At 47.0% G+C, this 56,887-nt stretch overlaps 1 protein-coding gene and 1 pseudogene across 8 annotated transcripts; one reads left to right on the top strand and one right to left on the bottom strand.

Moving 5' to 3' along the window:
* Window positions 1-6,559: 6,559 nt before the first annotated feature.
* On the top strand, window positions 6,560-39,864 carry BDH1 (3-hydroxybutyrate dehydrogenase 1). 7 transcript variants are annotated; one of them, XM_081030331.1, is made up of 8 exons: window positions 6,583-7,103; window positions 14,031-14,113; window positions 19,397-19,523; window positions 22,649-22,721; window positions 23,422-23,532; window positions 29,226-29,367; window positions 35,902-36,054; window positions 37,419-39,521. In XM_081030331.1, the coding sequence occupies exons 3-8, from the start codon at window positions 19,441-19,443 to the stop codon at window positions 37,886-37,888; spliced, it is 1,032 nt and encodes a 343-aa protein (XP_080886457.1). In that variant the 5' UTR covers window positions 6,583-7,103; window positions 14,031-14,113; window positions 19,397-19,440; the 3' UTR covers window positions 37,889-39,521. The 7 variants fall into 7 exon arrangements, with proteins under 7 accessions (XP_080886456.1, XP_080886457.1, XP_080886458.1 ...); XM_081030335.1 differs by having other exon boundaries at window positions 7,096-7,443; XM_081030333.1 differs by lacking the exon at window positions 6,583-7,103 and adding an exon at window positions 8,075-8,471.
* An 8,938-nt stretch (window positions 39,865-48,802) lies between these two features.
* On the bottom strand, window positions 48,803-49,507 carry LOC308510099 (ferritin light chain-like; annotated as a pseudogene). The gene has a single exon. The product of its transcript is annotated as a ferritin light chain-like (transcript).
* Between the last annotated feature and the right edge of the window lie 7,380 nt (window positions 49,508-56,887).

Raw genomic sequence — 56,887 nt, 5'->3', positions numbered from 1 at the left:
ACCTAAGGGACATAATTTTTGCTGTTGCCTGTGTGTGGTGTTCCCTTCCTCATCTCTGCCTGGCCGAATTCTACTTAAATATCACCTAGGTAGTATTCCTACCAAAAATGTTTAACCTGGATCCAATCATGAGGAAATAATCAGACAAACCCAGATTTTTGGATATTTTACAAAACAACTAGCCTGGACTCACGTCAATGTCAATGTCATGAAAGAAACCAACACCCCCCCAAAAGGGCACAGTACTGTTCTACATTAAGGGAAACTACAGACACCTGATAACTAAATAGAAATCATGATTCTTGGTTGACATCTTGATTTAGGGAAAGAAACTATAAAACTATAAAAGACATAATTTGGACAATTGAAGGAATTTGAGTGTAGATTACTAAGATCATATTATTGTTATCAATGTTAAATTTCTTGAAGGTGACAATTGTATAATGGTTCTGTAGGAACATTGCCCTGTTCTTTTGAGGTACTTGCTGAAATATTTGGGAGTAATGTGTCATGATATCTGCAACAAAGTTTCAAATGACTCAGCAAAGTGTGTATGCGTATGCGTATATATATATATAGAGAGAGAGAGAGAGAGAGAGAGAAAAAGCAAATGTGACAGTTAACAATTCATGAATCTAGATTATGGCTTTATGGGGGTTCTTTATACTCTTCCTTCATCTTTTCTGTAAGTTTAAACTGCTTCAAAATAAAAATTTGGAGGAAAAATATCTATTATTGAATCTGAGATTGAAGGCAGTCACCTCCTCCATGAAGCCTGTTTTTTGACCTCAACCTGAAGGAATATCTCCCTCTCCCATCCTCCCAGACCCTATGGTTTTGCCTGTTACATCATCTGGACCCAGCTGCCCTGGAGTGGAATAAACTGCAGTTGTGTCTGTTCCTCTCCCTGGGCTGTGAACACCTGGGAGGCAGTGGCTGCAGAGACATCAGGGGATGGAGAGGGTGAAAAGCAAGCCCTGCTGTGTCCCAGCTTGGCCTGAGACCAACCCTCCTCCCTCTGACCTGTGCTCCAGGCCCCTGATTAAGGGCCCTTCGTACTCCTGTTGGGTCGTGCCCTCCCAGGCAGAAAGAGAGACCAATTCGAAGCAGAAGAATCTATTTCAGTGTAGCTTCAGGGTCCAATCAGGGTAGCAGACTACTCTGGTGGGTGTATTTGTTTGGGTTCTCCTGAGGAACAGAACCAACAGGATGTGCATGGATGGAGAGAGAGAGAGAGAGAGAGAGAGAGAGAGAGAGAGAGAGAGAGAGAGAGAGAGAGAGAGAATCTATTTTAAAGAATGGCTTACAGGATTGTAGCAGCTTTGCAAATCCAAAATCTGCAGTCTAGGTGGTCAAGGTAGAGACTCAGGGAAGAGCTGCAGTTCAAGTCCAAAGGTGGTCTGCTGGTAGAATTCCCTCCCCTTCTGGGGAGGTCAGTCTTTTTCTACTAAGGCCTTCAATTGGTTGGATGAGGCCCACCCGCATCGTGGAGCTATTCTGCTTTACTCCAAGTCCACTGATTTAAATGTTAATCACATTTAAAACACTCTCACAGACACATTCAGAATAATGTTTGACTAAATATCTGTGCACTGTGGCCTAACCAAGTTGACTTATAAAATTAACCATCGTAGTCCGTTCCCTGTCAACCTGGCACCCATACACATCACTTAACCACACTTAATCTCCAAATAAAGACAATAATAAGGTTATGGTTCCACCTAACATGATCCACTATCCTGTGTACAACTGAAAATGCTCTAACCGTTTCCCCAGAAGAGGAGGCAAAGTCCCTGTGAGGTTTGCTCCTCTTGGTATCCCATAACTTCAATAATGTGATGTAAAGTTAACAATACTACTATATATATGATATAAAGTCAAAACATCTTATGTTACATGATAAGGGGATACAAAAGGAAAGACAATGAAGACAACACACATACACACACACACACACCCCAAAATAAGGAAGACATACTCATGACAATTACAATCCTTGTTTCTGTAACTGATTACCTGGTTGTGTCTGGTATTTATAATTGCCTTTCCCCACTGCCCATTCCATATTCCCTTTGCTCTCAGCTGGTCATGGTTCTTTACCTGGTGGGGTGACCCTAACCTTCATTCAATGAAGGGTCTAGGCCATTAGTAGTTCTACCTAACTTTGGTGATTGTAATTTTCCATTTCTTGAATCACAGAACACGGTAATACTAAGACAACCTAAGGGAGCTCCTGCATTCCAGATCTACTCCTCCTAACCTCCATTGTGACCTTCAAGGAGTATGTTTTGGCACCATCTTCTTGCAGCTGAGCCTGTCCAAAGCCACTTGGCCATTTAAAATTTTTCTCAGGTCCTCATTCTGCGTCATACTTAGGGTCCTCTCTGCGTATTTCTCATTCTGTTTAGGTCAGTTACTGTGCTCATTTATGCCCACACATACCTGGCATGGAGACTCAAGATGAAGTTGGTTGAAGCTAACCTTTGGCATCATTTTTTCTCACGTGTCCCCAAGCAGCGGCACCTACCTTTGATCCTCTGCTTGTCAGAGGACCAAACTCACAGACATTTTAAGCTTAAAACAAACAGTTACAAAGCTGAACTTTGCCTCGATGACAAACACACAAGCATCCAGAACTCCAAATATTGTATTCTATCATTAGTTAGCTTTGCTTATCATATGAGTGTGAGAATATCCCTTCCCAGCTAAAGGCAAGCATTGAAATAAAAGCCAGGAAGAGGTCTCCAGGGGTGTCTCTTATACCCTTATCAACTGAGAATCAAGAGAATTCCAGGTGTACCTGGCTTGTAACTTGCTTGGAGAGGATCCTGTGTGCTCATAGTACCACAGACCGCAGACAGGAGACCCGCTAAGGTGAGAGAATGCCGACTGTGAGAACTACTGTCAGCAGGAGGAAATCCTTCTAGTCTTAGGAAGTGAAGGGGAGGGGGGGGTTGGGGAGAAGCAAATAGGTCCTTGGAACCCGCAGCCGCTTTGCAGTTCAATTTCCCCTTTGAAATAGTAGGCTCTGTTCCTGGGAGCAGTAAGCAGAAAACATAAATAATACACATTCATTGGAAAAAAACCTGATGAAATATTCATCTAAATAAGCATATGATTTCGTATCCTGGTTTTTAAAACTGTTTATTGTAATATATTAAATATTTGTGGAAGTAGTGGAATTTGAAGTTCAGAAAATTCAATCAGATCGAAGGGTTGATCATCTTGTCTCATATTTTTGTCTTTTAAAGTTTATATGAATTAGAACCTAGAATTACTTTTCCTAATTGAAGGCATCGGATCTGGGCATCTGTAGTTGTCCTCAGTGAAATAAGTTTCCATGTCACAAAGTAATTCCAGCTTCTGTTAGGTTACTCACAAAAACAATGATCGACCGGTTATAAAAATATTTTGTACTCCAAATATCCTTATCAGTAGGGACTTTTATCCTTTTTGTCTCAAGGCAAGAACCTTAGGACAGTTGGTTTAAAAAGCCTTTGTAATAGGACAGACTTGGGTGGGATCTGTCTCTGTCATTTCCTACCTGTGTTGCTGTGGGCAAGTTATTTGTCCTCTCTAAGCCTCAACTTCCTCAGCTGCAAAATGGGGATAATCTTGGGCTACCTTTAGCACCTTTGCAGAGACTAACTGAAATAATGCACATAAGGCACTTGACCTAGTCTGGAACATAGCGATCAGTCACTCACCAACTTCCAAGTTGTATTTCTGAAGACAGGGACCTGCATTCCAAGAACAAAGCACAGTGCCTGTGATGTAATAAGGGCTCAATCCCTGTAAACTGAAGGAGGGAAGTTTTATGGGTTGCTGTAGCTGGGGGTGGGATGGACAGAGGTGGGGGCATAGTTGTTTTTCTCATCTCCTCATACGCTTTTCAAAGATCCCAATTACCTCAAAAGAACTTCGCTTAAATTTCCAGTGTATAATTTCCAACTCTGTGGCTTTGTCATTTTAATTAAATCTGTTAGAGTCAAGAGACAGAAAGGGGTGTGGGGGTGTGGGTGCTGATACTTCCCCTCTTTTTCCCTTAAGGTCCCAGCACTTGTTTTCGTTGCTCATTCACTGCAGGGAAAATGTTGGGCCTCCAGTTCTCATTTGCAGAATTCAGTATTAGTCATGTTACGAACAAGGGCTCTTTTTAACACGCTAGATCCTGAGCACCACAGCTTTGTTTTAGAGTACATTGGGCTTTTCTTTCCTTCATTGTCCATTATAGAAAAAGCCATTTAATGCTTCTAAAATTCTGCAGGTTAAGGGTAAGTTTTCCAGACAATAAATTTTTTTTTAAGAAAATTCAATTACATCAAGACAAACAGAAGAACCTGTGGCTTTGGATAGTAGATGGTGTTATTATTCTCTAATCCCCAGTAGAACTGAGCACAGAGCGCTGCACACGTGGGGGGGCTCCTGGAGGGCTTTGAGGTGGCTGGCTCAGCACAGGATTTCACCTGCACCATCTGGCATTCAGCGCTTAACACAGGGCAGAGAAGACCAGGGGCATTCAGAGATGGGGCAGGGAAGATGAGGTAATTACTAGCTTGAGCTGGCACTCAAGACAGGTGTAAGCTGGAAGGCAATTAGGAGCTGACACAGGGACAGGAGCAAATACTGTGGCTCTCTGGGCAGGGGGATCTTCTGAGGGTGTTTCATCCCAACTGAGTCATTCAGGAGGTGACCTCTTACAAATCCTGTCCTGAACCGCCACCAGAACTCCCACTACTCTGACATGTCCCCTTTTCAGAAGACTTACAGGACTTCTGATGGTTCATTTAGTTTCTGCACATATCTCATTTCCCTCCTTGAAGGAAGGAAATAAGGGCTCATTCCCTCCAGCACCTATGAAGTTTGGTAATTAATGAGATGAAATGTGCTAAGTACCGCAGAGGAATTGCTTTTATGGGGGGTGAGGAGGAGAGGAGGAAGGAGACAGAATCTTGGTACAGGCTATGTTGGGAGCGACTTGGGTGCCACACGGTTTCTGCTTCCATGTTCAGCCCCAGAGCTGAAGCTTCCCAGTGTCAAAGTCAGCAGCCAGGACCTTGGAAAGAGGGCAGAGGTTTAAAGTGGGGCTGAGAATGGCTTTGTTGGACTCTCTCCTAGTCCAGCCCTTCAGCTGGCCCTGTCTCTTGGGAGTCTCTGGTGCATCGTGCCTGTCTCTGAGAGCTTATTAGTGAGCCCCTGGAGGGCAGGGCAACTGGGAAATAAAAGGAGCAAAATCTCAAATTGAACAAATCAATTCCTCAGCAGTCTTGGGAAAGGTCTGGTGAGAACAAGGCCTGGAAGGTGAGCCACGATGCCTCTTTTGGGGTAACTATTGGCTTAATCTTGTCGCTCCCCTCATGCCGTTCCCCCCCAAAAAAACACAATGAAAAATGGAGTGTGAGCAAGGACTTGTGTACAGGTAGTTTATTTTGTGAATGGATCCCAAGGAACAGGAGTGGAGGACTGGGGAGAGTCAAACAAGCAAGGAGGAAAGAGAGGCAATTCAAGGGTGCGATACTGAGTGGACCAAGTTGGCACTACTATGGGCACCCAGGGCTCTATTATCTTAGGAGCTGTACAGAATGTACCTTGGAATTGCCCACTGGAAGAATGGAGAGCGGAGCATTTCTCCACCAGCTCCTGTCTGCCCATGGATGGATGTCCCAGGTTTATGCACATGTCAGAATGGCAGGGGGTTTCGGCAGGGGTCCCAGACTGCAGTGGCAGATAAGCCCTGAGGCAGCAAGATACCAGGTGCAGCTGAGGCAAGATGCTCTTGGGTTATACCATATGCAGCTGGTTGCCACAGCATAGCTGGTATAGAAAGAAGGGCTGGGAAGAGAAGATGTGAGGTCAGCCACAGGAGGAGTCTGATACAACCTCAGACAGGTCAGACGGTGTTTTCCTGTCTGCCATAAACAGAACTATGTTTCCATTGAGTTCTCAGTCCAAAGTTAAGATCTATGGTTTTCCTAGGTGAAAATATTCTTTTAATTAACTGCTTTTCTGGGAATGCACAACCCTCAAAGTGTGACGTGGTGACCCAATGTAGCGATTCATTGTTATGGTTGTGGCATGATGTATGTAGAGACCCCCCTGAAACACAGCACTGAAGCAAGTACTCTGGCTGGAGTCTGTCTGTGAAATGGGTACAGGAAACCAAGTGCATCATCCCTTCAGGATTCTTTCACTCTTCAAGGCTCTATGTGCCAGGAGCTGGGGATAAGGAAGACACAGTCTCAGCCTCAGTAAGTTCACGGAATGGAGCTGGCAGGTTTCTTTAAAGCCCCGCCAGGCTAGTACCTCTTTTCCATTTTCATTTGCTCGGTCCCGTTCCAACCAGTCTTTTTCTGTATTCGACCTAAACATAGTTCAGCCACTAATTTGAGGGGACAGTTTCCTTCTCTTCTTAGTCTGTTTATTATTCTAGAAACGGCGGGGGCAGCCTGATCTGTGCCACTGTCCTCTGATGTTCTATTGTTGAAACTCTGGGAAACTGTGCTATTTTTAAAGACGCCTAGGAGCACATTTTAAAATATATTTCATCTGCTCAGAAGACACGTAAAAACTAACTGATCAGTCCTGGTGAGCTCCAAAGACAGCAACTATGCATAGGAGCTGGAAGGAACCTCGTCCTCACCAGGGTTTCCTCACTTCCTGAAGCAGCACCTTCTTTCCCCGCGGGCTCCTGGAGGGAGATGGCGGTGAGATCTGCGCCGGTTTAGGGCCGAGATGGGCAGGCAGCAGGGGGAGCCTAGCGCGAACAGGCAGCTCGGTGCCTAACGATTGAGGGGCACGCTCTGCCGGAGCAGGGCCAGGCCAGATGCCCCAGCGCCAAGGAGGTGGCGCGGGAGCACTCCCCGCCCCGGCGACGCCAGCCGTCGGGCCCCGCCCGTCCGGTCCAGCCCTAACACTGGCACGCAAGGTGTCTAGGCGCGTCCGGTAGCCGAGGCCGCGGGAGTGCGAACCGGTAGAGAAAAGGGCGGCAGCGCCCCCACTCGGTCGGCCAGTCCAGGAGCGCGGGCACCTGGAAAGCGCCCGATTAAGGCGAGCGCGCCAGCTGAGCCGTCTGCAACCGCCGCCCCCTGACCATTTGGTTCGGGGTAAGAGGAGGGGTGCCCATCTCTACCGCTGGGGTGGGATGCGTCGGCGCCCTCTGCTCAGTTTGGGCTGGCCTTGCGTGGCCCTTTAGCTGGGTCGCCCGGATGCGGGTGGGAAAAGGGGCACAGAGTCTGGCAGGGCGGGCCCTGCGGCCGCCGTGGAGTGAAGGTAGGAAGATGGATCGATCCCGCCCAGACCTATCTCAGCGGTAGGTGGGCCTCACCCGCCGCCCTCCCTGGCCTGGTATCCGCGCCGAGGGAGCCCTGCCTGGCGTTTATTATTCGGAATAAGGTGCTCTGCAGGAGGAGGCCCAGGTTGAACACGCGGCCCCGAGATTCCCAGGTACAAACTTCCGGACATTTTACAGAAGGAGACCCTGTCCCCAAGAGGATCGGAACAGGCCCAAAGTCACAAGAGGATAGGAACAGGCCAAAGTCAGGGGCCCAGCCTGGACCGACGCCAGTAGTCCTGCCTTCCAGCCCCGGGCTCTTGGGCATTGCTCCCTTCTCCACCGTCTGTCCTCTGTTCTGCCCGGCATCCGTCCTCATCCTCCCATGTCCTCCAGGAGGCTCTATTCTCGCGGATTTGGGGACTTCTCGCTCCCCTCCTGCTGCGGCTTCAGGAAAGATGCTGGACAGCGGTCAGGCCGCCGGTCCAACTGCCTTGAGCACTGGCCGAACCGGCCTCAGGACCGGGGGAGAAGGAGGACCAAGCAAGGGGAAGGCGCCGCGGGGGTAGGCTGGCTATGCTGGGGTGCTGGTGGGCCCGGGTCGGCCAGGGCCGGGAGCCACCGGGGCGCACCAGCGCTAGGACTGCGGGGCTTTGTCTGGGCGGTGCCGCCTCAGCCAATGGGAACGCGGCTCGGGCCGAGCCCCCGCGGCTCCCAGCCTCCTGCTGGCGGGAAGGGAAAACGGCCTTGAGATTGGCCGCGCCCACGACGTGCCGCGGCGGCGCCTGCGCGTCCTGGGCGTTCGGCTCTTTCTTGAGCGTTGGATGAAGAGGGCCTGAGGCTGTGTCGTCCCGTCTGTCTGCGCGCCCTGGTTGCGCTTCCCCCGGGCGGTGGCCTCCGGCGCGGGCCGCGCCTTGGTGGGGGAGGGTTGGTCCCTGCGCGCGTCGTTGAGCTCGGCGCGTTTTTTTCCATCCTGTTAGCCAACATCTGAAAATAGCTGATGCCGAGTCACAGTCTCTCCGTGCAAGCGGTTGCAGAGCACATATTTCCTTGTGGAGGGCCGTCTGCAAGCCTGCTGCTGCCGGGATCCTTTATGACGCAGCAAACGTCCTAGGCAAACGTCCTACTTTCTAGGACGTTTGGAGCCAGGCCCTGCACAGGGCATGTACCCCTGGCAGGCGAGGAAGCGGACCTTTTGAAAGTGTGTGGTTTTCATATGCTCCCTCAATACACGTTTATAGAGCGCCTTCTTCCTGTCAGGCACCAGAGTAGATATTTTGGAGCACTTATAAGTCAATGGTTCAACACGTGGGTCCTATCTTTGGGGGCTTCACAGTCCAGGTGGGGATTGGAGGTTAGGTGAGGGCTGTGAATGGCTGTAAACAGAAATACCTCTAATGCTCCCCTCCCTAGGTAAGAGCTATTATAGAGGCACAGAAGGAAAGCATGAAATGGGAATGCAGGGAGACATTGATTTTTTTAAATTAATTTAATTTATTTTTGTCAATTACAGTTGACATTCAATATTATTTTATATTAGTTTCAGGTGTACAGCAGAGTGGTTAGACTTTCAGTTTACAAAGTGATCCCTGGGATTTCTCTAGCACCCACCTAGCACTACACATAGTTATTACGTTTACATTATTATTGACTATATTACCTATGCTGTACTTTATATCCCTGTGACTATTTTGTAACTACCGATCTGTACTTCCTAATCCCTTCCCCTTTCTCACCCAGTCCTCTAACCAGCCAGTTTGTTCTCTGTTTCTATGAATCTGTTTCTGTTTTGTTTGTTCACTCACTCAGTTCTTTAGAGTCCACATATAAGTGAGATCATATGTAATTTGTCTTTGACTTATTTCACTTAGCATAATACTCTCTAGGTCAATCCCTGTTGTCGCGAACGGTAAGATTTCATTTTTTTTTAATGACTGAGGAATAGTCCATTGTATATATGTACCACTTCTTTATCCAATTGTCTGTTGATGGGCACTTAAGTTGCTTCCATTTCTTGACTATTGTAAATAAAGCAGAAGTGAACGTAGGGGTGCATATATCTTTTCAAATTAATGTTTTGGATTTCTTTGGATAAATACCCAGGAGTGGAATTGTTGGGTTGTTGGGTCATAAAGTAGTTCTAATTTTAATTTTTTGAGGAACCTCCATACTCTTTTCCACAGTGGCCGCACCAATTTGCTATCGCAACAACAGTGCAGATCCTCACCACTTGTTTGTTGATTTATTGATGATAGCCATTCTGACAGGAGTGAGGTGATATCTATCTCATTGTGGTTTTAATTTGCATTTCTCTGATTAGTGATGTTGAGTATCTTTTCATTGGTCTATTGTATGATCTCTCTGGAGAAATATTCAGGTTCTCTGCCCATTTTTTAGTTGGATTGTTTGTTTTTTTTTTGGTGTTGAGTTTGAGTTCTTTATAAATGTTGGATATTAACCCCTTATCAGATGTATCATTGGCGAATATCCTCTCCCATTCAGTAGGGTGTCTTTTCGTTTTGTTGATTGTTTCCTTTGTTGTGCAAAAACTTTTTAGTTTGATGTAGTCCCATTTGTTTATTTTTTCTTTTGTTTTCCTTGCCCTAGAAGATAGATCAGAAAAAATATTACTAAGAACAATGTCAGAGAGTTTACGGACTGTGTTTTCTTCTAGGAGTTTTATGGTTTTGGGTTTTACATTTAAGTCTTTAATCCATTTTGAATTTATTCTTGTATATGGTGTAAAAGGTGGTCCAGTTTCATTTTTTTGCCTGTATCTGTCCAGTTTTGTCAGCACCATTTATTAAAGATTGTCTTTACCCCATTGTATGTTCTTGCCTCCTTTGTCATAAGTTAAATGACCGCATAGATGTGGGTTTATTTCTGGGCTCTCTATTCTGTTCCATCGATCCATGTGCCTGTCTTTATGTTAGTACCATGAGATTTTGATTATTATAGCCTCTCGTATAGTTTGATATCAGATAGTGTGATGTCTCCAGTTTTGTTCTTCTTTCTCAAGATTGTCATGGCTATTCTGTGTCTTTTGTGGTTCCATATAAATTTTAGGATTATTTGTTCTAATTCTAAAAATGCCATTGATATTTTGATAGGGATTGTATTGAATCTATAGATTACTTTGAGTAGTATGGACATTTTAATGGTGTTAATTCTTCCTATCCATGAGCATGGTATATACTTCTATTTATTTGTATCATCTTTAATTTCTTTCTTCAATGTCTTATAATTTTCTGAGTGCAGGTCTTTTACCTTCTTGGTGCTATTTATTCCTAGGTATTTTATTTTTTTGATGCAATTGTAAATGGAATTGTTTTCTTAATTTCTCTTTCTGATAGTTGTTATTGGTGTATAAAAATGCAACTGATTTCTGAATATTAATTTTGTATCCTGCTACTTTACTGAATTCATTTATCAGTTCTAATAGTTTTTTGGTGGAATTTTTAGGATTCTTTGTATACAGTGTCATGTCATCTGCAAATAATGACAGTTTTACTTCTTCCTTTCCAGTTTAGATGCCTTTTATTTCTTTTTCTTGTCTGTTTCCTGTGGCTAGGACTTCCAGCACTATGTTGAATAAAAGTGGACATCCTTGTCTTGTTCCTGATCTTAAGGAGAATGCTTTTAGTTTTTTTGAATATGATGTTAGCTGTGGGTTTGTCATATATGGCCTGTATTATGTTGAGTTATGTTCCCTCTATTCCCACTTTGCTGAGAGATTTTATCATAAATGATTTGGATGCTGGATTTTTGTCAAATGCTTTTTCTCCATCTATTGATATGATCATATGATTTTTATTTTTCATTTTGTTTATGTGATCTATCACATTACTGATTTGTGGACATTGAACCAACCTTGCATCCCAGGAATATATCCCACTTGATCATCGTGTATGATATTTTTAATATATTGCAGAATTCAGTTTGCTAATATTTTGCTGAGGATTTTTGCATCTATGTTCATCAGACATCTCAGCCTATAATTACCTTCTTTTTTAATATCTGTCTGGTTTTGGAATCAGGGTAATGCTTGCCTCATAGAATGAGCTTGGGAGACTTCCCTACTCTTGAAGTTTTTGGAATAGTTTGAAAAGGATAGGTATTAATTCTTCTTTGAATGTTTGGTAAAATTCACCTGTGAAGCCTTCTGGTCGAGGACTTTTGTTTGTTGGGAGTGTTTTTGTTACTGATTCTATTTCATTAGTTGTAATTGATCTGTTCAGATTTTCTGTTTCTTTTTGATTCTGTCTGGGAAGGTTGTATGTTTCTAGGAATTTATCCATTTCTTCCAGATTATCCAATTTGTTGGCATGTAATTGTTCATAGTATTTTTGTGTAATCCTTTGTATTTCTGTGGTGTCAGCTGTCACTTCTCCTTTTTCACTTCTGATTATATTTATTTGAGTCCTCTTTTTTCCTTTTTGAGTCTGGTTAAAAGTTTATCAACTTTGTTTATCTTTTCAAAGAACCAGCTCTTGGTTTCATGTATTTATTTTTTTAGACTCTATTTCATTTATTTCCATTCTGATATTTATTTCCTTCCTTCTACTCACTCTGGGCTTTGTTTTATGTTCTTTTTCTAGTTCCTTTAGGTATAAGGTTAGATTGTTTATTTGAGATATTTTTTGAGGTAGGCCTGTGTTGCTGAATTTCCCTCTTAGGACTGCTTTCGCTGTGTCACATAGCTTTGAGGTCTTTGTGTTGTTATTTTCATTTGTCTCAAGGTATCTTTTGATTTTTTTCCTAGACTCATTGTTAACTCATTCATCATTTAGTAGCATGTTATTTAGCCTCCATGTGTTTGTGTGTTTTTCAGTTTTTTTTCTTGTTGTTGAATTCTAATTTCATACTATTGTGGTCAGAGAAGACACTTGATATGATTTGAATCTTCTTAAATTTATTGAGACTTATTTTGTGGCCTAACATGTGTTCTATATTGGAAAATGTTTCATGTGCACTTGAAAAGAACATATATTGTGCTGCTTTGGGGTGAAATCCTTTCAAAATATCAACTAAATCCATCTGATCTACTGTGTCATTTAAGGCTGCTGTTTCCTTGTTGATTTTCTGTCTGGAAGTTCTATTTATTGATGTCAATGGGGTGTTAAAGTCCCCTACTACTGTGATTGCAGTACTATCGATCTTTCCCTTTATGTGGGTCAATATTTGCTTTATATATTGATGTGCTCCTATGTTGGGTGCATAAATATTTAGAAGGGTTATATGCTCTTGAAAATATTCTTCTCTGTCTTTTATTATAGGCTTTGTTTAAATGTCTATTTTTTCTGATATAAGTATTGCTACCTAGCTTTTTGTTTTTGTTTCCATTTGCATGAAATCTCTTTTTTCATCCTTTTATTTTCAGTCTGTGTGTGTCTTTTGATCTGAAGTGAGTCTCTTGTAGGCATCATATGTATGGGTCTTGTTTTCTTAACCATTCTGCTACCCTGTTCTTTTGATTGGATCATTTAATCTATTTACATTTAAAATGATTATTGATAGGTACGTAGTTATTGCCATTTTATTATTCATATTTATTGCCTCCCTCCCCTACTTCTTCTTCTTAAAGAAGTCCCTTCAACATTTCTTATAATACTGGTTTGGTGTTGATGAACTTCTTTCTCTTTTTCTTCTCTGGGACAGAGATTGATTTTTGATTTAGGGGATCAGGAAATGTATTTTGGAAGAGGTGTTATTTGAATCAGTTAGGACTTGGTCAGATGATGATGTAAGATTTGGTAAGGTGCAGATTTGGTAAGTACAGAGCTTGTTGAGCGTTAGTGTAACAAATGTTATAATGAGTAGATATGAAAAGCATCATTGGAGATAGGATTTGGAAGGACCAGGTGGGGACGCCCAGCTTGTAGGCTTTGATTTGAAACTTGGTAAGCCTTATGAATAGAATGGCTCCTTAATCGGTCAGTTGGACTAATGTCATTTTTTTATGTCTGCACCAAAATCTTAAAAATATCTTTGATTCTTCCTTCTTTCATTCACATCCTACATTTAGTTTGTCCATAAATAATTGTGGGCTCTCCCTTCAAAACATAGCCGTATACTGTACCCCTGGATTACTGCCGTAACTTCTAACTGGTCTTTCTGCTTCTGCCCTTGTCCATCCTCGGTCTATTCTTAACCCACTGAGAGTTATTGTATTAAAATATATGTCTGACTATGGTATTCTTCAGATGAAAGCATTTTTGATTCATTCAAATATTAAGGGCCTACTGTGCACAGGGCACTGTTATGTGTTGGGGATACCACAGTGAACAAAACAAAAACCTCCGCTCTCAGAGATTACATTCTAATGGGACTGAAAGACAGCAAATAAGATCAATACATACAATATGCATAATATTATGATGTAAGTTTCCAAGGAGGGGGAAAGATGGAAGTAGGGAAGGGGGATAGAAAATATCAGGGGTGGTCACAGAATGTCTTACTGAGTAGACATGTGAGTAAAAGACTGAAGTGAGAGGATGAGCCCTGTGGACAGTAAGGGGAAGAACGTTGCAGGTAGAGGGGAAAGTAAGGGCAAAGCCCCGAAGCAGGAACTTGACGGTCATCTTCCAAGGACAGCAGGAAGGCTCCTGTCACCAAGGTGCCATGGATAAGGCGGGGATGAGGTCAGAGAGGCCATGGGGCTCAGATCATGGAGGGCCTTGTAGGAAATCTACAATGATTTTGGCTTTTACCCTGAGCAAGAATTTGGTGCAGGGGAGACGTAATCCAATTTATATTTCAGAGGATCACACAGGCACTGCTGAGCAGTGTCTGAAGGGGGGCTTGGAAGAGGGAGCCTCATTGGAGGCTATTGCAATAATCCAGGTGAGAAATGATGAAGGCTCAGACACAGACAATTGCAGAGCATCCTAGATACATTGTGAAGGTGGAGTCAGAATTTGCCGACAACTTGGCTGTTGAGTTTTCAAGAAAGACAAGAGTCAAGAATGGGGAGTATTTAGAGGAGCAGATACTCAGGGCCATAGCACAAACTCAGTTTTGGACAGGTTACATTTGAGTTACCTATTCAGCATTCCAGGGGAGATGTTGGATGGGCAGTTGGATACATAAGTTTGGAGTTCAGAAGAGAAGACTGGTTGGAGATAAATATTTGGGAGTTGGCAGAACATTAATCATATTTAAAGCTATGACAGCTCATCATGGTGGTGAGAAGAGACCAAGAACGGAGCCCTGAGACTCCATTGTTTAGTGGTTTGACCTGAATTTAGTAGGCAAGCCCTGTTCACCCAGGGATGGAATGCCTGCTTAACCTGACACTTGTAATTATGGCTATTTTGGCAGCTCTGGTGACACTTTCTTTTGGGGAGGGAGAGATGAGAAGCAGAGAGGGGGAGGCCCATTTTTCTGTTGTCATTACAAGATGTACAACGTGATATTCTCAGAATAAGGGGGAAGCTTAAGAATTAATACTGATCTGCAGAAAGAACCTGCTTTCAGGGTGTTTTAGCCAGTATTGTTTTGGCTGCAAGTAATAGAAACTTTAAGCTTGCTTAAATTGCATGGAGAATAAATACAATGAATGCTGTATAGAGCTGGAGAACAGGAGGGCAGATGGGCCTCAATAGCAGAGCTGCCTGAGGAGGCTCTGCGGTTGTTTTTTTCTCTCTCCACCTCCACTTCTGCTCCTTTCTGCAGGCGTGCCTGACTCTTTTCTCTGCAGACTGGCTTTCTCCATCTCTCTGGCTTCAGGCCCAACGTAGCATAGCTGCCTGCTCCCCACTCCAGCAGCCAGATCACATGTCCCTGCCCCACAGAAGCTGAGGTGCATTCTTTCTCAATGCCAGGGGACAGAGTGATGGGTTCATTTTGGGTCATGTGTCTCTCCCTGACCCAGTCCTCTATGGTGGTGGTGGTAGGAGGTCTCACTGTCCAACTTCAGCTGCAGGTGCCAAATTGTGTGGGTGAGAGGCAGGTCCAATAGGACAGGAATCAGGTGAGCAGGACAGACACCCAAAAGATGACCACTGCTGAGAGTGTGACATGTTCCCTGAGGAGAAGGGGCCACCAACTAAGTCTAATTGGATGACTGGATTGTTTCTCAGCCTAATCCAAGTGTCTGCGTTAGGTTTGCCTTTGCTGAGCTGGGCTACAAAGTTATATCCTTGGCTTTTATTGAAGGTGTCTGTTAAATACAGATATATGAGTGTCACCTCTACTCTTAGGACCCAATGGTGGTGAGAACATTGTCTATTATATCATTTGATGTTTCTATATAATGCATTTAGACTTTTGTTCCAGAATAGTTATTTCTCTAAAGAATGACAAGCATCTTTTTTTCTTTTCTTTTTTTTTCAATTTATTGGGGTGACAATTGTTAGTAAAGTTACATAGGTTTCAGGTGTACAATTCTGTATTACATCGTCTATATCTCACATTGTGTGTTCACCATCCAGAGTCAGTTCTCTTTCCATCACCATATATTTGATCCCCCTACCCTCATCTCCTAACCCCCTACAAGCATCTTTTTTTTTAAAAAGATTTTATTGGGGAAGGGGAACAGGACTTTATTGAGGAACAGTGTGTACTTCCAAGTCAAGTTGTTGTCCTTTCAATCTTAGTTGTGGAGGCTGCCGTTCAGCTTCAAGTTGTTGTCCTTTCAGTCTTAGTTGTGGAGGGCGCAGCTCAGCTCCAGGTCCAGTCGCTGTTTTTCTAGTTGCAGAGGGTGGAAACCACCATCCCATGCAGGACTCGAGGAATTGAACTGGCAACCTTGTGGTTGAGAGCCCACTGGCCCATGTGGGAATCGAACCGGCAGCCTTCGGAGTTAGGAGCACGGAGCTCTAACCGCCTGAGCCACCGGGCCGGCCCTACAAGCATCTTTTTTGAACGAGGGCTTTAAAACTTGTTAGGTTGCCCTTTTTGCATGGCCTCAAGGAAAATCCCCATTAACTGTGCAGGTAGCATGTATAGCTGAGCTGAGCTGGAACTTTTAGGCAAGGTTATACTAAGCAATCAGAAGGGAAATAGCCAAAGGATATATACATCTATCTGGTGAGGAATCTCAAACTCAAATGCCTGTAATGTCCAGGCAGTTAAGTAAGGTGATCTGAGTGGGCTTAAGAACGTAAGTGCAAACTGTTTGTATTGAGTTCAAGCATTTAGCTGCCTCATTACATTGCCTTTTAAAACACTAGGCTGGCCAAACAAAATAGCCAAGTAGAATACAGCCTGCCAGTGGTCAGACCTTGGAGTCTCACACAGCTTGCTGTTCTTTAGCTCCTCAGTGTCTGGGGTCCCTACGTAGGGTGGTTCCCTACTGAAACCCAGCTTGTCTTCCCCAGTGGGACAGGGCCTTCCCCTCCCACGTGGTAGTGCCAGGGCCCATCCAGACTTCATGTCTAGAAACATGTGACTTTTCTTTCCTGCCTATGGCCGACTCTGTGTTCCTGTTTCTTGCTGATGCCCTACCTCTTCCGAGGATTGTCTGCCTCTTGCAGACCCTGTCCCACAGGAATGCAACCAGCTCTATACTCTGTAAGATAGTCCTGTCAGGATGCATTAAGGGAGCCCAGCATCACGACCAGGTTGCGCGCTCTGTTCCTTTGGAGAGGAGGTGCTTTCTACAGGTCACGTTTGGGCTTGAAAATGGAAAGGAGGTGCCCTTGAGAGCAGACCCAAGTGTTTTCAGTTTTAGAAAAGTTTCTCCCAGATGATAGATTGATATGTGAGCATCTTGATTTTGCAACAGTATCTTACAAATTTGGTCACTGGGAATTAAGCCCCCTGTCAGCTAACTGATTTCAAGGCTAAGGAAACTGTCCCCAACCGCCACAGGTGCTCTGCCTTTCTCCTTCAGCACCCACCTCCCACAACCATTTGTTTCTAAACCAAAAGGCAAGTGAGTGGCCTTTCAAGTTTGAGAACTCAATATTTACAGAGACCAAAGTCCAGCACAAGGCATTAAGATGGCAAATAACCCTGAAGAGTGTGTGGGAACCCCACTGCCTATGGAGCATTGTGTTTGGAGTGAAAATAGCATCACATTTAAGAAACTTTAAAAAGAAGAAGAAAAAGAGATGTACAATTCTACCATTCCGCATAAGAGACTGCCTTGTAAACAGTGCATTATCAGAGGGGCTGAGCTTTAAGGAAGTCTTAAAGCCGAGTCTAAGGAAAATAAAATGGAAAGCAGCCTTCCATTTGGAGATAGCGTTGAAGCCTTCTCTGCCACAGGCATCGAGTAGAAGGGATGGAAAGGGCTTTAATTACAGAAAACTGGGTTTGAAATCACCCAGTGGTGGTGACCTCAGACACCAGTCCTGGCGAGAGGAGGTGGAGATGTGTGATCGGCCAGCTGGTCAGTGCTTGGCTGGTTTTGGGGCACCCAGGTAAAGAATCTGAGTCTGGTATGCGCCTGCGCCTTCCATGAAGGGCCAATGGTGGGGGTGGGCTGCGAGCACACAGCTGATCCCATTCAGCAGAGACTCAGAGTGCCTCTTTGTGTCAGGTTTCTTCTGGGCCTGGGGTATTCAGTGGTGAACAAGATGGCCTCGCCAAGCTTATGGTCTAGAAGGGGAAGATAAAGTAATGAAACGATAATTTTGGATTGAAGAGTGACCTTACAGAAAGCAACCTTTGTGTGTTGCATGGGTGTTGGGGACAGCCTCTCAGCCATCTAGAGGGAGGAAGAGCAAGGGCCAGGGCCCTGAGGCAGGATGGAGCTGGGCATATATGAGAAGCTTTCAGAGGATCAGTATGGCCATGGTGCAGCGAGCTCAGGGGAGGGCGGTGCCAGACAGATGTAGGAAGGGAGGCAGAGGCCGCTCCAACAGGCATGGAAAGGAGGCTTTAGGCAATGGTGTCACATAAACTGACTGGTATTATGAAGATCTTTGGGGCTGCTGTGCAGGGAATGGAGTATAGCGAGTAGGGACAGGAGTGGAAGCAGGAGCCATCCAGAAAGATCACACAAGCCAAGAGATCCCCATTTGTTTTCTTTTCCCGAGGATTAAACAGGTTAAACCTCCACCTGCATACTGCAGTGAGCTTGCAGTGTTTGCCTAGTTAATGATCTTATTGCAGAAGTATTGGCCCAGGCAGATGGTTATCACTTAGATCTGGGTGACAACAAAAGGGCAGGGGGGGGCTCCCTCCCAGGCAGAACCTGTGCTAATAACAATATAAGCAACCACAGGCAGGTGTGCAAAGGAGAGGCTGGACTGTTCCCCAGGAAAAGAACACCATCTCCTCCGGCTGCGGTTGTCCTGCTCAACTCCCTCCCAGGCTCCACTTCCCTCTCTCAGACCAGGAGGCAGCATCATAACAGAATTAACCAGAACAAGAAGGCAGCAAATGCACACACTGGTCAACAGTTACTAACGCCCAAACAGTCATAGTGCTGAGTTGCCTTTAGGTGAAACCAAGTGACACATGGCCTTGTTGTAATCAGGTTGACACAACCTTAAAAAGGGGTTGTAGGGGGGTGGGAGAGACTGTGTGTGTTTAGATTGATCACAGTGTGTCTCATTGTATAGCTCATGTCTCCATGCTATAGTGAATTACTGCTGAGTTCAGCCTCAGAGCCAGACCTTGTGTTCGGTGGGGTTGGAGAGAAAGGTGTAGAGCTGAGTCAGATGGTGCCTGGCATGGGGTTGGAAAAGCTGCCTGCAGAGGCCTGTGGGCAAATTGGGAATGAAGGCTGATGTCCTGAGTCCCTACAGATTGATGATTTGCTGGACATGGGGAACATAGACAAGAGGATGAGGCTCATGGAATTGGAATCCCTGAGAGGGTAGGTCCCCGAGTCCCCCAGTAGTTGCTACACAACCTGGTTTGAGGATTACTGGTCTGGTCCAACCTCCTCATGCTACAAATGGGTGATGATTCGTCTAGTGTTGCCTAATGAGTTGGTGGAATAGCCAGACCGGAACCCAGATTTCTAGACATCTCAGCTTTATGACTTTTTTCATCACATGAGGCTGCAGCTTGAGTGGAAGGTGCTAGAGGGGACTGCCTGGTGCAATGACAGGATGTGGGCCAATCAGACAGAGCCCAGTTTGACTTTCACAACCTGGAAGCAAAATGGCCATTCCTGCCTAAACCCCTGAAGGCAACAAGACAATGCTGAGAGTGCATTTTGTGTTTCAGGACCTTCCAGGAAGAAGCCGACCGTTTTACCTCGTGTGGCCACAATGCTGACTGCCCGCCTCTTCAGACCTCTGTCACAGCTCCCGGGGAAAACTCTGAGTTTCTCTGATAGAGAAAATGGAGTGAGGTAAGAAACTGAAGGGTGGAGGTGGCCTTGAGGGTCACTCTGTCTGGGAAAAACGTCTCCTTCACACATCAATGACGCAGGTGGTAACAGGCTTGACTCTCAGAGACGTCTCAGTACCCACGTCTACCAGCGAAGAAAACGCAGAGATGTCCTCAGAAGACAGAGACCTCCCAGAGCACACAGGGCACAGCAGAATATCTTTCATCAGATACATTTTTTAAACTTTTTATTTTGAAATAACTATACTTTATACAAAAGTTGCAAAAGTAGTACAAGGGTTCCTGTATCCTCTTTATCTAACTTCCTCAAATGTTAACATCTTGTAAAACCTTAGTGCAATCATGAAAACCAGGAAATTGCCACTGATATAATATTAATTAACCTAAACATCTGATTCAAATTTTGCCAAGTGAGGAGAACTGACTCTGGGTGGTGAACACACAATGGGATTTATAGATGATGTAATACAGAATTGTACACCTGAAATGTATGTAATTTCACTAACAATTGTCACCCCAATAAATTTAAAAAAAATTTTGCCAAGTGGCCCACTAATTGACCTTTTCCTGGTCCAGGATACAAACCAGGGGCCACAGTGCATTTAGTTGTCATGTCTCCTTACTGTCTTCCTATTGAGGACAGTTCCTGAGTCTTTGTCATTCTTCACCATGACACTGGGAAGAATGTTCTTCAGTATGCGTTTGTGTGAGGTCCCCGTGTTTAGATTCAGGTATGCACGTTTACAAGAACGCCAGCCAAGAGTGGTGGTGCCCTGTCATGCATCCCATCAGGAGGCACAGGAGAAGATGTTGATGTATCTCATTACTTTGATCACCTTATGCCCTTTTCAAATCTTATACATGAAACCAGGTAACTAAAATACCCTGAGACTTCAGTGAACTACTTGTGTGATTTAGAGAAATCATTAAGTAAGTACAAATTAAACAAGCAGCTCTTCTTCATTGAGAGCTTCCAGGATTGCCTTTTCCAAAGAGGATTCATGTGTTCTGCTACCTCATTTTCCTCTGTTGCAGTCAGAGCAAAGGAAAAATATGCCTTTTTCTTTTATATTTGAAAGGAGTGAAATTAAGTGTTAGGTAAAATTCAAAGTCCCAGCAGCTAGAAAATTGATGGGTATTTTCTATCCAGGTAAAGATTTTTAGAAGAACATACATTTAGGCTTTTAGCAGCATTTGCTTAAAAGCATTTCCGCGGGATACAGCTGCTTGGTTGGAGATGGGGCTTCAACTACCAGAGAACACCATATAAGAAACATTAAAATGTCCCTTCCAGCAGAGAGGACATCTCATCGAAAAGGGAATGGAGCCTGGCTCTATTGAAAGGCTTTTGAAGGTGATTTACTGCAATTTTTTTTTTCAGTGAGTGAGTCATAGAAATGGTAAAAATCTGTCTTAAATATGGCTTTTAGAAATTTCTGGAGATTATTTTTTATATAGGAAAATAATCCCAAAGGAAGTTAAATACTTTTACAAAGGTTTTATCCTCAAATTAAAGGGAAGTGAAGCATTAGTCAAGCCTCTGGCTCATTGGAAGGGGAAAAAGAAGGCTGTCATGGGGAGATTCTGAGTCTTCTGACAGGATTGTGGAAAAAAGCTGGTTAGGCTGAGGAGGCTGGGGCCAGCGTGGTGGGGGGCAGAGATGGGTCAGAGTGCATTAGCTGTCCTCAGGGCGAAGGCACCAGCCGAGGTCTGGGAGGGAGACCCAGGTGTGTGAGGAGATGGAAGGGGGTAATCACTGTGCTGGGGTCAGACAGGAGGTCTTTGAGTGGGGAAAAACTTTGGCCTGATCATTTTGCATGAATCTCAGTTGGAAAGGGCCTCATACTTCTTTTCCCACTGTGGGTGGATCCTGTGATAGCACCCTTACAAGTGACCTTACAGCTTTTATCTGAGTATCTTCAGCGATGGGGTGGTCAGTACCTCTCACAATAGACCTCCTGTCTTTGGATGGTGCTGTTATAAAGTCTTCATATCAAGCAGAAATCTTTTCTCTCTAAATGCTGCCCCTTGTTCCCGGCTCTGCCCGCTGTATTCATACTGAAGAAGTTAATAGCTTATCCTGAGGGACACCATACCACCCCAGCACCCCTCCCCTGACTTCTCATTCCATCTGCTTGCTTTTTCATTGCTCATCTCCCCGGTCTCCCCACTCAGCATCCAGGTCTCCCACCCGCATGATGTCCATTTGGTCTGTGATCCTTCTTGAGATGTGATGCCCCGGGCAGAACACCCCCCGTGTACCTGCCTCAGAGCAGCTGTCAGTACACAGCATCTGTCCCAGGGAAAACCTCCCCAGGAGTGGCTGCATGTGCTCCCTTCCCTGATACCTGACAACCTGTTCTGCTTACTGACTGCACAGACCTTTGAGTTTGGATACAACTTAACAACATAAAGGAACAAAGTATTGATACATGGAACAACCTGGATGAATTTCCAGAAAATGATGTTGAGTGAAGAAAGTAATCCCCACATTCCATTTATATAACCTTCTTGAAATGACAAAATTATAGAGATGGAGGACAGATTAGTAGTTAAAGAGGATGTGGGGAGGGCGGGAAGTGGATGTGGCTCTAAAAGGGTAACATGTGAGGGATCCTTGTGGTAGAAATGCTCTGTGTTTTCACTGTATTGATGCCAGGATCCTGGTTATGATATTGTACTACAGTTTTGCAAGATAACATTAGGGGAAATTGGGTAAAAGGTACAGGGCATCTCTCCGTGTTATTTCTTAACTGCATGTGAATCTACAATTATTTCAAAATAAAGTTTAATTAAAAAAACTATCCGGAAGCAGCATAAAACCTAAGGGTTGAGACATGGAATTTGCAGAAGATTCGTTGACAAAGCAGTATCTCTTGTAAGGTCTTCCTAAACAGTGACAAAAACAGTCACTGCAACAGCTGGCCGCCTTTCTTCCAGCCTAGCAACCCTAGAGGAAAGAGGACCTCTTCCTCAGTAGAACCAGCATGTTGTCCCCAGGGGCTTGGGCTGGGGAGACAGTCAGAGCTGCTCACTGGTGGCTGAGGGTACTGAGTTGCTTCTGCCCCAGGAACAAGGTCTAGGTGTGACCGCAGCCTGTGCTCATGGCTTCCTTTTCTCTTGCAGGCACACATTACTATTTTACTCTGCCTCCTTTGTCCCTATGGGCCGTCGGACGTATGCTGATGCAGTGAGCCCGGTGAGTGGCAGCCTAGCTACCTGGGACCAGCCAGCCAGGTGGTTAGAGCCCTTCCCTCCGGGCCCCAGGCCCTGAGCCACCCTCAGAGCAGGGCTTTAGAGCTTTCAGAACACTCGGAGCACTTTCTCACTTGCTTACTGACCCCCCACCCCCACCCCCCCCAACCCCCAGCACACACTCCAAATCTCCCATCAGATGAGTAAGGGGTTAAGACTTTAGACTCTGGAATCTCTCAGGCCTGGTTTCAATTCCAATTCTATCACTAAGTATATGGGCATTTAAAAAAGATCTGTTTCCTCACTTGTAACATGGTGTAATAAGCATAATTATTATATGGAGTTATTGTGAGAGTTAAATGAGAGTAAGGCATGCACAGTGCCTTGTACATGGTAAATAACGATGAAGATGACGGTGGTGATGGCGATCGTGATAATGGTGATTGCAGATGAGGAAACTGAGGTCCAGAAAGGGGAAGTAAGTTCCCAAGCAACCTTATTAGTTGGTGGCAGAGTCTCAGGTAGAACTCCGTCTCCTGTTCTAAGTCTAAGCTTTTTCCACTATACTACGGTGCTTCTCCAGTAGCCAAGTGGGGAGCGCCAGGGCTGGCCTACTCAGGAAGTACTAGTTCCTGCCCAGAGGGGGCCTGGTCACTGCCCTCAGGATCCTGGTTCCTAACATGGGGTCTAACCTTCTAAAACAGGTGGGCAGCAAAGCTGTCCTGGTCACAGGCTGTGACTCTGGATTTGGGTTCTCCTTGGCCCAGCATCTGCATTCAAAAGGCTTCCTTGTGTTTGCTGGCTGCTTGATGAAGGTAAGAGATGGGTCAACTTTGTCACCACGGTCCTTCACACGTAGTCATTGTTTTGTAGGGTATTTTTTTTATTGCAGTCAAATACACATAACATAAAATTTACCATCTTAACCGTTTTTAAGTGTATTGTTCACTGGTATTAAACATATTCACATTATCTAAGTACCACTTATAAGTAGAATGATACAGTATTTGTCTTTGTGACTGGCTTATTTCACTTAACATAATGTCATCAATGTTTGTCCATGTTGTAGCATATTACAGGATTTCTCTTAAGGCTGAATAATGTTGCGTTTTATGTATACGTTATATATTTTACTTATCCATTCATCTGGAGATGGACACTTGGATTGCTTCCATGTTTTAGCTACAGTGAATAATCCTGCTATGAATAGGGGTATATAAATATCTCCTCGAGACCCTGCTTTCAATTCTTTTGGGTATACACCCAGAAGTAGAATTGCTGGATCATATGGTAATTCTATTTTTAATTTTTTGAGTAATCATCAAACTGTTTTCCATAACAGCTGCACCATTTTACATTCCCACCAACAGTGCACAAGGGTTCCAATTTCTCTGCACTTTTGCCAGTACGTGTTGTTTTTTCTTTTTTGATAGTAGCCACCCTAATCGGTATGAGATGGTATCTTATTGCAGTTTTGATTTGCATTTCCCTAATGATTAGTGATGTTGAGCATCTTTTCATGTCATTGGTCATTCATATATCTTCTTTGGAGAAACGTTTATTCAAGTCCTTTACCCATTTTTTAATTGGGTTGGTTTTTTGTTGTTGTTGAGTTTTAAGAGTTCTCTATATATTCTGGATATTAATCTGTTATCAGATATATGATTTGCAAATATTTTCTCCCATTCTGGGGGTTGTCTTTTTACTCTGTGTATAGTACCTTTTGATGCACAAAATTTTTAATTTTGCCTATTTTTCTTTTGTTACCTGTGCTTTTGGTGTCATATCGAAGAAATAATTGCGAAATCCAATAGTGTGAAGCTTTTGTTCCATGTTTTCTTCTAAGAGTTTTATTGTTTTAGGTCCTTGATCCTTTTGAGTTAATTTCTGTATATGGTATTAGGTAAATGTCCAACATCATTCTTTTCTGTGTGGATATCCAATTTTCCCAACACCATTTTCTGAAAAGACTGTCCTTTCCCCCATTGAATGGTCCTCGCACCTTTGTCAAAAATCACTTGACTACATATGTGAGGTTTTTTTTTTCTGGGTTCCTTTGGGACTCATCCAGTGGAATTTAGGGTGCATGAAGGGAAGTACTGGGACATGAAGCTGCAGAAGTAATTAGGGTACAGTTTCCCCAATTAGAGAATTATGCAACTATCTCCACAGATCACTTTTAGAAAATTTCTATTTCTCAAAAATTTCCCTCTTGACCATTTGTACACCTGCCACACCCACTTCTAGTCCTGGATAACCACTTGTTTCTGTTTCTTCAGATTTGTCTTTTCTGGACTATTCATATGAATGGAATCATACAATACACAGGCTTTTATGCCAGGCTTCTTTCACTTAGCATAATATTTTTGAGATTCTTCCATGTTGTAGAATGTAAGAATAGTTCATTCCTTTTTATTGCTGGATAGTATTCTGTTATATGAATATATTACTTTTTAAAAAGTCATTCACTTTTTAATGGATATTTGGATAAAAATGTTGGGATTTTGGGCCATGATGAACAATGCTGCTATGAGCATTCACATACATTTCTTCATGTAGACATGTTTTTACCTGGTTCCTTTTATTGGAATTTAGCAACCAACAACTGGGCATTAAGCGTGCTCATTGCTAATGGAGCATTGCTGCTCTTTGTCCCTCTCAGTGGACGTGTGTATGTGTGTGATTATTTATACACACATACATATATACAAATGCACACACTGTATCTATGACACACACACACAAACACACACATAATTCATGAGGTTATACTAACCTCCTAATCCAATTCAACACACCAGCATTCTTTCTTGCTTCCCTCATTCCGTTTTTGTTTCTTTCTTCTCTTGCAGTTAGAACCCTGATTCCCAACTATGTCAATATATTTACTCATTTGGCTGATCATATGGTGTACACACAATAGCTTCAGAATTGCTACATTCATACCATTACAAATAGCAAACCTACTAAGTAGTTATCTTAGTTTGAATCCTGCAAGAAGCAGGTGCCAAAATAGGATTAGCTGTGCAAGAGATTGATTTGGGAAATGCCTATAATAGCTACAGGGGAATAGGGCAGGTAAAGACAAAGAAATCTTTTAGATTGCAATGCAGGTCTGTGAAAAGAAGTTGGAAGGAAGGAGGATTAGGTAGGTAGAGCTTCTGACTGCAGTGCAGTCTGAGAGTCTTGGCTGGGATGATGGGGAGTTTCCAAGTCAAGGTTAGAGGAGACCTGCCTTGGGCAGGAATGGCCCAGTGTACCCGCCATGCTCAGCCGTTGACTAAGAGCAGCCCAGGCAAGTGTGGCTGTGACCGTGGCATTCACCCACAGTGGATCTGAAAGTGTGGCAGCTGGAGACCTTCTGTCAGCTGCTCCCACAGCAGGTTGTCCTGAAAGGAGGGTACTACTGTGGTCACCACAGTAGAGCTTTAAGGTTTTTTTTTAAGTGTTTTTTATCTATTGACTGAAGGTATACAAAGTAGTGTGTTTAATATTTACTTGGATTATTTTTTGTCTTTATCATTACATTAGTTATTTGAAATACAATGTGATTCATATGTTTGTGTTTTGTTTCCTTTGTTCTTATTGATTTAATTTGATTTGAGAATATGTAAAAGAATAACAAGGCTCTAAAGTCAAAATTATTTTAAAAGCTACACTCAAAGTAGTGTTATGCTCCCACTTTTTCCACTTCATTCTTTTAATTTATCTCTCTTATACAAATGTTTGTATACGGCATATACCTTTTTATAATTAAAAAAATTAACAATATATCTTGGAAAATACTCCATATGAGTTCATAGAGATCTGTACTATTTTTAACAGCATTGTGGTACTCCACTGTGTGGGTGGACCATAGTTTACTCCATCCATCTCTTTGGAGCACTTTTAGATTGTTTTTCAATATTTTGCAATTATAAATAATGCCACAATGAATAACCTTGTGCATACGTATTTTTGTATTGTTGAGGGTTTTCTCTTTAGGGTAAATTCCTAGGAGTGAGGTTCCTCGTAGGTTAAAGTGTTAAAAATATATATTAAGAAGATATTCCCAAGTTCCTATCACAGGAGCTGTGTAATTTGACATTCCTACAAGTAATGTATGGACATACCTGTTTTCACACAACTTCACCAACAGAGTGTGCATCAACTTTTGATTTTTGCCAATCTGATAGATGAAAAATGTACCTCAGTGTAGTTTTAATTTGTGTTTCTTTTACTGTGAGTGCATAGCCCTGTTCTTTAAAGGTAAGACCCAGAAGTTGCACATATGCTGCCCATGCTCTCCCTCTATTGGCCAGAACTTAGTCACGTGCCATGGCCTTACCTGGCTGCTAGGGAAGCTGGGAAATGTAGTTGGTATTCTGAGACAACATGTAACCTGCTTAAAGTCAGGGGTTTTACTATTATAGAGGAAGGAAAGAATGGGTATTTGGTACAACTTGCTGTCTCTGCTCAGATGTTTCCACCCTCTTACTCTTCACTCTCTACTGGATCAAACACACACACACACACACACACACACACACACACACACACACCCAACATAATCCCACATCCTATGTGCACTACTACCTCATTTCTCTGCTTATCTTTGTAGAAAAGCACCCCTAGAAGGTTGTTTGTACTACCTATTTTCTTTCCAACCCACCTAGATCGGGTTTTTGACCCTACCACTCTCTTTATTTGTTCATCTATTCAGCAAATATTTATTGAGCGCCTGCTATGAACTGATGAAATTCTATGAAGGTAGAGCATATGACAATTCAGTGAAAAGTTATTGCCCTTGTGGAGCTTACATGGGGGTGGGGTGGGAGATGAGCAAGGAATAAGATAAGTAAGTAAATTGCTTTTATGTGGGGTGGTTCAAACCAGTTACGCGAGACTCAGCCTAACCCATAGAGAACTTTCCACTGCTGACGTATGCTGGCCAACCTTGTGCTTCCTCCTGTAGCCCTTGCTTCAATACCAGTTGTAGGTGCCCCGGGCAAGCCCTGGGCTAAGAGTAGGCATTTCTCTATTATTTCATCCTCTGGCAGCTACTCCTTTCCTCTTGTGAGATTCACGCACCACTGAGAAAGTCACTGCCAATTAAATTATGACTGACGGTGTTTAATTTTCACGTTGATTGTAGCTCATCCCTATTGTGAAAAACTGTGTCATAGAATAGATGAAATGTGATAATACAACCTGCCTCATGATGGGAGCACTAATGAGACAATGCACGTCAAGTACTCAGCAGTCTGAAGCACAGTAAACAATAAGCGACATCTACTTGATTCAAATCCCCAGCAGCTCACTACTGCCCCCAGACAGGCTGCTGCCCACCTCCCAGCCTCCTGTTCCACTGCCTCCTCAGGCCTCTGCTCTGCCGGCCTGACTTACGGGCCCCGTCCTCTTACCTCTGCCTGAAGTGCCCCTTCCCCAGAGGCCCTTTGGGTCCAGGTCCTCAGTTGTCACTGCGTTTAGAAAGTCTTCCCTGCCTGCCCCACCTTCTGTGCACCCCCCCACCTCCCACAAGGTCTCCTGCGGCTAGTACTTCCCGGATTGTTTGCTTACTCAGCTGCATCCTTCCCTAAAATGTGGATCTTTGAGAACAGGGACTGAGTGATTTATTTTTGTGTCTCCAGATCAGTGCTGGAACATGATAAAGGCCCCAAAAATGTTGCTGACTGAGTGATACTTTTCTCATGTGTAATAGTACCTGAATTCGTTTATCACTGAACATATTTTTAAAAATGATTTCCTGTTTTCCATTAACCTGAGCAGGTCAGGACAGGTAATGTCCTTATGTCCAACAGTAGCTGGAAAAACTGGGCACCTGTTAAGGGACACGGCTGAGTGAGTGTACAGAGCCTGGTTAGTGACCAAACTGGAAGTAGAGGCTGGCATTGGCCTCTTACAAATTTTGGGGTGACAGGCCCTTGGCTTAGAACATAGGTGGCAAACTGCAGCCTGCTGGTCACATGTGGCCTGTGGATATGCTTTGGCCCACGCGTCTTTTTTTATTTTTTTGTTTTTTTGTAGTTTAACTAAATTGCTAGCACTTAAAAACTTAGGAAATTTCACACAGAAATCCCAATTACAAGCTTAAAAATTTAAGCACCTGCAACCCTGGGCTTACATACACCCGTGGGCAACAGCTGGCAGGGGTTGAGAGGCCAGGCATGTGCTTCACCCCTGAGTGGTCTCCCGCCTCACCTTATGATACCCACATGCCTGGCCCTGCCAACCTCTGCTTAGAGAAAGGATCCTGCTAGTGAGACCTTGGGGCTCACATTTGTGTCTGTGGCACTTAGTTTGGTGCTTGGTATGTCATCAGGGGTTGAATAGAACCTCCTGCTGATGGAGCAGGTCCAGGGGGGCCTCCAGAGACCACCACCTGCAGTTGTTAGTAGCCCCAGGCTTACGCAGGGACTTGGGGCCAGCTCCCTGCCATGGCCCTGGTCTTCATCCTGGAAGCAGGATGGGAAGGAGGCAGATGAAGCAGCTTCTCTCTCCTCTTCAGGACAAAGGGAATGAGGGGGTCAAAGAGCTGGACAGCTTGAAGAGTGATCGACTGAGAACCATCCAGCTCAACGTCTGCAAAAGTGAGGAGGTGGAGAAAGCGGTGGAGATCGTCCGCTCCAGCCTGCAGGACCCCGACAAAGGTAGGGAGCACCTTGGGGCAGCTGGGTAGTGCACGGGCTGTTCCAGGGGTGCCCTTTGTAAGTGCTACCATCCATTATTGTTCACTCTTCCTCCAGCACAGTTATGTGAAACATACCCATGCAATAAGGCAGTGTGAAAGAAAGCCAGAGGTAATTTCAGAATCTACAGGAATGATGAGTGAACGTGTTCTGGTTCAGGTCAGGTCAGCCAATGCCTATTGAATGTCCACTCTCATCCCAGGTGCTGGGCCAAGTGTTGGGGATACAAAGATGGCCAAGAAAGGACCTCATTGGGGGTTGGCCCCATGATTTCCACATCCCCTCTCAGGGAGGGGCACAGGACAGAGGGACTAGCCTAGTCTTAGGGTGAGCAGAGAATGGGTCATTTAGGGCAGATTGTGGCAGAATGTGCAGAAGGGCATTCCAGGAAGAGAGGAGAGCGCACATAATGGTGGGACGCACACACGGTGTGTTAGTGACAACAAGCCAGGGGTCAAGTCTGGTGGAGATGGTAGCAGCAAATGAGGTGGGGAGGGAGCTTGGTCAGGGCCTGGGGTGCCAGGCGAGGGAGGTGACCTCTCTTTTAAGGGCAGTGGGAGCCACAGAAGGGCATTTTCCGAGGGAAATGACCTGGTCAGACTAGTGACAGCTTCTCTGGGGGCCGTGGTGGCAGTGTGGAGTGGATTTAAAGGGGGACATAGGTATGAGAGTCCTGACTAGGCCAGTGAGAGGAGCATCAGAATCAAGGAGCATTAAGGAGACGTAGCTGCACATGGAGATGAGGGAGAGGCAAGAGGTTCGTATCCTGGACATCTGGTACCCCTCCCCGGAGGAGCGCTGAGGGATGGGGTGATGCCGAAGTGCCCATGGGATGTCTGGGGGCGGGGGGTGTCTGGACGGGAGATCAGGAGTCCAGGGTTGGACGTGAGACTAGGAGTGGGGGAGATGCAAGCAGGGACTCCTGGGAAACATGAGCAATTAGGGCCCAGAGAAGGGGAAGAGATAACTGTCAGGGAAGTTAGGTACACTGCCCCAGAAGCTAAAGGGACAGAAAGTTTGGGGGATGGTAGCCAACAGGGTCACATGCTACAGAAAATCCCCATGATGTAAGGACTCCAATGTCCTCCGAGTTCAGCCCCTGGAAGACCTTGGTGGGAGAGGCTGTTGTACAACCGAGGGGAGGGGATGCCCTTCAAGCAGAACACAGTGTGATGGTGCCGCCTGGCCCGGGGAAGCCAGTCCAGTCCACTCCCTGCATCTCTGGCATTTACCTTTGAGCTTCCTGCCATCCCAGGCAGAAAGGGTGTGCCTCATGCAGCTCTGCTTTCCCACAGAATGGGGTGCGGGCAGCTCTCCTGAGTGGCAGCTTCAGTGGCTGGCAGGCAGGAGGGAAGGGGGTGGGGCGGCCGGGGCCTGTGCTGGGCCCTCTGCTGAGCGTTTATCAGGTAGAGATGCTGTCATCCTCAGCGGCCACCTCAGAAGCTCCTGCGCTGTGCAGCTATCAGAGAAGCTGTTGCTCTGGCTGCCAGCCTGTCACTAAGGAGTCACCTTGTCAGCCCACTGCCACCCCCTCCCCCACAGCAGGCCATTGCCAGGCCTGTGAATTCCGGAACATCTGTTTAGTAATTAACAGGCAGACCAGGGCTCTTGTTCCATTAAGAAAAGTCAGGATGGGTCCCACTGGGATGATTACCAGCCTGCTTCACCCCCTTCCTGGTGCTAAATCCCCCTCCACCCCAGGGCCGGCCCTGGCAGCTGGGATGTTGCCTTCATAAACTACCAGGCAGGAAAACAGCTGCAGTCAGCACCATAAAGCCACTTCATTACAGCCTGTGGGTTTGGGGGGATTTAAAATGCCTGTGGAAAGCAATCTCATTGTAGTTCTGAGCACAGAATGGGGCTGCAACAGGGCTGGGGGCTGCTTGGCTCCCTGGTTCTTGTACCCTGCCAGCAAGGCAGAACCGCTCCGTTCCCTGGACTGGTCTGACCTGTTAGCCTAACTGGCAAGGCGGAGTGAACCCCGAGGCACTAGGGGAAGGCACTCAACACCCCTGCCCTTGGATGGTGCTCAAACCCCAGCCCAGTACCACCCTTGATGTGTTAACCTTTTCCTGATGCTTTTTTCTCATGATGTATTCTGGCGAGGGTTGATAAACCACTCACCATGACCTTAGTTATCCAATACTTCATTTTTTGGAAAAATATCTGAAGGTTTTTAGGTCTGCAAAAGAAAATAAATCTGTTTGATATGTGGTTGTGCAGGTCTCCCCTTGCCCTCCCCTGCCTTCCTCCCTGAGGTCCCGCCCCTTCCCCGGGCTGTCTTTGCCTGGTAAAGCAGCTGGAATTCTGCCCTTCTCTGCCTGTGCTGTCTTTGAACTCCAGCTGGCGCCCTCCCAGAGCTTTCCAACTATTTCTAAGCGAATGGCCGCTTCTCACTCAATTCCCAGGCAGGAAGCTCCCAGGAGAGAAGTTCAGGGTACATTTTGATCGCAAGTTTGGTCCGTTTCACCCTGGTTCTGTGGAGCAGTTGCTGCCAAAGCCAGGGGAGCCAGCCACAGGGGGTGAGATGAAGAGGATTGTCTGATTAGAGCAGGTGAGCCATCTGCCACCAGCCCTTTTCTCCCCAGTGGACTGGACACCTGGGGTCTGTGACCAGCACTCCCCACTTCTACCCCAGGGAAAGGTCGAGTGAGTGGCCAACTGACAGACTGTGGGCATTCGTCTGAGCTTGAAACTACTTCTCTTACAGTCAGTAAACATTTACTGAGTACTTGCTGTGTAGTTGGTAGTGTACTGAGCACCAGAAGGAGGAGTTTGCAGTTGGACACGACCAAATGGAAGTTGGTGGCTTTATGGCAGGACCTGTGAGGAACCATTATAGCACTGGGGACATTATGCCATGAGCAGGGAAGACCCTACTACGTATCTGGGACACCCTCGGGCTGGGAGTGAGAAGACTGGATTCACTCTGAGCTTCACCTCTTACTAGAATTGTGACCTTTGGATTGCACCTTCACTTATGTGGGCCTCAGCTTGCCCATGTGTGAAGTGGGAGAGGTGCTTTGACAGCCGTGTAATGCTCACCTGGATCTAACTGCTGAAGGAGCAAGGATAGTATTTCAACAAAAAGCTGCTCTCAGGATGAGGGGTGGGGATGTTGAGCAGATACCAGAAATGCAGAGACAAGAGGGGCTGCCATGTTAGAGGAGTGGCAGGCTGTCCAGGCTTCAAGAAGGCAGAGTACCTGAGCAGGAGTGGGTGAGAAACCTGGAAAAGGTGGCTTCACATACCCCTTTAAGGAAGGGAACCATTGGGCAGAAAGTAACTGACTGAGGAGACTCTGGCTAAGGATGGAGGCGGAGGAGACAGCCTGAGACAGGGAGACCTGGGAGAGCGTGTCCAGTAATACAGGAGGGAGGTAACGAGGACCCAAACTAATGCTGTGGAAACAGGAAAGAAAACACCCATTCTAGAGATATTGCAAAGAAAGACAACAGCAGCACAGGGTTAGCATGAGGCTTTGTCCTCACACTGACCTGGGTTCAAATTCCGTTCTGTCTGCTTGTTAGCTGGGTGACATTGAGCAAGGCACTTAACCTCTCTGAGCCTCATCCAGATATGGGACAATTTAATATCTACTTTATAGGTTGGTTGTGAGGATCAGGTGAATTAATAGATGTAAAATGTTTGGTTCAGGGCCTAGCAGATGTCCTTTTGATCTTATCAGTAATGTTAACAGAACTCATTAGAAGGGAGAGAAGTGAAGGAGCTGGGGAGTCAACAAAGAAAGTGAAACTATTAACATGGAGGAGGGCAGGGTTGGGCAGCTGGGAACTTGATGTGTTGGTGTGGTTAGGGTGAGTTGGGGACCTGTGGGACATGCAGGTAAAAGTGACCATCAGGAGGAGACTGGGGTTAGGAGAGAGTCATAACTGCGAGGGGTACATGGAAACCCTCACACAGAGGTGGCAGTGGGGGGGCCTGCTGCAGGAGCACAGCTCTCATCCATTTACTACTGACCAAATCCGCCAAGCTATCATCCAGGGGCAGTGTGTTTTCATAGGCCAAGTTCAATTAAACTTTCCTGGATGTCAGTGTCAGATGTAATTAATTTGTAAATAGAAAATGCATGTATTTTAAGTGGTGTGATACTGTCCCATATGAATCAAACACAAAACACCTGGAAAGTTCCATGAACATAAGGAAAATGAGGCTGCCTAAACACTGAGTATAATTTGAAAGAAGGTGGACATTGGAGGACACCTGTATCTAGTGGGGCAGGTAGAAGAAAGGTGGTAGGGAGGGTGGAGGAGATGCTCAGGTATTAATAATGCCGGGGGAGGGGTGAGCGCCAGGAGCCATGAGTGGTGCTCCGATTTGGCGAAGTTGAGGCGAGAGAAGACCGGCAGCATCCTTAGCATGTGCTCTCTAGATACCCTGGAGCCCCGCTAGGGCTGGGACCGAGTGATAGGGAAATGGGAAACTGGAAAGTGGAGCTTGTGTTCTCAGAAGCCTGGCTGCAGAGGGAAGGGAAGCACACGGTAGCATGGTTAAGAGAAGATTCTTTAGGATGTGGACACATGGTGTTTGAATTCACCCAGCAAACCTTTATTAAGCACCTCGTGTGCTTAACGTCGAAGGGAAGGAGACGGAGCAATGGAAGAGATGAAGTTGCATAAAAGAGAGAGGATTGATAGCTTCCCATCTGGAAGGTGGAGGGTGAAGTGTCAGCCTTGGCAAGTGGCTAGAGGCCTTCTGGGAAGAAGAGAGGGGAATGGCTGTGGGAAGTCTGCAGCAGTGGGGAAGGGGAGGGGTGGCAGCTGTGGCGGGTTGTAACGCCTGCAGCAATGCAAGGTCACCAGTGAGCTGAGAGCTGAGGCTTCAGTTTGGGGAGTGGGAGAGCTTCACGAGCACTTTGTTAACCAGCAATTTCCTTTCCCTAATAAATGTCCTTAATTTTCCATAATTGAAGGAGAAGGCATCAGAGGTCAGTTGACAAAGCTTTAATTTGGGTATCATCGAAGGGAAGCAGCTAGAGACCAATTATCGTGTTTCCCCGAAACTAAGACCTAGCTAGACCATTAGCTCTAATGTGTCTTTTGGAGCAAAAATTAACATAAGACCTGGTATTATGTTATACCCAGTATTTTATATTATGTTATGTTATGTTTTATTATATTTATTATATTATAAAGACCCGGTCTTATACTAAAATAAGACCAGGTCTTATATTAATTTTTGCTCCAAAAAACGCATTAGAGCCGATGGTCCGGCTAGGTCTTATTTTCAGAGAAACACGGTACTGTGTCATTTATACAAACTCCATGATTAACTCAGAAAGCAAGCAGGACCAGAGTTCCCATGGGCAAGGGGACAGCCCCCAGGAGGGCAGCCCTGCCCTGAGGCTGCAATTTGGAAAGGAGCACAGGGCTTTCAAGGCCACAGGAGACTAAACCCTGAGGGAAGAGGCAGGGCCCCACTCTGTTCTGCGGCTCCAGCCCATCCAGTCCTTACACCCCAAAAAACAACTCAAAAAGGGCTCTGCAAAACATGGCTGCCTCTTTATTGGCATTTCCCCGTTTAGCTCTGCTTCTGACTTCCTGGGCACAACGAAGCCAGTCCTTTCCCCTGAGGGCCTCCATATCCCTCCATATGTGAGATTAGTACTCAGACTAAGTGGACTCTAAGGAGCCTTCCAGCACCAACATTCTGTGTCTGTAAAAGCCAGCTGTCCCTTTGCTGGTCTTGCTGGAAACAGTCAACCCAAGTGTACTTGGAGAGTGTACATTTGCTCCAATCCCGTACTCAGTCCCGGGGGACCACACAGGGCTGAGAGGTGGTCTCTATTTGCAAAGACCAGGTATATATACACATATATATATACCAGACCATATATATATATGATGTTTATGAACAGGGTCACATGATAACAAGCAGCAATGCATGTTCAGAGAAGAGAGAGGTCAGAGCATGGAGTATTGTTAGGTGGGTCTCGGGGTGGAGCAGGACAGGGGAGGGGGTCCAACCCGAGATCGAGGCTTGGCTGAGCCTCTAACTTGCTGTGTGCCTTTCGGCACTGGGTCCCCCTTCTGGTCCTCCAGAGAGGGCTTGGCCTGAAAGACTCCTGAGATTCTCTTGGCTTCTGGTAAGAAGGAGGAAGCAAGTGAATGCTCAGAGGCAGGGATGAATACACTGGTGCCTGGGTGCAGTGGGTGGTGATGAGACTGGCAGGAACAGAGTGGAAGTGAGTAAGGTGAGGGGGACTCCAGGCCGGGGCGCTGGCAGGGCTGGGTCATGATGGGCCCAGACACTCGATTAAGGCAGAATGAAGATAAGGACTAGACAATCTAGGCTTAAGGGAAGGTCACAGCCAGCACTTTAGGCCTCTCAATCACCTATTATTCTTGGCAACTCCTTGAGTAAGAAGCTGGCAAGTCCTGGGGTAAAGGGATGAAAGTAGGGAGGGGAGTGGCCTGCAGGCTGATGGGTGATGGAGCCCACGTGGTGACCTCCATTCTGTCCCCTCCTGTCCAGGCATGTGGGGCCTGGTTAACAACGCGGGCATCTCAACATTTGGGGAGGTGGAGTTCACCAGCATGGAGACCTACAAGGAGGTGGCAGAAGTGAACCTCTGGGGCACAGTGCGGATGACAAAATCCTTTCTCCCCCTCATCCGAAGGGCCAAAGGTGAGTTGGAAAGGGGCCTTCCTCCTGCCCCCCCATCTGCCCCACCTTTTTATTTTTGCTCAGAATGGAAATAGGTCTCAGCAGAGCCAACATCCATGGCCACAGTCCAGGGAGGCTGGGCACATGACTCCCGGGGGCCATGCTGGGCCTGTGGGTGCTGGTGAGTGGGGGTGCGGTGGCCGGCGGGGCGGAAACAGAAGTATGGTTTGCAGAAAGTAAAGCAGGTAAGAGGTCAGCCGTCTGTGCAGCAAAGGCTAAACTATTACAGGTTCCTACTCTGGGAATTGAATCTAAAGAAATAACCACCCTTGTGTACAGAGCTCTGTGTACATATCACGGTATCAGCAGGGGTGTGGTTAAGTTAATTTTGGTAAATCCGTTCTATGGGTTACTCTGCATAGCTGACAAATGAGATCCTTGTGGCAGTAAGTTAAAAAAAAAAAAAGGAATAATCAAGATTAGAAATTAGGAAAACAGACAAAAGACCCAAACCATGTTAGGTAGCACATATATGCAAACCACCTAAGTAGTCATTGACACACATTTTTCTCCCTAAAACAGCAAACAATTATGGCAAAAAGGGGAAGATCCATATGACCTCTCCCAAGTTCCCAGAAATAACACGATGAACCCAGAGAGCATTGTAGACTTTAGAAGAAAACCTCAACCCTTCAGCAACTTAGAGGTTTCTGAAAGGTGCCCACAGTGCCCAGGATGTGGCTGTGCCTTCACTTTCTGGGTGCACAACCAGGGCAAGCAGATCTCTGCTCTGCCTGGCTGTCTGGATGGGCTTCCCCTCTACCCACCACCCCCAGGGCTGGGAGAAGCTGTGGTAGCTGTTAGCACCCCCAAGCTGGGCCTGTGGGAGGGCCTCTGTAGTCACCACTCTCTCCCAGTGCCCCAGACACTGCCCACATGTTCTCGCCCTGAAATCAAGTTCAGAACTCTGCCCTACCCCTGCCCGCTTGCAGACAGGGTGCTGCCAGATGATTAGAGTTTGGGGTAAAAATGCAGTGGGAGAATGTGGACGAGACACAGCTTAGTTGTGTGCTGTGCATTAGACTGTGTCCTCCTGGTATGCAGGCCTGCTTCTCACTCCTTCTTCCTCCCCTGTCCTGCCTGGCACAACTGCTTACCCAGGAAATATTGGGGACGCCGATGCTGATGGGTGGGCCTGAGCTGGCCTTGACTACCAATGAGAAGGCTAGCTGACCCTGGGTGGTTCAGAAGGCTGGGCCCCAGTCTGGCAGGAAGTAAAACAAGTCCGGGGCCAGGAGGCCAGGTTCTAGCCAGGCTTCTGAGGCCCCAGGCCCTGTGCCCCAGACAGAGCCTCCTGAGCAGGGCCTTGCTTTCTTCCTCCATAGGCCGCGTTGTCAACATCAGCAGCATGCTGGGCCGCATGGCCAACCCAGCCCGCTCCCCGTATTGCATCACCAAGTTTGGGGTGGAGGCTTTCTCTGATTGCCTGCGCTATGAGATGCACCCTCTTGGCGTGAAGGTCAGTGTGGTGGAACCTGGCAACTTCATTGCTGCCACCAGCCTGTACACCCCCGAGCGCATCCAGGCCATCGCCAACAAGATGTGGGACGAGCTGCCTGAGGTGGTGCGCAAGGACTATGGCAGGAAGTACTTTGATGAGAAGATCGCCACCATGGAGACCTACTGCAACAGTGGCTCCACGGACACGTCCCCCGTCATCAACGCTGTCACCCACGCCCTGACGGCTGCCACCCCCTACACCCGCTACCACCCCATGGATTACTACTGGTGGCTGCGAATGCAGGTCATGACTCATCTGCCCGGAGCAATCTCTGACAGGATCTACATACAGTGAAGAGTTTCCAGCTGGCCTCTGTGGGAAGCCCTGGTGGGCAGGAAGAGGGTGAGGGAGGAAGGAGGTCACCTCTTGATAACCCACTTGTGGATTATATACCATCCCACGGAAGACCGCCTACCGGTGTTAACATTAAGCAGAGGGAGCAGCCCAGCCCAACCTGTGTGCAGTGAGTGGCTCGGGCCTTCTCATTCGGGGTGCGGGGTGGTGCACAGACCCCGACACCTCAGGGCAAACATGGTGCAGCTGTCTTTCTGGAATTGATTTCATGCAAAGATTTTGAGGAAACATCTCTATATTAAAAACAGATTTATTATAAAATAGAATCCAAATCCTTTACATTTTAAGCCAAAACATCAATTCAAAAAATTTATCTCCTTTGATCCTTAATCCAGCTTCATGGGTAAAGATATTTTTTTTTCTTTTGTGCACAATTTGCAACCCAAAGAGGATACGTGAATAATCCTTTTATTGCTTATAAATGGCTCGAGTCGTGTGTTCCTGCCACTGCTGTAGAAACACTTTATGTTTTATATTCCATCCAGGGCTGCTCTGGAGACCCCTCAGAGCTCTGTGACATTGCCTGAGCCTTCTGTACCCTGTGTACCTCTTTGCATATCCATGGTGCTGGTGTGGCAATTCTGAACTGACCTGTGGATGGGGCTGGGGCATTCTGCATATTTCCATTTGAGATTTCTCCAACCTCTCCTAAGACTTAGGACAGATTTGTGGAGGTGCTCTTTGGCTAAGAGGGTGATTTGGTTCTGGTTTGTGTCTGCTTAGTTTTGCCTGAGGCGGGACGCTTGTTAATGGGGCGTCCTTGGCAAGAGTTGTGGTGCAAAGGCACACACCACCACCACCACCACCACTCCTGTTCTGTAGGGCTCACGATAGCCTTCGTTGATGGCTTGCCTTCATTGGTGGCTTGCATTCCTGCTGTGACCTTATTTTTAATTAAGAAGCCAGGTCACTGATAGGCAGAGTCTGTGTCACCACTTCTTGGGTTTGGATTTGAAGGTTGCCGTCCTTGAAATTGCCCAGGACCAAAATCTCTCCTCCGGGTGGCTGCAGGCCTAGGACAGGGTCCTGAGTGCCAGCCCCACAGATCAAACTATGTAGCACTTCTGTCCCTCCCTGGAAGGGCCAGGCTGCCGCCAGAGGGCGCCCTGCCGCCGCCGGAGCTGATGCGAGCTTCCGCCCAAGCCTGAGGTCTCTCAAAGGGTGCCTGACTCCCCACCTTGGAAACCGTCTGGGCGCTAAGACACAAGGCCCTTTAGAGACAGCGTTTCTGCTGCTCTAGTAGCTGCCTGGCTTAAACGTGGAGCCTGGTGCTAGAAGGCATACAGTAGGAAACTGGGCCGCTGGAACTGGCCAAGGGGCTCAGGCAGTGCCAAGGAAAAGGGGGGGGGACCTCACAAGGAGTAAATTTATCCTATCTTTTTGGCCTTTGTTTCCTCTCTTCAGTAAGGGGTGCCCTGTACCAGCTCCCTTCGCAGGGTGAGGCTGAAAGGGCCTGCGGAGATGACCGGTGGGCAGGCAGGGCTGAACCCTCCCCCTTCTGCCCCCCCAGGGCCCAGAGAAGGACATTTGATGGCCATCGTGTTTACATAACAATAATATCCTTTTGTATCACAGAGTTTGCCTTTCAGAATCACATTTTTACATCTTGGGAGATTTTGTTGTCATGCTTAATTTTATCAAAGGAAAATGAATGCAACACTTGTTACTTGTGTGCATGGATAGCTGGGAACAAGCAAGAAGGGGACATGGTCACTCACTATGGACCAGAACCAGTAGTAAATTAAACACCGGAGAAGTTGCACCCAAGTCTGCTGCGGTCTCCAGATGTAAGACAGGGTTGCTAGGCTGTCCTACAGGCTGCCCTGATTTTTCATTTTTATCCCGGTGATTGAAAAGCCTAGAGTATCTCCCCTCCAGATAATGTCAATGCTAATTAAAACCTCACATTTACCGCCCAGGGTGCAGAGTCTAGTTTTGATCCTTATAAGAGCCAGCTGAGGTGGGCAGAACAGAGGTTGTTTTTCCCATTTTATAGATGACATAACTGAAACCCAAGAGGGGAAGTGACTCATCTAGCATCACAGTAGATCTGGGCAGACCCAGTGCCAGTGTGGAAGTCTCCTGAGTGCTGCTGTTCACCATCACCTCACCCTGTGGCCCCAACAGCCCTGGGAACTAGGTGGGTCAGGGTCACAAGGCAGCTAGACCCTCACTGCTTGTCTGTCGACAGAGAGCTGCTCCTTCTTATGGGGGTTAGGGGAGGGGGAGGCCTCCCAGAGGCTGCCACCAGCTCTCACTATCTAGTCCTGCTGGGAACACAGGCCCTGCCTTAGGTAGGAGCACTGTCTCCAATATCCGTCCCTTGGAATGATTTGCTGGTCAGTGAGGCTTGAGGATGCTTCCTGCAGTGCTGGCCTGGGCCCTCTGCTGTGTGTTCCTATCTCCCAAGCAGCAGGGACTCGTCAGTAGGGCCCTGGGCCAGGAACCAAGCATTCCTGGTCTCATTTGATCTTCTCCAGGGCTTGTGAGGTAGGGAGAGAGTCCAGCACCTACTGCCAGTGCCTCTCTACCACCCCTGTGGTGTGACCTTCAGCAGGCGGCTCTCAGTCCAGGCCCTCAGTGCCTCAGGCAAGAGGAGGGGAAGCGTGCTGGCAAAGCCCAGGGCTGGGAGGGGATCAGGCGAGGCTCAGCTTGCACCTGGGACTTAGCCAGGTAGTACTTCTGTGTGGGGGACCTATGGTCTACTGCCTTTAGCTGGCACCAACCCTCTGGTGATGGCTGGAGGCTGGGTGAGGGCTCTTTTGCAAGATGCTCCTGGCAGTGCCTTGTTATAGAGCACATGAAGCGCTTAACATGCCACTTGGGGCCAAGAGGCCTGTAAGCAGGTGACAGGCCGGCCTGGCCCTGCCTGCGGCAAAATGCTGGGGCTGTGCCTCTGCGGCCCACAAAGACTCCCTATTTGTGAGGCCTGTTCAGTTCCTGTATGTCAGACAGGGCCCGGCTCTGCAAAGCTGTGCAAATGTCTTCTGGTACCGGTGCAGATATGAGCAAGCCCAGGCTCCCCGGCTCCGGTGGCACCAGGCTCAGGCTGCCAGGTAACAAGCAGGCACATCTGTATACTCTGGGCACATTACACAGTCAGTCCACCCCTTCCTCTCCCCTGATTCTCAAAGCGGCCCTGGCAGGTAGGCAGGGTGGGGTTAGTATTTCATTTTACACGTAAGGAAATAGACTACCGCAAGACTTGGGGATAGAGCCGGGCAGCCAAGCCAGATCTAACCTCCAGGCCGGAGTTAGTGATGCATGAAAAGCAGGGCAGATGGCACCAGGATATAAAATGAGGAGGGGAAATGCCTCAGTTATGTAACAGTGAGAAAAGTCTGTAAGCATGTGCACAGTGACAACCAGAGAGTGCTGCACATGAGCCAGCTCCTGCTTCTCTCCCCTGTTTCGACTCTGGGTGCCACTAGAGAGTGTGCTGGCGGCACCCACCAGTGGCCCTCAAGTAGGAAATCTGCCTTGACTGGGCTAACACCACCCCCATCAGGGGCATTTCTGAGGGCATGCTCTAGCAACTCCGAAACCCAAACCTTGAACAGAGAGAGCTGGCCTCGGAGGGCTTAAGGATTATATGCGTGTGAGCTCGAGAATCCCTCGGTGAGAAGACGGAACAAGGAGGGCTGTGAGGCTCTGTGCTCTGTGCTCTGGTGGAGGCCGAACAAACCCAGAGCATCATAGGCCTTCCCAGTGTGTGTAGGCACTGAAGAAGGTGCTTTTCGAGAGGTGACTTCAGAGGTACGGGATGAGCATCTGCTGGGCCAGGGACCAGGGACCAGGGCTGGGGATTAGGGCACGGAGAGGGTGCCAGGACCCCCAGAACCTCAGAGAAGGAAAGGGAACTCATGCCAACCTCAGGCCTGACACTCGGCTTCCTGGGAGCTGACCAGGCCTTGAAGCCATACAGTGACGGAGAACTCATACTTCCTGAGAGGGCATTTCCTTAGTGAGGGAAAATTTATCCAAAGACTGAGCTGAAATCTACCACTTCTAACTTAACTCTTTTGGCACTTGGCTGTGACCCAGAACCACACAGAACAATTTATTTTTTTCTGTTATTTATTTTTTTCAATATTATTTTATATTAATTTCAGGTATACAGCATATGATTAGACATTTATATAATTTAAGAAGTGATCTCCCTGACTAGTTTAGTACCCACCTGGCACTATACATAGTTATTACCATATCATTGACTGTGTTCCCTATGCTTTACTTTACATCCCCATGACTATTTTGTAACTGCCAGTTTGTACGCCTTAATACTTCACCTTTTTCATCCTACGCCCAAACCCCTCCCATCTATCACCCCAATAAATCTAGTACCCATCCGACACCATACTTAGTTATTACAATATTATTGACTATATTCCTTATGCTATGCCCTACATCCCTATAACTACTGCATAACAACCAATTTTTTTTTAAAGATTTTATTGGGGGAAAGGGAACAGGACTTTATTGGGGAACAGTGTGTACTTCCAGGACTTTTTTCCAAGTCAAGTTGTTGTCCTTTCAGTCTTAGTTGTGGAGGGCGCAGCTCAGCTCCAGGTCCAGTTGCCATTGTTAGTTGCAGGGGGCGCAGCCCACCATCCCTTGCGGGAGTCGAACCGGCAACCTTGTGGTTGAGAGGACGCTCCAACCAACTGAGCCATCCGGGAGCTCAGTGGCAGCTCAGCTCAAGGTGCCGTGTTCAATCTTAGTTGTAGGGGGCATAGCCCACCATCCCTTGCGGGACTCGAGGAATTGAACCGGCAACCTTGTGGTTGAGAGCCCACTGGCCCATGTGGGAATCGAACTGGCAACCTTTGGAGTTAGGAGCATGGAGCTCTAACCGCCTGAGCCAGTGGGCCGGCCGTAACAACCAATTTGTACTTCTTAATCCCCTCCCCTTTTTTCACTCACACCCCTAACTCCCCTCCCATCTGGCAACCATCAAAATGTTCTCTGATCAATGAGTCTGTTTTTGTTTTGTTTGTTTGTTTGTTCTGTTCTTTAGTTTCACATATAAGCGAAATCACACTGCATCTGTCTTTCTCTATCTGACATGCTCCCCTCAATACAATACTCTCCAGGTCTATCCATGCCGCTGGAGATGGCAAGAACCTATTCCCTTCCCTGGCCGAGTGATATTCCGTTGTATATACGTGTCACCTTCTCTTTATTAATTCTTCTGTCGATGGACATTCAGGCTGCCTCCACATCTTGACCACTGTAAACAATGCTGCAATGAATATATGGATGAGTATGTCCCCTCGAAGTAGCATTTTGGGTTTCTTTGGATGACTACTCTGAAGTGGGATTACTGGGTCCTTTTTTGTCTCTTGTTATAGCCTTTGTTTTAAAATCTATTTTATCTGGTATATGTATTGCTACCACAGATTTTTTTTTTCCATTTTCATGAAATATCTTTTTCCATTCCTTTACTTTCCATCTGTGTATGTCTTTCAATCTGAAATTAGTCTCTTGTAGGCAGCATATGCAAGTGTTTTGTTTTCTTATCCATTCAGCCCTGCTATGTCTTTTGATTGGACCATTTAATCCATTTACATTGAAGGTAATTGTTGATAGATATGTAGTCATTGCCATTTTATTATTCATAATTTTGATCTTTTTTCTTTTTTTTATCTTGAAATCCCTCTAACAATCTTTGTAATACTGGTTTGGTGATGATGAACTCTTTTAGCTTTTCCTTGTCTGGGAAGCTCTTTATCTGTCCTTCAATTTTAAATGATAGCCTTGCTGGATAGAGTAACCTTGGTTGTAGGTCGTTCTTTTCATCACGTTGACTATTTTGTGTGTGTTCCTTCTGGCCTGCAAATTTCCTGTTGAGAAATCACCTGACAACCTTATGGGAGCTCTCTTATAAGTTACTAGTTGCCTTTCTCTTGCTGCTTTTAGGATTCTCTTTGTCTTTAACCTTTGCCATTTTAATTATAATGTGTCTTGGTGTGGGCCTGTTTGGGTTAATCTTGTTTGGGACTCTTTGTGCTTTCTGGCCTTGTAAGTCTATCTCCTTCTCCAAGTTAGGAAAGTTTTCAGTCATTATTTCTTCAAATAGGTTCTCAATCCCTTGCTTTCTCTTCTCTTCTGGTGCCCCTATGATGAGAATGTTGTTATGCTTGATGTTGTCCCAGAGGCCTCTTAAACTATCCTCATTTTTTAAAAAATTCTTTTTTTCTTTTCACTGTTCCAGTTGGGTGTTTTCTGCGACCTTTTCTTTCAAATTATTAATTCGATTCCCTGCTTCATATAGTCTGCTGGTGATTCCTTCTAGTGCATTCTTCATTTCAGTTATTGTATCCTTCACTTCTGACTGATTCTTTTCATGGTTTCTATGTCCCTTTTTATGCTTGCTATCTCTTTGTTGAAGTTCTCACTAAGCTCCTTGAGCATCCTTCTAACCACTGTTTTGAACTCTGTGTCTGATAGGTTGCTTGCTTCCATTTCATTTAGGTTTTTTTCCTGGAGTTTTCTCCTTTTCTTTCATTTGGGATGTATTTCTTGGTTTCCCCATTTTGGCTGCTTCTCTGTGTTTGTTTCCATGTATTAGGTAGGTTTTTTATGTCTCCCAGTCTTGGCCAGGTGGCCTAAGTATTATATGACCTGTGGGGTCCTGGCACAGTCTCCCTGAGCAACTGCTCTGGGTTCTTCAGGAGTGTCCCTCGTGTGCCCTCCTGTTATAGTTAAGCCTTGATTGTTACTGGCACATCAGTAGGTGGTATTGACCCTCACGCTGACTGGCTGTGGCATTTGGCCACATCCATAGCTTATGGGCTGCTGTGCGGGAGGTTTACCCCACTGAGTGGGATTCGCCCCAGCAGGCTCTGGTACCTGTTGAGACCACCCTTTGTGTGTGCCACTTGTGGGGCTAATTGGGCCATGCTCTGCTGTGGTCTGAGGCCAACTTCCAAGTATGTTGATTCTCACACCTCTTGTGAGGGGCTCCAGTTAGGCCCAGGTCACTCACTGCGTGTGATTGGCTGGGGACTACCTGGTAGGAGCTACAAAAAGATCCACAGTTGTTCTCTGCCTGTTCTAAACCTGGAGGTGTGTGGGAGACGCCATGCTGCCAACTGAGGATGTCTGTCACCAGTACTGGGCCTGGGGTAGCTCTGTAAAAAGCCAGGACATCCCGAGGCTGGCTGCACCTGCTGGCTCACTTAAGGTCCTGCCGCTGATAAAACCTTGTTTGGTATGCAAGTTGGGTGAGGCAGAATCTCAGGTAGTCACTACAGTGGGAAGAACTGTGGTCACCAGTTTAATGTAAATTCTGATTTGGTGCCAGTGCTGAGCCTGGAGCTACTCAGCAAAAGTCTCACACTGAGGCCAGTTGCCGCTCACCTGGGGCCCACATATTCTGACAGTTTTCCAAGAAGAATGCAATGCGGGTGGGGCTGGCTGCTCATGAGAAAGTGCCTCTGGTGTTGAGGAAATTGGGTGGGGTGGGGTCTCAGTGAGTCAGCAGAGTGGAGCAGTGGAGCTCACCAGGCCAATCAGATTCAGATTTGCCCGTAAGTGTAGGGGGTGGGCTCAACGCAGGAAAGATGACACACCATTTCCTGCTGCCGGCTACACGGGAGCAGGACCCCACACAGGGAAAATGGCAGTGGTCCTTCAGTGGTCCTTACTCGAAGCCACACACATCAGTCTGCCCTGCATATGTCTCCAACATCCCCGTGTCACCGTCCCTCTGCTGGAGCCCAAGGTGAGTGCCTGTAAGCAAATGAGTCTGTGTGTGGGCCGTTTAAGAGGATGCCTGGGTTTTCTGCAGCCTATCTGTCTCACCTGGACTGTTGAAATTCCCACTGTTTTTCATAGCCAAATTTTGTGGGGGCTCCTCTTCTCGGCATATACTCGGCAATACTCTGGGCTGGGGAAGTCAGTGTGGGGCTGGGGTCCCTAGTTCCTCTGTGGGGAACCTCTGTGGTCGAGATATCCCTCCTGATTCTCACCCACCACATGCAGGTTTGGGGCCCATTCTGCACCTCTGCCCCTCATATCAGACTTGGCATGACTTCTTTATATCCTTAGTTATAAAACTTCTGTATAACTGGTGTGTCTGTTGTGTTCAGCTAGACTTCAGATGGTCTCCAGGTTGATTGTTCTATAATTTAGTTGTAATTTTAATGTGTTCATGGAAGGAACCAGGCACAGTGTTTACTCCACCATCTTGGATCTCTTCCCACACAGAACAATTTAAATCTAGTCAACTAACCCACTGGTATTTGGAAATGGCTGAGTCAAGTTCAAGAGTCCAGGTCCTTCATTAGCAAGGTTTCCACACTCCATACTGTCTGAACAGAAAGTTTCAGCTGTGGTTATCCCAACCCTCACTCTTGCTGACACACACCAGATTGAATGGCCACCTGAGTCCCCTCAAGCAGCCAAGAACTTTGAGACAGGCTTTAATACATTTGGGGAGATGCTCACCACTTCTCACATACATGTGCCCCTGCACAAATAAGTGTGTTCACACCTGCCTTTCATCTGATCCTCATAAACAGCTTATGAGTTAGGCAGGCCCAATTCCCATTCTACAGATATGGACTGAACCCCAGGAAGGTGAAGCAATTTGCCCGAGATCACAGAGCCAAAAAGTGGGACAGCCAAGATAGAAACCCATGCCTGGCTTCCATCCCTGGGGCTTCTTCCTTTGCCCCCAGGCTACCACCGTCTCCTGATCAGGGACCTTGAGCTGGGCTGGACTCTGCTCAGTCCGAGGCTGGCCATGTACTCTGTGAAGGAGTGATGGGTGGGAAACACTAAACTCAATGTTCTCCTAGCCGACAGTTTTGCAGAGAGCAGCACTGAAGGGAGGTTGAGGCTTTCCTGTGTTTCACTACAGGTGTGTCTGTTGTGTCTGTGGGATTTACCGATGGCCTGGGCACTAATGGAGGGCCTGAGGTAGAGAGAGCAGGGCTAGGAAGTATTCCGGGGCTGTGGCCGAGGACTGTCCTGGCCTCAGCATGGATGGGACATGTGTTAGAGGAGAGAGTGTAAATGTGACCAACCTCAGGGGATGCTGGGGCCCAGAAACACTGTGCTGCTCTCTCGGTGAGACTTAATTACTCTATAAAATGTGAGGCTGCTTCCACTTATCAAGTTATAGATGAGCTTAATTACAGCTTCCTGAGTAACCACACTGGGCTCTTCAGAAACAGCAGTGCTCTTCTCAGCTTCAGCGGCAGCGCACCTCCCTGCCCTCTGTTGCAGGATGAACTCCCCTTCGTTCCCAGGGTGTCAGTGCTGCTAAACTCTGCTTGCAGACAACGAGAGTGAACTTGGCGGACTGCACTGGGCACTCTCCTCTCCTGACCACCGCCTGTCTGGGCCACTCTCAGCCAGTGAGCGTCTGCTGGGGCAACGGCTGTGTGTTCCATTACTGAGTTGTTTACTCTGCTGGGGCCTCTCTCTCTCCTCCTTATGTTGTGTACTGGCCAAAGGTGTATAAAGTGGTGTGGGACTTGCCATAAGAAGCAAAGAACATGGTGCTAGATGAGAAAACACACACTTTATGGAGACTCAAGGACACTTTCAAGGAAACAGGGTAAAGAGCAGCAGGCCACTAGGGACTGGTGAAAGTTCTGTGACGTTATAAAGGGCATCGTGAACTTCCCTGCAGGTTGGCAGGATCAACAGACTTGTTCCAATGGGAGAAAGTGGCAGAAGGCACGGTGTGGTTTCAGAGGCCTTGATGGAGTGGAGGAGCCACTGCTGATGATCCAAGTGCCCTTAGGGTCGTCACATTCAGACATGCGTCCATGTTTAGTACCATCTGCTCCCTCTCCTTCTACCCCTTTTATCATTTGAGTCTCTTCTTTAGAGACTATACTGGACGTGGGGTGTCCAATGACAGGCAGCCCACTGCCCTCCCAGAGCTCACTGTCTAGCCCAGGAAGCCAGAAACTGTAACTCAGGGTGACAGGTGCCATAATTTGAGGGAGAAAGTGAAATGCTTTATTCTACCAGACAGGGAAAGAAGTACAGCTATTTTCAATCTATACACCTACTTTATCTTCATCCTTGCCCAGCCTTGGAGCCCTAGGGTGAAGCAGATGTGAGGGGTTATGAATGGGCAGGGGCTTTCCCTGCTTGGGGAGTCCCCTGAGTTTCTCAAAGGAAAAGTAAAAAGGGAGTGTCCCTGGAAAAGCACTGCTGGGCCTTGCCCAGATGCCAACAACACGAGGCGGCCAAGCATACTTACAGAATGACAGGGTGAGGGCTTCTGTGCCACGTGGGGCTGGGAACGTGGTCTGGAGGCTGAAGGTAGAACCTGACCAGATTCTCAGGCTGAGTGCCGTCATGGGAGAGTGGATGTCACCACAAGGAAGGTCACAAATTAGAGTTTTCAGCTTTGGGGATTATTTTCTGTGAGGTTAGGTGTACAACAAAAGAATATGATAGGACACAAAAGACGCTTTTTGATCTCTTATTTTCCTGCAGCAGAGAAAGAAGGGGCAAACCTAGAGGCCCCTGAATGGTCAGCCCCTGGGGGAGGGAGCCCACTGAGGATGCCTGTTAGAGTTGGAAGGACCTCACAGACGTTGGAGGAATGGGAAAGAAACGGGGCTTGCTGGAAATTTCGTTCTGGGTTGGGTAGAAAGAACACAAGTTTTGGAGCCATGTAGACCTGACATTGAATTTGATTGTATAATGCTGTCAAGTAATCTAGTCTCTTGCGGCCTCAGTCCCCCACCCCCTTTTTTACCCCTGCAAAATGCTTTATTGTTTCAATTTAGTCCATGGGATGGAAGACGGCTCCAGGGTGGTTAGAAGGCTGCCTAGTGGTTGCAGGGAGAGACTCAGGCAGGAGCCCGACACCAGGGGGACCCCTCAATGGCCTCTGGGCTCCAAAGGCTCCCAGTCATGCTTAAGGGTAAGACTTTCAAAGAGATACTCGCCCAGCCCAGCCTGGGGCCGACCAGCCTGCAGAGGTTAGTCAGGTGGTCGCCCATCTTCTTGTTGAGTTTCACCTCCTTACCTAGGAAGTGGCTCTTCAAGAAGTCACAGAGGTGGGGATCTGTGCAGGCAGAACCCAGGGCATACAGATCCAAAAGGGCCCGGTTCAGGTTTTTCTCCATGACTGTGGCAGCTTCCATGGCACCCTGAGTTTTACCCCACTTATCTTGGGAAGGCTTCTGCAGGTCCTGGAAGAGGGTGCTGCTGCCACACTGGTTTTGCATCTTCAAGAGACACTTGGTGCCCTCGCACTTCTCCTCAGCCTATTCATGGAAGAAGTGGCCCATGCCCTCCAGAGCCACCTCATTGAGGTCGAAATAGAAGCCTCGAGAGAGGTAGGTGTAGGAGGCCCACAGAGCAGGCTGATCAGCTGGTCGACAGTGGCCTCCACTTTGGTGGAATAATTCTGACAAACTTGGGAGCACATGGTTGCTTGGCAATGAAGAGTTAAGCTCAAAAAACAGTGTTGGCTGGTCTCAGAGGCCGAGGCTGGCCGAGAAGGTTCTGAAGGTTGCAACTGGAAGAGTCTGGAAGGTGGTCAGAGGCTGGAAGAAGGAGCATCCCTGGGTCTGCTCTACCCAAACACTGTTGAAGCAAGAGACAGATCCAGGGGACTGCCAAGGTCCTTTGTCTGAAACGAAGATAATCACACGTGTAATGTAGATTAGGTGAGTGTGTAAGCTCCCTAGCCTAGTACCTTAGTACCTGGCACAAGGAAAGGGACTCAGGAGGCAACCTGACCAGTCAGCATAACAGGGTCTAAACAAGTCTCCCATTCCCACCCCACCTGACCTTCCTGAGATACTTTAGTCCAAGGGTGTTCCAGAGGCAGAAACAGAAATTGAGAAACACTTGAGATTGAACCACAGCATGCAGAGGCTGCCTTCCTGCTTGCCCTGCTCCTTACAGGGATCTGTGACAGAGGAGGGAGTTTCCTCTTCCCTGTGCCCCTTTCTGACTGCTAAACGCAGAGCAAACTCTACAGCCTCTCATCACCTCTTTGCCTGAAGGGGACGCAAGGTGAATTAAGGAATTATTGCCAGAAGAGCTTCAGCCTGAAAGGCCAGACAAGAAGTGCATCCCAGGCAGAGAAGTGGGTATTTTGTGAACCACAAACCCTTGACACTGTCCAGGAGATAAGACTACTCATTCCGCTTAGGGGACAGGGTGGGCCATTTCCTCGCCCTGCTGTCTGTGTTTGGGCTCTTCTCATTACCTCTCAGTTATGTCTTTGCCAGGCCCGCCTTCCTTCCTGACTTTTCTCCTTGGGCTTCCAAGGATTGAGGATTAATCACGCTGCAGGGAATTTGCGGTAAGATTTGATTCCCAGCTTTGAGGGGTTGCCAGCCAGGCATGGCAGGTGGGTTGTGCACCAATCTATGGAAGCTAACCGTCTCTTGGGGACAGCCTGTGCTACAGTGGATGTACAACTATTTGTGGAAGCCCAGGGAAGGAAGGAGGGATTTCTGATGAGGCAGATTCCAGATGCCTCCTGAAAGAGGTCATGTTTCAGTGGAACCCTGACAAGTGAAGAGCATTTTGACAGGTAGAAACAGGAGGCAGGGCACTTGGCAGGGCATTTCACACTGAAGGGAACAACAAGCGACAGGCCCAGCATCCGACAAGGACAGAATTCTTGAAGGGAAAGTGCAATATTTTTGAGAGGCTTGAAGACCTCTGGCCCCTGGGATAAGGGTGGTAGAAGGGGTTGGGGTGAGATCTCAGACGGCACTGTTCAGACAGACCTGGCCCTCATAAACAGATCACTCCAAGCTGGACCTCAAAAGCCATCCAGCTCTTGGTCCCCAAACTAACTGCACACGAATCTCCTCGGGGAACTGCTTAGAAAATAGAACCAGTGAGTCTGGAGTAGGTTCAAGAACCTTATGTGAGTGTGTGAAGAGGTGACTCTAAGGCACAGCCAGGAAAGGGACAGTGAAAGAAGGGATGCCTCAGCTGAATCAGTGACAGATTGGGGGCTAGAAGCTGGTGTCCTCCCCCTAGTCTGTGCTCTTCTACTGCACCCTCATGAGGGGAGACCTGGGGCATCTGTGACAGTGGACTTGCCTGGTCCTTTGTAGCTCTCAGCAGGGAAACTCCTGAAGCGGAAAGGGTCGCTTGTTTCAGAAGCCCCAGGATAGAGAGATACTAGTGAACTTTTCCTTCCCTAGTAGTTGGGGGCAGGTGTTCCTGAGTCCCTGGCAGAAGCCAGGTAGCCCCTGGAGTGGTGTTATTATTGGGAAAGAAGGGTGGAAGCTCCCAGTGCAGATTTGTCTGTTCAGTTTGGCATTTGGATTGTGCAATGGTTAGTGGCCCAGCCTCCCCATGATTTTTCAAGTGTGCATTCTGCTATGGGCAGTGCCATCATGCTGTGCCAAGCCCCTTGCTTTCTGTGCCACTCTGCCCCTTGCACTTCTGCTTTGCTCGCTGTCCTCTCTTTGGCCACAAGGGGGCAGTCAGCTGACTCTCCCGTATCCTTCTTGCCTTTAGAGTTGAGGCTGGGGAGGGTCCGGGGAAGCAGAACAGGACTTTCTTTGATCCATGGCAGAGGCCTGAGTCCTAGTTCCAGTTCCACATTCTCAGATCCAGACTGAGCCCATGGGGGTGGCTGAGAAGAAGCAGCACGCTCCCATTCCTGTTTTTCAGTGCTCAGGTATCTGGTCCCCACCTGCCTAGCTGGCCTGGACAAGCTAAAGGCTTGGGGCAAAGATTGCTATGGGTCTCGGATATCCATTCTCCCCTTCTGTAGAAATATATCCACCAATGTTTAGCTGGATACATGGCTGTCCATAATAAAGACTGTATTTCCCAGCTCCTCTTGCAGCTAGAGGTGATCAAGTGACAATGTTCTGGCCAATAGTATATAAGCAGACAATGTAGCACAACAGCTTTCAGGAACCTTCCTTAAGAGATAGCTTATAAGCACCCTTTGGTTCCTTCATCCTTTCATTCTACTGCCTAGAACTTGGATGCTGCCATCTTGGATCATGAGGTCAAAGCCACGTATGACATTACAAGATAGCGTCTGGATCCCAAACACTGGAGAACTACTTTCTACCCTTGACCACCCATCCAGATTTTATGTGAGAAGAAATAAACTTCTGTCTTTTCTATATTACCACTATTTGGGGATTATTTCTTTATGGGCCAACCAAAGCCTAACAAATGTAGGCCCCAGCTGGACAGAAGATGGGGAAGCCATTGCACATACATGGGGGCAAGAAGCTACATTTAATACTAACAGTCATGAACATTTATTGAGCACTTTCTACATGCTAGTATGTGTATTATCCCATTTGACCCTCCCAGTAATACTATGAGGCAAGATCTGCAATCCCAATTTTATAGATGATTAAACTAAAGCTTTGGTTTAAATACCTTGCCCACTCAGTCAGAAAGTGACAGAATTCACTCTCTTTAACAGCTGAGCACAAGCAGTGACTGTTCCTCAGAAAATGAGGAGGGATCTTCCCAAGCTGGTTGAGGCCTTCCTGACCTCACCTGGGCCACTGGGGACCGTGGCTCAGCTTAGATTGATAGGAGAGATTCACAAGGCTATGACTGCACTGAAATTGATTGTAAATCAGGTTGAGATCCTGGGCAACCCAAACTATAGTCCTTATCCCCCACATAAAATTCTTAGACTTCAAATATTTTTGAGGTCTATTTCCTCCACCCTCAAGAACATCCCCAGTGAGATCATACTCGTATGCTATGGTCTGAATGTTTGTGTCCCCCGCAAATCCATATGTTGAAATCCTGCCCCCTAACGATGATGGTATTAGGAGGTGGGGTCTTTGGGAGGTGCTTAAGTAATGAAGGTGTAGTCCTCAGGAATGGTGCCCTTATAGAAGAGGCTCCAGAGGGGCTCCCTAGTCCCTTCCAGCATGTGATGACACAGTGAAAGATGCCAGTTATGAATCAGGAAGAGGGCCCTCAGCATGCTGGTGCCCTGATCTTGGATCTCCAGCCTCCAGAATTGTGAGAAATAAGTTTCTGTTGTTTATAAGCCACCCAGGTAGTGGTATCTTGTTATAACAGCCTGAGCTAAGACACCATCTCCCGTTTAGTGGCTAAGAGGGCTTAAGACTCTTTTCCTTCCACCTCGTCCTCCTCCATTCTCCTCTTTACTCTCTCTCTTCCTTCTCCTCTCTTCTTCCTCTTACGCCCTCACTGCCCCTCCTCCTTTTCTGAGGATCGCAGAGGTTGTGCCAGAGGCTCCTTATATTATGTGCCCTCCCCCAAATGGGATTTTGTTTATCTTCAAAGATTTCCACAGAGGATCAACCTTAAAATGTTTAAGACATAAAGGACTCCACTAAACAGTCAGGAAACCTTGGTGTTACCTGCCTCTCTGCTACCAAGTTCCCTTGTCACTTGGGGAAGTCCCTTCTACGCTCTGGGGCTCACCCTTATCATCTTAAAATAATAATAATGATAATAATGACAACCATCCCTGACACACATTTTTTATTGTGACTTAGGCACAACATGTTCTAAGTGCATTCCATACATTAACTCACTTCATACAACAACCCTATGGAGACGGTACTATTACTCTTCGGGTTATAGATGAAGAACCTGGGACACAGGTTTTTAAGTTGCTCAGGTTAATGCACAACAAAGTGGAAAGGAGAACAATAGACTTGAAAGAGGACCTCAAGTTTGTGTTTAGTATCACAGTCTCTTATTTAAATGAGGTTTCAATGCCGTAAAAATGAAAGTGGGGGCCTTGGGTGGAATGAGGGTGGAGTCTAAGCTCTCACCCCGGGGCCTCCCTTGCAGTACGTTGGAGGCCTCTCTTTAGCTGTAGGACAGTGTGAAAGCCACAAAACTCTGGTCTCTAAAGGGCCCTCCCGTTGAAACATTCTGAGAGTCTCTCATGGGCAGGAGTCGCTGGGGCTGGGGAGGCCGTGAACAGACAGGATGTGCCCTCCGACTTTGGAATTCGGGTTTGATCAGAACATGTCTGCGAGTTCCCCTTCGTGATGATCAACCCTCCAAAATGGCCTGTCTGTTTTCTAGGTGAGCAAATATTCACCTAGAGAGCTGGGCCCAGGGGCCTTTTGCTGGACCTCAGCTGCTTTCAGAAAGCAATTCTGCTTCAACCTAGTGGCAATAGTCATCCCTAGAACAGAGAACTGGAGGCAGTGATGTCCCTCAGGCAGACCCACATCAGCCACTTGTCTTTCCTGGGCGGGTGGTGTACACGGACTAAGGACTCCCGGCGGCCTCCCTGGATCCCTTCCATCCCTGGGGAGTGCCTGTCCTCAGTCCTGTCCTCCATCTGGCTGGACCCCTCAGCTGCTCCAGAGTGGGCGGCAGTGGTGACTTGCCTGGCACAGGAAGCAGCACTTCCTGGTTGCCTGGGGAGCCCTGCCAGCTCCAAGCGTCTCCTCCTGACACTTCCCAATCCCCCCACCTTCCCTGCTTCCCAGCTGAGCGTCTGGAGTGCATTTCTTCCTCCTCAGCTGGGCTGCTGGGACAGACAAATAAGAGGGTGACCCCCTCCGCCAGCTCTGTACAAGCGACAGTGGAACCTTGCTTAAGTCTCTAACTCTCTTAGCGTGGGGACTTCAGTCCTGTCCGTCCTCTCCATTCAAACATCTCACCCATATCAACATGGTGGAGTAACTGTGGATACGACTCTGCCTATTCCCCACCCTGGGCTGTCAGCTTCCCATGGCAGGAAGCCAACCCAGGAGGACCACCAAAAGTCACTCTCTAGCTCATGACTCAGTCATGTACCCCGTGGCCATCGGTGGGAGACAGCTGGGACGCTTACGTGGTTGGGTTGATCTTCAGTTGGCCGTGGGCAAAGGCTGGCAGCTAGCTCTCTGAGGAGCAATGGGGAAGGCAAAACCATGGCAGCTGGAAGGAATTTCCTTTTCTCCAGTTGCTTCTGCTTTATTTCAGCAAGGCGCTCAGCCCTCAGAAACATCCTGCCAAACATTCTTGTTTTCAAAGGAGATAAGAGACCCTGCTCCCCTATAAGCTTTATTTATTACAACTGTGTCAATACATTGCCCCATTTACTACCTGATACCCCCTTTCTGAGCCTCCTTCCTCAAGATGTGTAAATAGCCTGGAAATGAAGGAAACTGCATTTTTCTTTGATGCTGCACTGAGCTGGAGATACCTATGCTGAGGGTTAGAGACCTCCATTGAAGGGTGGGTTTTTTGTTGTTGTTTTTGTAAATTGTTTGTTTTAACCACTGGTTTATTGTGGCATTGGCCACATTCCATCCCCTCTTTAAGCTTCATTTTCCCCATTTGTGCAATAAATGAGTAGTGCTTCCTGGAGTCTCAGTGATTCTTCAGAAGTAGCTGAAAAGGGGTCTGCTTTATCTTAAAGAAAGGGTTCTGCTAAAAAAAAAAAAAAAAGTTTGAAAACCACTGGCCTAGATGACCTTTCACCTGTGTCCTGGAATTGTCTGTTTAAGTCTCTAACTGAAAACTTTTCTTTCAGCTTAATCAGCTGAGTCTGGCTTGTCTTCTCTTGGCATCACAAGGCAAAAAGCCTGCTGCCCTGGGACAGCACCAAGTAGGGACAGGAATTAAATGATTCTTCTGAGCGCTCCTGCCTCCTGGGATTGCAAGTCTTTCTCTGCCCACCTTTCTCCCTCCCGATCCAGGCATCTTCTGTCTTCTTCACTTACAAGACAATGATAACAGCAAAGCCCTCCCTTGGTGGGCTCTCACTGGACACAGCAAACCTATAATGGAGGGAGGAAAGAATGATTTCCCCCACTTCACAAAAGAGAAAACAGGCTCAAAGAGATGAAGGAATCAATCCAGGTGACAAAGCAAGTTTTGGGCAGAATGGTGTAAGAATCCTGGCATCCTGATAACTTCAGGTGAACTGGACTCCTGCCAGCTGGGGAAATGGTTCTGAGAGGTATGATGGGTAAGAAGGAAAGATGCGCTCTGGCTGAGCTAAGCCAGCCTCTCGAACCTGCTCTAACAGTCAAAGCAGGCTGAGGCAGGAAAGCATGGGGCATGACTTGTCTTGGTCCCCTGGAGCCTTCTGAACACTTCTTAGGGCTCCTGAGCTAGGACACTTTAAGAGATGGACAAAAGGTCCTGGCAGGACCAGGTCAGAGGCAGAAGGACCCTGATCCTGTGACTCCTGGAATCCCCAACACATATGCACCTGGCAAGGAGAGGGGTCCTCATTCATGACAAGTTCCCTGGCTTAGTAGCGCTGTGTGAGCAGAAGGGCTCTCCCTGCCAGCCGGCCCATAAGGCTCTGAGAATCTCCCCCGAGCAGTGCTGGCAGCTTCTTTGCTTCCTCTACTGTATCCAAGACAGGCCCAGCACATCCTCAAGGGACCCTGGGTGGAAATCAGTATTCTAGTCTCATCGCTGGTATCTGTAATCCCTCCTACTTGGGCAGCACTTGGGGTTTACAAAACATATTTACACGAAAGGCCTGGGAGATAGGCAGGGTGGATAGCAGATTTACCCCCATTGTATAACCTGGATAAAATGGAGACTCAGGAAGGGGAGTGACTTGTCTAAAGTCACACATGGCATTGAAAGGCCCAGAACCGGAACTGGCTGCTACTGTGTCAGGCTGAGGGCCTTGCTGTGTCAATCCTGGCTTTCCTATGAGGCTTCCTAATCAGCTAAGGCTACAGAAGCTTCTCTAACAAAGATAAGAGTAGGGTATCCATCCTTATTTCTGGCATTTCCCCATGACAAGCTGCTGTTCTTACTATCAGAAAGGGAGGGCCCTGTTTGGGGACAAAAATCACTCAATTGACTTGGGAAATAAATATTTTCCATGCCCTCTCCTAGCCCCAGGCAGCCTAGGAGAATGCAGGGCAGGAGGCTGGGGCGTGATGTCCCACTCAACCACTGATTCTCTGGGGGACTTGGTCAGGAGAATGTTTCTTTTTGAGTCTCAGTTTCTTCTTCTGTAAGATGGGATAAAGGAATAGAATCAGTGTTCTCAAG

Source organism: Rhinolophus hipposideros (genome assembly GCF_964194185.1).
Source record: "Rhinolophus hipposideros genome assembly, chromosome: 2".
Lineage (NCBI taxonomy): Eukaryota > Metazoa > Chordata > Mammalia > Chiroptera > Rhinolophidae > Rhinolophus > Rhinolophus hipposideros.
The sequence above is the reverse complement of the archived record's forward strand: the minus strand, read 5'-3'. Positions and strand labels throughout refer to the sequence as shown.

Bases quoted from the DNA above. Each gene is read 5' to 3' on its own strand.
- BDH1 (XM_081030330.1), top strand. From the start codon at position 19,441: ATGCTGACTGCCCGCCTCTTCAGACCTCTGTCACAGCTCCCGGGGAAA. The intron at 23,533-29,225 runs GTAAGAGATGGG...TCTCCTCTTCAG, and splicing joins TTGCTGGCTGCTTGATGAAG to GACAAAGGGAATGAGGGGGT. The intron at 29,368-35,901 runs GTAGGGAGCACC...CCTCCTGTCCAG, and splicing joins CCTGCAGGACCCCGACAAAG to GCATGTGGGGCCTGGTTAAC.